The sequence below is a fragment of the Onychomys torridus genome, chromosome 7, assembly GCF_903995425.1.
Source record: "Onychomys torridus chromosome 7, mOncTor1.1, whole genome shotgun sequence".
Taxonomy (NCBI): domain Eukaryota; kingdom Metazoa; phylum Chordata; class Mammalia; order Rodentia; family Cricetidae; genus Onychomys; species Onychomys torridus.
In genome coordinates, this window is record NC_050449.1 from 52,992,709 (window position 1) to 53,049,851 (window position 57,143).

A 57,143-nucleotide genomic window follows, 5' to 3' on the forward strand; every position below is an offset into this window, starting at 1 on the left:
CCACTCCCAGCAAGGACTTGTTTCTGCGGTCCCTGGGCAAATCCAAAGTAACACAGACAGCTTCCCACTCCGCCCTCCTGGTTCAGCCCAAAGCTTCTTGGAGTGGGTGACACAGATGATATTGAAAGTGACGTCCTGGGGGCAAGCTCACGTTTCTGGTGGAGGGTCTTTCTCACCTGTGTGAGCTGCTGCTGTCCAAGAGGAAGTGCCTTGCTGTGGACTCAGGCTGCCCCCTGCTGGTTGCAGGTCCCTTTGCCTGGTCAGCAGGTTCCAGGATTGAAGCTTTTGGAGGGCCAGGCTGGAAGGTAATCTAAACCAAACTTGGCCCTTAGCTGCTACCCTGCAGTCTTTGAGTCAGGTTCTTTGGGGACCTGATAGGCCACTAGAACCTTCTGTCATGCCATGTTTATGGGAATGGAGTGACCACCTTCTGCTACAGCAGATTGTTAGGGAATTTTCACAGTCCCACCTAGCCATGCCTGGGTGGGGCTCTGGCCTGGAGAGCCATAAGCTAAGACTTCACCACTTCACCACTACACCAGAGGAGCTCTCTTGTCTCTGTTACACAGAAACGTGAGGGGTGCTTCCTGGCAAGGACTCTGCAGAAATGGAATGATCCAAGCAGGAATGAAAATATAGACACTGGATACCTTCTTTACGTATCACCTTTTTTCCATTTTGTTTGTTTTTATAGACTTTCATGTGTATGAGTTTTGCTCACACATGTGTCTGAATCATGTGTTCTAGAACTGAAGTGATAGACAGTTGTGAATCACTATGTGGGTCCTTTGCAAGAACAGCAAGTGCTTTTTTTTTTTTTTTTTTAAGATTTATTTATTTATTATGTACACAGTATTCTGCCTGCATATGTCCCTACAGGACAGAAGAGGGCACCAGATCCCATTACAAGTGGTTGTGAGCCACTTGTGGTTGCTGGGAATTGAACTCAGGACTTCTGGGAGAGCAGTCGGTGCTCTTAACCACTGAGCCATCTCTCCAGCCCAGCAAGTGCTCTTAACCACTGAGCCACCTCTCCAGCACCCATACCCACCTCCTCTTTTTTTCTTCTTCTGAGACAGAGTCTCACCATGTAGCTTTGGCTGGCCTGAACCTCATAGAGATCCACCGGCCTCTGCCTCCTGAGTGCTGTGTTTAAAGGTGTGTTCCACCCTCGCGCCCCCTCACCCCCCAAGCCAGGTATCAGCCTCCCGAGACAATCCACCCCAAATTGGGATTCCTCCAGTGGTGTCAAGGCTGAGAGCTCTTTGTTTACACTGGATCCATCTTCCTGCTTCTCACTGTTCAGCTTGTGGAGGCCGAGCGGCCGAGCTCTGCTAGGGCTGCCAGCCCCCAGGCTTGCTCACCTGGCGACTCCAGTAACAAAGGCACTGATGATGGACTTGAAATGCACCTGCCCTCTCCTGGGACACCTTTGCTGTTCCTACTGTTTGGGCCAACGTTAAGGAAAAGAGCAAGTACTGTTGCAAGTTAGTGAAGGAAGAAACCACGGAAACAGATCTTGGAACTGAGTTTCTGTGACTTTTGACTCTCACTGGAACATTTTCTTTACTGTTATTACCATTTTTAAAAAATGAGTGTAGCCTGGTCAAGACAAGGTAGGATGTGCTTCTCCCCAGCCTCCCCGGTTGCTGCTTATGTCCAGTGACCATGAGGCCGTTTACCTGAAGATTGTCAGAGCTCGAACTGCCCCGAGGCCAGAGACGGTGGTCCCCAGCCAGCACCCAGTGCATACAGTGCACAGAATGGGGATTGCTAGGGTTCTTGATGCTCCACCAGGGGGCAGAGAAGCACCCATAGTGGCCTCCTGGCACCGCACCAGTCATCCTGGATTGACCCTGCCGTTACTCTGAAGAATAGAGAAGGAGTGAATGGAGAGCACTTGGCCCCCTTTCCTTGGTCAGAGTCGAGACTGAGTGCCAGGTAGTACACTTTCCAGGACTCTGACAAACTGATGTCCCATGTCTTCAAGTACACTTCAGTGGACCATTGTAGGGATCTTATATCGGGCTTGTGGGTACAGGTGCCACTACGGCACTAGGAATGCTGTGGTGGTATCCAGAAACTTCCAGACCATTGAAGTGAAAGGGGAAAGATGTGTTTTGTATTCATAGGAGACACATGTCATCTGATATTCCTAACACTTATGAAATCTAGATCTATGTCATTTTTCTCAGTGTCTTTTGAGGTTAACCTGACCCATGGTCTATAGTCAAGGTCTGGTGAGCCATCATAGCAAATGTGTCATTGGGTTTTTTGTTTGTTGGTTTGGTTTTTGTTACTTTGAAAATCCAAGTTGGATGCTTTCTTTCTTCTTTTTTTTTTAAAAAAGATATTTATTTATTTGTTTGTTTGTTTATTTATTTATTTATTATGTATGCAACATTCTGCCTCCATGTGTGCCTGCATGCCAGAAGAGGGCACCAGATCTCATTACAGATGGCTGTGAGCCACTATGTGGGTGCTGGGAATTGAACTCAGGTCCTCTGAAAGAGCAGCCAGTGCTCTTAACCTCTGAGCCATCTCTCCAGCTCCAGGGATGCTTTCTTAAGAAAAATTGTTTTTCCTTTACAAATAACCTCTGAATGACTGGAAACCGCATCCTTTCTTATACTGCTATAAACACGGAGCACTATAACATCTCAGCAGCCATTTGCTTCCATTCTTGTTACTGTAATGCTCGGGAATTGAACCCAGGACTTTGCACATTAAGTGCCCTGCCACTGAGCTATATCCTACATCTGGAGCCCAGGTTATATATCTTTAAAAAAGAAGAAACGTGGGGTTGCTGAGATGGTCCAATGGGTAAAAGTGGTTGCCACCAAGCCTGAGAACCTGGGTTCAATCCCAGGACTTACACGTCCGATTGACTTCGAAGGAGAAAACTGACTCCTGCAAGTTGTCCCCTGACTTCACATGAGTCCTGTGGCCCATGAGCATGCATGCAACACATGTGTACAACATACAATGTAACAAACGTTGTAAAAGCACAAGAAGCATTAGATATGTCTCTTCTCAACCTATTCCCTTCCTTCTCCAAAATCACTTCCCAGAATTTAACTTAAATCACATTTTCTCTACAGCGTCTGGTTCTGGTACTTAACTGTTCTTCCTTCCTTCTTCTTCTTTTTTTTTATCCCCAAACTTGGGAGGCAGAGGCAGGCAGATTTCTGAATTTGAGGCCACCCTGATTTACAGAGTGAGTTCCAGGACAGCCAGGGTTACACAGAGAAACCTTGTCTGGAAAATAAAAATAAAAATAAAAAATTTGAGAGGAGATCTGATGCCCCCCAGGCTGACCTTAATTCTCTATGTAGTCATGTCTAGCTTTGAAATCCTGACCGTCGTCCGTGCACATCCTGAGTTCTGGGTGTGTAGCATCATCACCATACCCATCCTGTTAATAAATTGCTTACGGATCACTCTATAGCAGATTACAAAGGGAGTTCTTAGAAACCACAAAAGGGTGTAAAAGAGGAAGCTGAGCTGCCGACAGGCAGACATCGGAGGAAGAGGAGCTGGCTCCACTTAGCTGGTGTGCAGCCAAGTGTATGATCCAGAGCAGGTGGTCAGTTACTCGAGGAATCTAGCATCAGAAAGGCTCTTTGAATGGAGAAATTCAGAAGACACTGCTGATGCTTATCTAGTCTCTGTAAGTCAGGATGCTCAGACACTCAGCTGGGCATCCAAGTGCTCTGTCGCTTCTGTGTTGGCTGTCCAGGTGTCCTGAGTGCTCAGCAGTACGTGTTGGGCTAAAGCTGGAACTTAGTGGTAGCATGCTCTCTTAGTGTGTACCAGAGGCCCACCCACCACGATGGTGGGTATTCCTTTCATCCTGTTATTGATGTAGGTATCCATGTTACCTCCTGACGTTCTCTGTTGTGATTCAGTCTCCTGACAGAAGCACCTTAGGGAGGAAGGGTTTCTTCTGGCTCACACTTTGAGGTCCCAGTCCATTGTGGTGGAAACTTGAGGCAGCTGGTCACATTGCATCTGCAATGAGGAAGCTGAGGAGGGGGAATGCCAGGGTTCAGCCTGCTTTCTCCGTTTTCTGTGCCCCAGGGCTTCAGCCCACCGAACGGTGGCACCCACATTTAAAGTGGCTCTTCTCACTGCAGTGAACGGGATCAAGGTATCCTTCACAGGTGTACCCAGAAGCTGACGCAATCGACATACTCACCCACAGGAATACCCAGAGGCTTGTCTCAGGGTGAGTTTAGATCCTTCAAGTTGACCACCAGAACAGAGACAGACATAGAAAGATTACATGACTCACTATGATTATACATTTCATCTGAGTCAGCATTTGCTTAGAGAACAGAGCTCTGATCTTAACTTACCCTCTACTATGCCACCTCCAGCCACTGCCTGACACTACATCAGATGTCTTCTTGTTTGGACGCCCCACAGGACACACCCACAATGCTGGTTACTCTGATGCATCTTGGCTTGAGTCAATTTTTTCTGGTTTATTTGTCTGTTAATATATTTATTCATGACAGTGTCTCATGTATCCCTGACTGGTCTCAAACTCACTGTGTAGCAGAGGATCCCTTTGAACTTCTGCTCATCTATGTCCTCTACATCCTGCATGCTGGAATCCCAGCTGTGAAGCATCATGTGCAGTTTGTGCAGTACTGGGGAGTTGAACATATGGCTTCTTACTAAATTAAGCCCTAGCTTCCCCTACCACCACACACCCCATCTTCCTCTAGTGGACTATAGTTCAAGTCTCTCAGACCTGCTTTTCCTGTTTGCTCTGACTTGTATTCACGGTTCCCTTCCTATCATGCCCCAGGCCACAACAGTTAGACATTAGCTCCATCCAGAGCCGTTCACAACAAGGCTGGTTCAAGCTGCATGTTAAAGCCAGGACACATTTCAATAATAAGCAGTGTATCTTGTGACTTGGTTTTGTATTTTGAATTTTTTTTTACTTCTCCCTCTAAAATCTTACTTGTCAGGTTTCTGCAAGAGTCTTTCCTGTGTTCTCTGTTGTTTTCGTCATCTTTCCCATGCTCCACCACTGTCTGAACAATGTCCATCCAACAATCCTGGACCTGGGGGATTTCCTGCCTCCCTTTACCCCTCCCTCCTTCCTTTCCTCCCTCCTCCCTTCTTTCTGTTAATCCCAAAGATGGGAGAGGAAAGACCACCAACCCAAATCATCATGGCCAAATTAACTAAAGCAAGCAATTAATTAAAACAAGGCTTTTTTATTCATGTACAGGGGCTGCCTCCCCCAAGGCAGGATATTGGTGAAATTATTAAGGCCACTCCACGTAGTTAAAAGGGAGGTTTATTTTGTGGGGTAACTTACAAATGAAGGGGTAGGTTGCACGGTCTGGCAAAGGTATAGGGTAGTCCGGCGGTGTTCTCTGGAGAACTCTGCTCGGTCCACCTCCAGCGTCCGGCGTCCCGGAACCAAGAGAGCCACCTCCTCCTCCTCGGTCTTCCGCTCCCTCCTCTGCCCCGCCTTGTGGGCGTGATCATTACTGAAGCCTCAATGGAGGTTGGAACTTCCAGGCCAATGCTGGGATGGCTATCCACTACAGCAGGGTTCAAGAGGTCAGCATTGGATGTGAGGAAGACAAGGCTTTTATAACTCAGGGGTAGGAGTTTCCAAATGGGGGGTTTGTCAGGCAAAATAGAGTTCCAGGAGCAGAACATAAGCATAGCAATTACTCCTAAGGACCTCCCAAACAATGCCATGGTTGCAGGGTGGGCATAACTAGGGAGTCATAGATGTTCGTAAAACCTTTAAAAGCAAAGGTAAGAGCTGAGCAGTGGTGGCACACGCCTTTAATCCCAGCACTCAGGAGGCAAACTCTGGAGCCTGGTCTACAGAGCAAAATCCAGGACAGGCACCAAAGCTACACAAAGAAACCCTGTCTTGAAAAACAAAAACAAAAACAAAAACAAAAAAGAAAAAAAAGTAGGACTTCAGGTTGGTTATAAACAACTTTTTTTGAAACAAAGATAAGATTGCCATTCCTTGAACATTGTGCAGAACCATTTGTAATTAAGGTGGGGCATAAACCAACCCTTGAAAAACAGAGCTTAAATCATAAATGGGAATGAACCTTGTTTGTCTTTACTCTAAGAAGCTTTTAAGCCTAAAATGGAGGGAGGCTGGTTCTTTATTTCTCTTCTTTGGAACTCACTATGTAGCCTAAGAGAGTCTTGACCTCCCTCGTCTAGCCTGTGAATATTGGAATTACAGGCATGAAGCCCCTGGTCTCCTCCTCTCCCTCTCCCTTTTCCTCTTCCCCTCCTTCCCCCCCCCCCCACTTTGTAGTGTCAGGAATTGAAGCTGATGCTTTGCTTATGCTGAGCAGGTGCCCCACCACTGAGGTTTCCCCAGTCTCTTCTTGCTTCTAAGTTCCCATTTGCATGTAAACAAATCGTTAAGTGACTTCCTTTTCTCTAAATACATTTGTATGTGTTGCTAGATAATGCATAGGTATGCATATTCACAAAGACACACATACTAACTAACATACAAGTACCCATCCTCTGAACTGCCTATCCTTTGACATCCCTGACACCTCTTCTTCACAGCTCTCCACTCCACTATTACACAATTCCACCTGTCAAGGTGAAATCTTGAGGCTGGTTAGTGATGGCATACCTTTAATTCTAGCACTTGGGAGCAGAGGCAGGCAAATCTGTGAGTTGGAGGCCAGCCTGGTCTACAGAGTAAGTTATAGGACAGCCAGGGTTACACAGAGAAACCTGTCTCAGAAAAAAAGAGAGAGAAAAAAAAATCTAGGAATCATGTTTAATTTCTTCCATCCCAGTTTTTATCAATATGTCCTCATTCTACATCAACAATTCTTAGAGCCATTTAGCCATTTATTCCTGTTTACACTGCTCCATCTTCATTCAGACTCAACACACACTTCACTTAAGCTTGGACTAGCATCCTGTTGGATACACTTGGTCCAAGTCTTCTAGAAAATAATTAATTTTAATTATGTATATGTTTGTGGGTTTGTGTATTTGAGTATAGGTGCCCATGGAAGCCAGAATAGAGCATTAGATATCCTGAAATGGAGTTACAGGAGGTTGTGAGCTTCCTATCATTAGCTGGGATCTGAACTCAGGTCCTCTGGAAGAGCAGTGTGTACTCTTAACCACTAAGACATCTCTCCACTTCAAATTTCTCATTTGGTTGCTAGATCACTCAGCATGGAATGTCAGCCTTCTGCTTCTAGAGAATACCTATCTTGAAATATCATTTCCTATCACTCCACCTATATTATATACAAGAAAAGAAATTGGCTTAAGCAAGAGGTGACACCCCCTTACCATGTACATACAGTGCCAAAAATGCAAATTTCTGAGTTATGTAAGTCTAAACATCAGTGTACCTCATGTGACAGAAGCAGGCATTACATGATCCTAAGAATAAGCCTATAAATAAATAAAAGAAGCCAAGAGAAGTAGCACACGCCTGTAATCCCAACACTTGAGAGGCGAACTAGGCAGGAGGCCCAGATGGTCACTCATTCTTGACTATATAATGAGTTTGATGTCAGCCTAGTCTACATGAGACCCTTTATCCAAACAAACAAACAAACAAACAAACAAAACAGATATGTAAGAACTTTATGGAGAAAGTTATTAAATGTTTGGAAATATGTAAGAAGTACCAGATATAGGTACATGACATGTTCATGAATGAGAAGATTCAATACAGCAAGGGCTTAACATGGGCTATAGATTCGATGTGACTCCAAATGAAATCCATTTCATTTTTGAGACAGGGTCTTACTAAATAGGCCTAAATGTCTGGAACTCCCCATGTAGACCACAATGGCCTCAAACTCACAGAGACCCTTTTTTTTTTTTTTTTTTTTTTTTTTTTTTTGCAGTAGTGGGATTCAAAATTAGAGCCTTGCACAATGCTGAACAAGCAATCTACCACTGAGTTACACTTCTAGCATGTCAGTTTTTAAATTGTTGAACTTGGAGATGATTTTAAAGTAATTGAAAGAAGAAAAAGTCAAGAGCAACAAAGTCTATTTTCAAGGAGAGAAAAAAAAAAATTGCACTATGGAATTGAGTTGATAACCAGCCAATGCACAGTGTGTGTGTGTGTCCCCAGACAGGGTTTCTCTGTGTAGCCTTGACTGTCCTGTAATTTTCTCTGTCGACCAAGCTGATCTTGAACTCAGAGATCTTCCTGCCTCTGCTTCCCTAGTGCATGGCCCACCAAGCCCAACTCAATACACATTTCTTTTTTTTCTCCCAAGACATGGTTTCTCTGTGTAGTTTTGGTGGCTGTCCTACATTTAGCTCTGTAGACCAGGCTGAGCTCGAACTCACAGAGATCTGCCTGGCTCTGCCTCCCAAGTGCTGGAATTAAAGGCTCACCACCACCCAGCTCACATTTCTTTAATTATCTCATTTAAGTTTAGAATCTTCAGCTACTCTCATACAAATTATATGTACAAGGGCTGGAGAGGTAATTCAGCTGTTAAAGGCTAGGCTCACAACCAAAATGTCAAGACTATATACTTGTAGACATATAGACATAATTATTTTTGTTTGACATGGGTTCAATGTCAAACAAATGTAGCCCAGGCTAGCCTTGAACTCACTGGTTAGCCCACATGGATCTTAAGCTCATGATCCTCTTGTATCTGCTTCCCAAGTTTGGAATTACGAACTACTATACCTGGTTCATACACAGGTTTTATGGCCACTGTCTATTCTTATTAGCTAGTGCACACATTAATTATGCAGAATATTGTTACGACAATGCCAGACGGTGAGTCATTATAAAACCAGGTATGGTACATGTCTTTAATCTCAGCACTTAGTAGGTAGAGGCAGGAAGATCAGGAGGTCAAGGCCAGTCTCAGCAATAGAGTAAGTATGAGGTCATTCTGGGCTACAAAAAAAGGAAATAAAACAAATGAATAGATGGGCATGGGATTAAGTACACATCTTAATCCCAGCACTTGGGAAACAGAGGCAGACAGATCTTTGTGGGTTTGAAGCCAACCTGGTCTACAAAGAGAATTCTGGACAAATACACAGTGAGATCCTGTCTCTAAATAAATAAATACCTTTAATTAATGACAGGAGTATTGGTTCAGGAATATACTAACTCATAAAACAGGATATGAAACCCAGTAAAGGGCTTATCTATATACAGACACTGAAATAATCAGAGGTTACATTAAAAATTAGCATGGGACTTCTAGTTATTTCTGGTTCTGTTCGTTGGTTTGAGACAGGGTTTCTCTGTGTAGCTTTGGAGCCTGCCCTGGAACTCACTTTGTAGACAAAGCTGGCCTCAAACTCACAGAGATCCGTCTGCCTCTGCCTCCTAAGTGCTGGGATTAAAGGTGTGTGCCACCACTGCCCAGTTTCTTTCTGATTCTTATGGAATAATGTTAGAAACCATCCTTTAATCTTATACAACACACACACATACACACACACACACACACACACACACACACACACACACTTCCTAAAAAACTCTCCACTCAAAAGTCCCAACTAAAGAGTGAGTTGGAAATAGATCAATGGCTCAGGAGACTACAGCTCAGCTTTGAATCATCTTGATTATCTCAAATTGATACAAGATTCTGGATGCCTTCCAGAAACAAATGTAAGTTCATTCTGGAGAAGAAAATACTAACCTCCCCCAACCTCCAATTATTTCTAAAAATATTTTTCCAACACAATGCCTATCACATAATCAGAATCATCCAGGCACATAAATAGAATATTAATGAGGTGATAATGATAAAGAATGCCCCAAAATTAGTGACAGACAACAAATCGAAGATTCAGGAATCCTGACAAGGGCCCAGCAGCATAAACACTAGATAATAACCAACCCTCATCTAAGCATATCATATTCAAACTGCAGAAAACCAAAAACATAGAGAACTGGGGTTAGGAGATGAGCCGGAGGAAATATCCCATCCATCTACAGAGGAGCAAGGATTAGAAGGTGTGGCATACTTAGAAAGAAAAATGTATACCCACCACTCTTGAATGAGGAAATGAAAAAGAGGCAAATAAATGGAGATTTCTCATGTTTGTGAAGATGAAGAGACAATGTTGTTACAATAACTTTTTTTTAAAGGAGTTTAGTGATTTTTATTTATTTATTATGTATACAGTGTTCTGCTTGCATATATGGCTGCCGGCCAGAAGAGGACACCAGATCTCATTACAGATGGTTGTGAACCACCATGTGGTTGTTGGGTATTGAACTCAGGACCTTTGGAAGAACAACCAGTACTCTTAACCACTGAGCCATCTCTCCAGCCCTTACAATAACATATAGTGATATATTTTATTTGTATTGAAATGTGATTTTATTTGTATGTTAATAAAGTTGCCTTGAGGTCAGAGCAAGCCAGAGCAGAAGCTGAGCGATAGTGGTGCACACCTTTAATCCCAGCACTTGGGAGGCAGAGCTAGGTAGATCTCTGTGTGTTCAAGGACACAGCCAGCATGGCAGACACTTGCCTTTAATCTCAATACCAACCATAGAAAACCTGGAGGTCTGTACAAACAGGCAGTGATGAGGAGGTCATGTGGCTGGGTTTACAACCAATGAGAAAACAGAACAGAAAGTCTATAAAAAAGATAGGACACACAGAGGTTGCTCCCTGGGGGAGAGGAAGAACAGCAGAAGCAGTGAAGGGTAAGGTTTTCTGCTCTTGCCCTGACCTCGTGGTTTTTAACTCTGCAATGAGTTCTGTGTTTCTTATTTAACAAGACGGTTACATCTACAATAACATTTTTAAACAGTGTGTGTGTGTGTGTGTGTGTGTGTGCATGTGTGCACATGAGTACATGCCACCATTGCATGTGTGTGGAGGGCAGAGGACTTGGTTCTCTCCCTCTACCCTGTGGGTTCTAGGGATTGAATTCAGACTGTCAGATTTGGTGGCAAGTACCTTTATCCACTGAGCCATTTCCTCTAAGGGCCACAATATCAATTTTGTTTCATTTTTTCTTCCCAATGTCATCTATACTGATGCAAACCCAGTCAGAGTTCCAGGAAGCTATTTTATGGGTTTAGTGATATTCAGCTTAACACAAACTAGAGTCACCTGGGAAGAGATAACCTTAATTTAATTTTTTTTCCCATCAGATTGGTCATATCTGTGAAGTGGGAGGGTCCAGCCCATTGTAGAAGATGTCTTCTTCCCTAGGCAGGTGGGCCTGGGCTCCATAAAAAGCTTGCTAAGCAAGCATCGGGAGCAAGCCAGTCAACAGTATTCTCCCAAGGTCCCTGCTCTGACTTCCTTCAGTGATTGATGGTGACCTAGGAGCTGTAAGTTGAAATAAACCCTTTTCTCCTGAAGTTGTTTTGGATCATGGAGTTCATCTTGACATCAGAAAGCAAAATAACACAATGAGTACTGACAAGCTGACTCTAAAGTTTATATAGAGCCAGGTTGTGGTGGTGCACGCCTGTAATCCCAGCACTTGGGAGGCAGAGGCAGGTGGATCCCTGTGAGTTTGAGGCCAGCCTGGTCTACAGAGCTAGTCCAGGACAGGCTCCGAAGCTACAGAGAAACCCTGTCTTGAAAAAAAGAAAAAAACAAAACAAAACAAAAAACCAAAAAGTTTATATATAGAAAGAAAAAAAAGAGTACATAACATAATATCAAAAGAGAGCAACGTGGAGCATTGACTATTTAATTTTCAATTTGTCACAGAACAAACAAATCATTTTTAAATTAAAAAGACCCAATTAGTCAGGCAGTGGTGGTGCATGCCTTCAATCCCAGCACTCGGGAGGCAGAGCCAGGAGGATCTCTGTGAGTTCAAGGCCAGCCTGGTTTACAAAGTGAGTTCTGGGACAGGCTCCAAAGCTACACAGAGAAACCCTGTCCTGAAAACTATAAAAAGACCCAGTTACACACACTTCTAAAGTTACCTGCTTTAAATGTAGCTGTGGTGCTGGAAGGTACACCTCAGTGGTCTGGTACTCGCCTCCTTGCAATGATCAGTTCAAGGCTGGGCATGGTAGTGCATGCCTGCATTCCCAGCACTGGGAAGGTTGCAGCCAGAGAGAACCATAAGTTTGAGGCTACCCTGGACTACGTAACAAGATCTTGTCAAAAAAGAAAGAAAAGAACTGCTCCACCAAGAAAAAAAAAAACAGTTTGAAAAGTAGATGTACCTCAAACAAACTACTAAATATGTGATTAATACATAAACTGAGACATCTTAAGCCTAGCATGAGAGTAAATGCCTGTGACCTCAGAACTTGGAAAGTGGAAGCAGGAAGTTCGGGAGTTCAAGGTCCCACTCAACTCTATAATAAGTTAGTGACCAGCCTGGATGACATGAGACCCTGTTTCAAAAACAATAACATAGAGCTGGAGCTGGAGCTGGAGCTGGAGAGATGGCTCAGCAGTTAGAGTACTGGCTTCTCTTGTAAAGGATCTGGGTTCTATTTCCAGCACTGACAGGTAGGCTTATATCCGTCTATAACTCCAGTTCCAGGGGATCTGACACCTTCTTCTGACCTCAGCATGTACCAGGCATACATCTGGTACACATACATGCATACATGCTGCCCAAACTCCCATATACACAATAATAAAATGTTTACAAATTCTCTCTCTCTCTCTCTCTCTCTCTCTCTCTCTCTCTCTCTCTCTGTGTGTGTGTGTGTGTGTGTGTGTGAAGGAGAAAAAATACATATGTGGTGGCATGCTTGTTGAGATCAGAGGACAACTTTCAGGAGTGGGTTCTCATTCCACGTTGTTGAGGGTCCCTCTTGTTTCTGCCCCTCTGCTACCCGGTCCTCATGATTTTTGCTTCCTCCTCCCATCTTGCTGGGATTACAGATGCAAGGCTCTGCATCTGGCTTTTCCATGCGGGTTCTGGGTATCCATCTCGGGTTATCAAGCTTGTTCATTAACAGCCTGCTTGGCTATCTCGCCGTTCCTTCATCTTTATGAATGTGCACTTGTGAAAGGGAAGGTAAACACTTCAGCATTGTGATTTTACAGATAGCTTTTAGGTATTAACACGCACTTTCTTCCTTTGCCCTAGGCTCTGCAAATGCTAGGGGCCCCTACGCCCCAACTTCTTTGACCCACGGCATCCTTTTCAGGAAAAGGAGATAGCACCCGTGAGTTAGCACAGGGAGGAACCAGGCTCGAGCGCTGAGTAAATATGGCTACATAAGTTCTCTCGCTCTCCTGAGGTAGAAATCAGCGCTTGAGGGCTTGTTTTAGGATGCAAGAGACGGGAGTGTGTTTGAGGCTCAGGAGCAAGGAAGTGGTTGAAGATACCAAAGAGGTGTGTGGTAGGATGGGTTCCGTGGGACTGGCTTCGGTAGTAGGGATAGAGAGGTGGAAGCCCCATCTGCCCCGCAGAAAACGGTCTCGCTGTTGGAGGTGTGCAGGAAGGGATCGGCTCTGACTCCCGCAGACATCGCCACGCATGACGAAGCTACTTCCCATCCACTGCCACGCCCGCACTCCCTCCACATACAGGGCAGCTGAGGGTCCGGTTGCCATGGAGAGCGGGAGCGCGTGAGCCCAGCCGCTCCTCCCGCGCCCCCCACTCCCCCGCCCCAGCTCAGCCAACTCCCACTCTGATTGGCCACCGCTATCTCATTATGCAAATCACTTGCGTAGACTGGCCCGGCTAGCTGTCTGACGTCACTAAACTCGGGGTGGTGGGGGGGGAGTGGAGGGGCTGGGGCTCGGGGCTGGGCTTGGCGAGCTAGGGCGGGAGCCCAGAGAGCTCCGTGGGGGACTCCAGCGGGACCCAAGCGCCCCGCCCTAGACCACGCCCCTTCTTAATCCGCCCCGCCCCTCGCCCTCGGCCCGGCCCGCCCCTCGCTCTCGGCCGGGAGCCGCCCCCTGGATAGCCCCCCGCCCTCGCAGCCGGGCCCCGCCCCCTCCCCCAGGCCCTCTCCAGCAGTCCAGGGAAGGGACGGCGGGACAAGCCGGACGCGCGGGAGGGCGGACGGGGCGGGGACATGGCCGCGGCGCCCGGAGGGTCTGCGCCGCCCGCCGGCCCCGGCCCGCGCCTGGCTTTCAGCACCGCGGACAGCGGCGTCGGCATGAGCGGGCTGAACCCAGGTCCCGCGGTGCCCATGAAGGACCTGGACGCCATCAAGCTCTTCGTGGGCCAGATCCCGCGCCACCTGCACGAACAGGACCTCAAGCCGCTGTTCGAGCAGTTCGGCCGCATCTACGAGCTGACGGTGCTCAAGGACCCGCACACCGGCGTGCACAAAGGTGCGCGGGGGTCAGCCCAGCCCAGCCCAGCCCAGCCCCAATCCAATTAGAGCGCAGCCCAACCCAACCCTGGCCCCAAACGCAGGCCCAACCCCAGCCCTACCTAGAGCCAGCCCAGTACCTGCCCCACCTCGGCTCTGTCCCCTCCCCAGGTCACAGAGCCCCAGACCCAGAATTTTCTCTGTGACATCCTCCTGAGCACCACTCCGATTCCCTAACAGGTTCTTCACTCTAACCTCCAAATCCCTTGTTACTTCTCACATCCCAACCATCCCCACCTCCCAGCTGGACCTCTCCACCATCCCTCCCATCAGACACCCCAAGCCCTGGAATTTGGAAACTTATTCTACCTCCCAGCTCTGGTGTACCCGGTCTCCTGATCCCTGGACCCATGTATTTCCAGAGCCCTCTGGTGCCACCCTACTCAGGCCTAACCACCCATACATATCTTGGATTTGCCCCCCTCCTTCTGGCCTCCAACCCTAGCCAGCCCTAAAAGCCTCCAATTAACTCTTGTGTGTGACAGCTTTAAACATCCCATGCCCAAATTCCTCTTCTCCTTCAGAATTCAAACCTGTCTAATCTACACAGTCCAATTCACCTCCCAGGAGACTCTCAGAGATAAATGCCCTCTCACATTTGACAATAACCCTGATATCTCGTATATTTTTCCAGAACCCCAACACTCTTTACCTCTTCTGATTTGAATCCAGAATCCCAGCCTCAGCTGGGAACATCCACCTTCCTGCATCCCTGCATCCCTAGGTTCTCCCTTGGATGGATATACTTTTTTTCATCACTCATCCCCACTCCTGTCTGCTCCCTCTCAATCCTCCTGGTGGCCTCTTGTTTTCCTTTCTGGGCTGCCTGGTCCCAGACCAGAGCACTCGAGGGGTGGGGTCAGTCTAATGAGGGAGATGGAGATGGTGCCCCTTCTCCCTGCCTTTCCAAGGAAGACAGAGGCACCATGGTCCTGTCCAGCCACACCCCTTTCTTCCTGTAGAGAAGGGAGGAGACTTGTTTACATGCAGAAAAGTCTGTCCAGCCTGGGCTGGAATAACAGAGCCAGAATCATATAATAATAATTTAAAGAGAAACATCCTGATTTCTCCACTGGGAAATAATGTGGCTTCAAGATTTTGGTAGGGGAAGGGTCTCCAACTCTCCTCCATAGTCTTCCTAAGAGAAAAGTGACAGGTCTTACAGGGCAGGTCCATTCTGAAGGCTTGTGAGCCAGCATCAGCCTGCTACTACTTTCCAGCCTGAGACCCCGGAGCATCCCTTGGCATGCTAACATAGGGGGCTTTGAGAAAATGTCCATGAAAGACCTAAGCCATTCGAGGAGGGGGGATCTTTTGGTGAGGCTATGTTAAAGGGCCACCAGGACAAGTTCACATCATCCAGACTCCTTACAGGGCAGCCCAGCTGCCTGCCTATCTTCCTGCCCATCCACTTACAGCACTTTTCTCTAGACAATGATTTCAGTAGGCAAGCATAAAACTAATCTTTGTAGATGATCTATAGAATAAAGCTTGGAAGAGCTGCAATTCTCACTTACCCACTCAAACACTCAGAGTCTCTGAGCTGTTCCCTCTTTCAGTGTCCCTTAAGCCATGCTTCTCTGTATTTCCATCCTGCCATTCTTCTGCTGCCTTCTAACCCAAGCAATCTACACAGGATTTTTTGTGGTGGCACCTGGGCTCCTGAGCCTTTCATAAAGCCCCTTCCAGTTTGAGGTCATATGTTATGGCTCAGTGGCAGAACTGATAAGTATGAGACCCAGGGTTAGGTGAGTTAGTCCCAAAACAGTCTACACCTCTCCAAGGAAAGTGTTGCCTTGTGAGATATAGAGGCAGCCTGGAGGGCCTTCAAGTCAACATCCCAGCTCTCTCTCCAGCAACCATGATGTCTAAATACTGGTATGATTCATTTTCATTCTGATGGCTGAGTATTGAGGGAGAAAAAGCCACCATGCTTTGAAAACAACCATAGCCTAAGAATTCTAAAATCCCAAACCCTGACCTGTGACTGACATCATCTCTGGCTTCAGTTACCCTGCTGATATGAGAACACTTTAGCTAAGAGTTCTCAATGAACCATAGGCAACCCTTCCATCCCAAGGAGGCAGTTCCATGGAAGGTGACACTGGAAAAATAAAAAATCAAACATTTCCCATTTGCTTTTCTAGTCAGCTGTCTGAGCAGAAAACTCCACCACCTCCTAATGGCTTCCCACATGCACGTACCCTTTCTCGGTCCTTCTCCTTCCTCTACTCAAAAAAGTTTGTCCTGAAAATATAGGTTTTATCATGTCACAACCCTAGTGAAAACCCTTTAGTGGCTCTCCACTGCTCTAAAGGATGAGTACAAATTTATTGAGGTCTCTAAGGCGATCTGTAACCCAATCCCTGCATATCTCACTAGCCACTCAGCTTGAACGCTTAAGTCTTCAGCCATACTAACTTTCTATCCATTCCTCCAACACCACACTTTGGCTAGTTTTCACTCCTCCCACCTGAAATGATCACACCCTTCTCACCTGGTTTGAAAGGACTCATTATTCCTGTTCTTGAGAACTCGATACCTTCTATTTTATCTTCATCATTATTTGCTGGGGTTTGAACTTAAGATCTCATGTATGCTAGGTAAGAACTCTACCACTGAGTTACATCCCCACCCTCAGCGTCTTCCTGTAGACAGTCTTCAACACTTGGAAACAGACTTAGGTACTCCTCGTGACATTCAGTCTCCAAGAACTCTCCATTTTTAATCCATCCTAATGCCCAACCAAATAAGTAAGTATTGGATATTTTCTGGATGAATGGATTCTCAGTGAATAGTGGAAAGGAAGAAACCTACTTCAGTGTTTTCCAGCATCCTGCAGATTTTGAAGCTGAACACAGTAGCCCTACTCTTTAGCTCAACCTAGACTCATTCCCTGACCCAATAACTAGGCTTCTTTTACAGGAGTCCAGGTTGGGTCACAAATAACCCTTTAAGGTCCTTGGATAGGGTTAAGGAGTTTCTAGAATTTCCTACTTACAGGAAGCCCTCAGACCTGAACCAAGGCTGAAATCAAATCCATTCCTCAACTTCAAACTTAGGGAAGGAAGTGTTGGGATGTAGTTGGCCTTCAACCCTTCATCTTCCTCTTTTTCTTTCTGCCACTTGGAACTGGATTAGGAGGGAATTGAGGCTGATCCTTGGAGACTACGAGTCTATATCTAAAATAGATGGGCATTGTGGGGGCAGGGTACTGCATTGAAGAAGGCAAAGCCGCTTAGGGAGGTTTAACCCTGACAGGACTTATGGACGGACTGAGGTGGGAAGCTGTGAGATTGAATGAGCATGTGACTGGATGCATGGGTACAGATGTTTCTTGGACAGAAGGCCAGGAGAAAATGAGAGGTAGCCAGAACTTAGGACATAGGTCCCCAAGCAGGTGAAGACTCTCCCATCACAGAACACTTCACAGGGCAGTATTCATGTTTCCAGGATAGTGACACTAAGTTTGTTAACTTATTTAAATATTACCAAGAATAATGTTGAGGGGTTTCAGAAAACCCCCTGAGCCAGGCTGTTCCTCCTCAGGCTGTGCCTTCCTCACCTACTGCGCCCGGGACTCTGCTCTCAAGGCCCAGAGTGCACTGCATGAACAGAAGACCCTGCCAGGGGTAAGTCAACCAAGGTTGAGGGTGGGATGGGTAAGAATCACTTCAAGCTTGGAACAATGCTCTACATGCATGCCAAAGCAGTATACAGAGTTAAGTTGGCACCAACAGCTAGAAACAGGGCCATCTACCCAGGAAAGGATTTATGCGTTCCTTGAACAACTTAAGCCCCATGTTACACTCAGTCTTCTGGCTCAAAGAAATGGGCTCAAGACACTTGAGCTAAGTGTTCCAACTTATTTTTTAGAAGAGTCATGATGATGTAAGCTAAGTTAGAATTTTTCCACTTTGGCTAAAATCATGGTTTCAGGAGTTACTTGTCACTACTTTGAGCATGTATGTAGTGATGTAGGGGACAGGCTCTGTGGAGTCACTATCCTGTATTCTCCAATCTTGTGGTCCCAGATGATGCTTTCCTGCGGTCTTCTTCCTGTAACACATTTGGGGTACCTTGACTCACCAAAATCGTCTTCTCTCCATGTTACAAAACATAGCTAAACTTAAAAGGGACTTCTTGGTTTTACACCCAGGATTATATGATCTGGTCTCAACTAATGGATGGTCACAAGTAAAAGAAAATTGGAATCTCCCATCCATGTGGTAGTGACAGTTAGGATCTAGCATAGGTTGCCAAAAGGAAAACATACTTCCCAGCCTCATTTTTTCCTATCCGAAGAGTGTTGAGTCTGGAAAAAGAGCAATATTCAAATGTCATGAGTAGGCAAAGTCTGGGACAATGTCGTTTTAGACATAAGAAGGTCACTGCCCTATTAGAAAGGAACCAGAGTAGAATTAAGGCACAAAGACACAAAATAGATCATGAGATATGTTCAAAGGAATTGCAGATATGTATATCTGGAGAAAAAAAGAATTTAATGGGATTTTAATATGAACACATTGTAGCATGATAATTAAAAATACTTGCTTTCATATTGTTCAGACTTAGATTTGAACCTCACCTCTGTGACTTACCATGGTGTTCTGTTTCCTTCCACTCAGGCTTTAGTTTTCTCACTTCTAGGGAGTGGGTTGTACTAACAATGTAACTCCTTGGGCTGTAGTAAGGAAGTCCCCGTTAATATGACTGTTGCCTTAAGATCTTGACAAAGGACTTGATTTTCTTTCTTTCTTTTTTTTTTTTCTTTGACACAGGGTTTCTCTGTAGCTTTGGAGCCTGTCCTGGACTAGCTCTGTAGACCAGACTGGCCTTGAACTCACAGAGATCCACCTGCCTCTGCCTCCCGAGTGCTGGGATTAAAGGTGTACACCACCACCACCTGGCTTTGATTTTCTGTAGAGAGTCCAGATGTCAAGAGCAAGATCAGTGAGAGTAAGAAATAAGTACCCATTTCAGCTTTGTTCTATGAATTGGAGCTTTCCAGCCACTCACCAACTCTGTGACCCTGGGGCAAGTTTTTGTTGTTGTTGTTTGTTTTGAGAAAGGGGTTCTCTGTGTAGCACCATTGCCCGGCTCTCTGAGCAAGTTTAAATTCTAAGTTTTTCTGGACATTCCTTTAATCCCAGCACTTCAGAGGCAGAGACAGGTAGAGCTCTGTGAGTTTGAGACCAACCTGATCTGCATAGTGAGTTCCAGGACAACCAGGGCTGCATAGTAAGACCCTGCCTCAAAAAAATACAATAAACCCCGAGTCTCTTCATCTATAAGACTGAAGTCGTGGGCCGATGGGCTGAGTCCTGTGAAGTACAGAGCACAGCAGGAAGTGAGCCCACAGTGCGGCTTAGCCGGCGGTAGTGGCAGCAGTCATCGGAAGAGTAATGTCTGTAGGAGCAGTTGTAGAAAGCATCATTCATGTAACCGTGGGAGCCAGCGATTCCTGCCGCTAGAACAGGCATCAGGACGAGCTGGAACCCCATGCAGGAGGCAGTGTGGTAAAAAATACCGAGTTAGAAGAAACAGGTGGGTGTGAAGTGGATGGGCCTAATGGTAGGAGGGGGAACCCCAAGAGAGTCTGGGCCAGGCTGAGGGCTGCAATTGCAGGGGAAACAAGCAGGAGACTTGGAGATTTGGACTTTACCTGGAAAGCCCTGAGCAAATTAAGAGGCTTGGGAGAAAAAGCTTCAGAAGAAGTGATGAGCAGTCCCTGTGGGGTTTTATAAGAATGGGTGGTCCTTGGAAAAGGACACTGAAGCCCAGAGACCTGGGAGGATTGACTCTAAGGGAGAAAAGCAAAATAGTAATAACCAACAGTTCTCAGCACCAATATTCAGGGCATTTTACGTGTTCAAGTAATTTAATCCTTTGTGAAGACAGTATTGTTACTGCCCCCAGCCCCATCTTACAGATGAAGAGACTGAGTCTTCAAGGGAGCTGCCCAAGCTCAAGTATGAGAAGCTCTGGTCATTGAGCCTGGTTAGTTGAAGTATGAGAAGCTCTCTGGTCATTGAGCCTGGTTAGTCTAGTCACTTAATTGCTCCACTGTTACATGAGCTAACTTGGTGGCAGATGTGGCTTAGTTTCTTTCTCAGTTTCTGAAGAGTGTGGCACTCGAGGACCTCTGCCTTCTTCCACACCTCCATCTGCAGACCTCTAGTGTGGACTGGTTTCCTCTGTTACCACCAGGATTGACTTTATTCACCCTTCTCAACTTAACAAAGTGAAAATTAATATTTAATTAGCCTCTTAAATGAAAATCAATGGCACTGTTGGCTAGCCCCAGCAACATCCATGCCATCAATCTTTCCTTTGAGCTTGCCAAGGGCAGCAGCAACTCTTATGAGAGAGGACCGGGCACCCAGCCTTCTGTAGGCACTGGGTCCTACGTGTAGCTGCCATCTGCTGGAGAGACAGGGATAAGATTTTGGTCTGTATTTTTGCTGGAATGTGGCAAAACTGAAGGGTAGAAAGCCTGGAAAGGCTGAGTGAACCCCCAAAAGAAAGCCTGAATCTTTACGGGCAGTAACGTAGTTTGTTCTGGAGTGAGACCTCCTCTTGGATCCTCTCCATTTACCCACTACCAGTCTCTGCCACCTACTGAAGCTTGGCTCCCTACTCAGTGCTTCCTTCAAACTTCAGCCATCTGCCTCCTGGCTCTCAATTCCCGAAGCCTCTTCCTGGCGAAGCTACTGCTGTTTCTTTGAGCCTCACTCTAGGTCTAGAATCCACATGAAGAGAATGAAGCCAACTTCGTCCCTACTTCTGGGATTAAGAGGGTGTCCCTATTGGTCTATCTCCCTGTCCATGACCTCCCTTCTTTAGAAGAACCTACCCGCTCAGACACTATGAAAGAGGCAGATACAACCAAGTAGAGGAAGGTATTTGCTTGCACAAGTTGTGTCCTGTGCAAAACAACTTGGGAGGAGAGAGAAAACAGAAGTTAAATCCCATTATATTCTACAGACCAAGCCATGCCCTCGAGAAGCTTCCGGTTGCACTCCATTGGAGTTACACTGGACATGTAAAAGAGGCCTCAGGAGCGGAGAGGAAGGGGAGTGCCACCAGATGCTCTCTTCATATCTGATGGTCTGCAAAGCTAAAAGCCAAAGGACACTTCTAAAATTCTGAAGATACTATGGGAACTGACAGGAACGTCTCCCAGCAAAGATGACTGTGGCTGTCAGTGGGTGGAGTGTGCGATGCACGTTGGGTAGAGGAGACAGGACACACAAGTTCTGACAGTCAGTCCTGGGCAGATTTAAGAAAAGTTAGGGGTGAAGTTTTGAAGATTACAGCATGGAGAACAAACTGAAGAGGGAGTAAGAGTGGAGGCGAGACAATGGGACAATGTGGCTTCTGAAGAGGCCAGTGGTGAAGCAAGCTGCTCTGGAGTGGGGAGGGAAGGACGGCTCATGGCATGCCTATGGACTCTAGAGCTCATGGCATTTGATAGTAAACTGGGTTAGAGGAAGTGTGGTAAGCCGGGCAGTGGTGGCAAACGCACTCAGGAGGCAGAGGCAGGTGAATCTCTGTGAGTTTGAGGCCAGCCTGGTCTACAGAGAGAGTCCCAGGACAGCTAGGGCTACACAGAGAAACCCTGTCTCAAAAAACAAAACAAACAAACAAACAAAGTGAAGAAGTGTGGTAGAACCAAGTCCTGAAAATGATGACGCCAATGTCTGCCATACTCGTCTTTGCCCTCATGGTGCCTCTCCTAGACTCACCGACAGTCCTTCTGAGGGGGTAGTGACAAAACCCCTTCCTACGGGAAGAATGCTGAGTGAGGGCTAGAAGTCAGGGCAGGGTGATGAACAGCCCAAAGACAGGGGTTTTAGACAAGCCTATAGGAGAAGTGGGACACACCTTGCTTCCCTTCTGCTTACTGGCTCAAGAGAACAGGACCTTGTACAGGTCTGGTTGCCTCTAACCTTCCTCACCCCACTTCGTGGAGTGGGTTGTTCTCTTCTCTCTGACACTCTCCACCTCGATTTCCCCTTCAGGGCCCTGACACAGACATGGGCCTGGGAAACTCTTGGAGGAACAGTCCAGGCAAAGGCTCACCTGAAATCTCACGACAAGTCCGTGGTTGGGGAGTCAATGCCCCCATTTCCCCCGCCTATGGCAGGACTGAAACAGGCAGGGTTGCCCGGTAGCTCTCATGAGCAGTGTCCCCTCCAGCTATGAGTAGCATGCCTAAACCTCAGGTGTTCCCCATAATCCCTGCCTGTGGTGCTCAGGCTCAGAGCCTGGGAAGCAATACTCTGCCAGTTCCTGAGCTGTAATCCTGAGCGTCAGCCCACACACCCTCCTTTCCCTTGGCCCCACCCTCAACAGAACTATGGTTTAGTTCATTTGTCCCGAACATCTTTTGGGTCTGTGCATTTCCTTCTACAATGGTCCCAGGCACTCTCACCTCCCACCTACGTCACCGACCTTCCTGCCTCTTTCACTTCCTTCCCAATCCTCTCTGCACTGTGACAACTTATGAGATACTTTCTAAGACTAAACAGACCAGATCATCATCACCTGTCCTCCTTTTTAAAATCCCTCCCTGCATCCTTATAGTATTTAAAATATATCATGTCAAAATCCTTGACATGCTTTTTACAGCCTGCCCTGATCTGGTTCCTGCCTGCCTTTCAGTTCCACCCTGTTTCACCAAAACAAAAGCAAAAATTTGTAAAACCCAAAAGACACATAGAAGCACACAAAAAGACAAACAAAACCTACCATATCTAATATACCTGCTACCACAAACCCTCAAGCATAGGAATGATTCCCCCTCTTATGCGTGGGCATACTAAGGCTCAAAGACCTTAGAGAAGTTGCCAGTGATGTAACCAGCTCTGAAGTTCCCATCTGTCTCGTGAGCAGTTTGTCTTCAGGACCTGGAGCCCTTGCTCTTTCAGGCTTGACGTTCCCTGTTTCTTCTCTAGCCGTCTAGAATGCTCAGCTGCCTGCCCTGCCTCTCTCATTATCTCTACCCACTTTGACCTACAAGGCCCAGAGCAAACACTGTTTCTTCATGGATTGTTTCCTGTGCCATCCTTTCCAGATGCAGCCACTAATAGCTCCTCGCCTTGCATTGTCTCCAAGGCCCTGCTACCTCTGTTTCTCATTATTTGTATCCATGTCTTAAGAATGGGCTGGAGATGTGGTTCAGTCAGGAAAGTGCTTGCTGTGCAAGCATGGGGACCGGAGTTTGCCCCCCAGAACCCACATACAAAGCCAATGGCAATGATACATTCCTGTAATTCCAGGATTGCAGGAAGTCCCCAGGTTTGCTGGCCAACCAGTCTAGCTGAATTACAGAACTCCAGGTTTAGTAAGAGATTCTGTCTGAAAAACAAAACAAAACAAAAACAAAAACAAACAAACAAACAAAAAAAAAAAACAAGATAGAGGGGACTCATGATAATGATGCTCTACCAGAGAACACAGACTCATTGGAAGTTTACAAACATCTGTAACTACAGTTCCGACACATGATGCACAGATATACATGCAGACAAAACACCCATACACATAAAAAAAAACAAGTCTTTCTATAGAGTGAGGATGAGACCTGATACCTGATATTAAATCTGGCCTGCACACACACACACACACACACACACACATACACTTGAGCGAATGCACAGTGAACTTGAGCTGGGGGTGATGATACTATTACCCAGCAGTCAGGAGGCTGAGGTAGGAGGATAATGAGTTTGTGGCTAGCTTAGGCTATTAGCAAGTTCTAGGGCAGCCTGAGCTACATGGTAAACTATCTTAAAAACAAAAACACAAACAAGTGAAAAACAAGGAGCTGAGCAGTAGGCTGCAAAAAAGCAGGAGCTTTACCATCAGTCAGACATGGGGTGAATCTCCAAGCACCCACAATGTAATCCTAGACAAATAACTCTCCCTGAAAGCCTCAGCTTTCTCATCCATAGTATGGGGACAGTAGACTTCCTGAAGTGGTTAGAAAGATTTGGAGAGAACATATATAAATAGTCCCAGGGGAAGGCTTGGCATCTTGTGGGCTCTCAGAAAATGGGGGCCTCATCTTCTCTGTGAGCCTGTGAGGGGAGTCTCCATCCAATCATCACAAGGGCTCATCACAGAGTTCCATAAATGTTGGCAGCATGCCTGAAGTGTAGACCTTGAGCTTCTTGAGGATTGGACCCTGGCAGGCCCGTGTAAGAATTCATACATAGCACCCAATTTCCACTCTCCATCAAAAGGTCAGGTGGTTGGGAAGAGGGAAGGGAGCGTCCCCCCAGAGCACCCGTGAGCACCATCTCCCAGGAAACCCAGCCAAGAGCTACCATGGAAACCGCTGCTGTCACATGTGCTCGTCACTCTAGGCTCCAGAGAAAAATTCTCAGGATCTATTTAAGAACTAATAAAATAATGATGATTTTGCTCACTCTCACTGACCCCCCCCCAGCTCAGGCTTCTGCCCCTCTCCTTCTTTCTACCAGGCTCTCCTTGCTCCCCCAAACCTACTTTCTGTCCACCCCCCCTTTTCCTTCCCTTTCCCACCAATAATTCTTTCCTTGCCCTTTTCTAGGTCTATCTCTTACTTTCTCCCATAATTTCTGTCTTGCTGTGTTTCTTCATCATTCCCCATGTCTCTGCTCTCCATAGCTCTGTCTCTCGGTTTCTCCTCCACACTCACAGGTGGCCATGCCTAGGGACTGGTCCTGTCCTCCTGGTCCCTGGTCCAGGCCAGTCCAGACCTGTCCAGCTCGCCCTGATCTGCTTGGATTGATCTGTCATCCCCTCTAGACTACAACCTGAGTCCTGTCGGTGTCTCGGCCCCCACCCACAGCCTGGTACACTGCAGGTGCTCCACTACCAGAGGGTGGGTGTGTCAGAGCCTTGGGTGGGAGGGAGGATTACAATGGTTCAGGCTTGGCCTGTTTTCCTTTCATTTTTTTTAAAAATGAGTCTTCCTCACCCCTCCCACCTCAAAATTTGATCCAAAGAAATTGCTCAGCTGTGACTGCCAGGGTGTTACCATGGTTACTGGGTAGCACTTGTGGCTATGGTAACAGGAAGCTGCCTGTTGTCTCGGCAACGAGCACATTGGAAGGGATGGAGTGGTCCCTGATTGGTGCAGAAGCAGTACGTTTCCTGAGGGGAGGGGGTCAGATCATCACCTTCTCAGGCCAGATGGGCATCAGTTACCCCTTCCTCCAGGAACAGGAAGGCCGCTGTTCCTTCCTCCCGGCACTCAGCTGTCTGCCCCCAACATCAATCCCTCACATCCCACGCACCAAGCTCTTGGCAGTTTACCAAGACCTTCTGCACCCCCATTACCTCATGTGATCCCCACAACACCTATGAGAGGAAGGTGAGATGGGGATTCAATCATGAATTCACTTAGGGTGGTTGGGGGATGGGAAGGTGGGGTATATATTGAATCACCTAGGAGCTTTTTCAGGTTATACAGTCCCCCTACCTTAAGAATCTAATATGGTTCCCAAGTGATTTTTAACCATGTCTAATCAGGGAACCCTTGAATTAAAAGGTGAAGCTGGCTGGAGGAGGGAAGGGTTGGAGGGAAAAGTTAAGTTGCTTTCTAGGTTTATAACCTGAGTGATGGAGGATCGAGTTGGGGTGAAAAGATGAGCTCGGGTTCTGGTGTGTTGAGTGGGAAGTGCCAGTGGGCCTTTCTAGCCAGGATGCCCAGCGTGCAGCTGGAAACATGGGTCTGAGGCTCAGGAGAGAATGTGGGCTGGAGACGCAGAGGTCTGAGTCATCCCTGTGTGGATAGCTGCTGGGGCTGTGGATGTGGGTGAAGCGATTCAAGAAGAATTAGAAGAGAGAGATGAGCAGGGAGAAAATGGTGACTAGAGAACCCTAGCGCTGTCAGGGAAAGGGGCACTCAGGAGGGACAGAGTGGTGAGTGCAGAGACTATCATAGCACAGACAGCTGGGAATGTTTTCCCAGATTAGCAAACTGGATTTGAGAGATAGTGGCTTACTTAAAATCATACAACCAAGAAATGGCAGAGTTAGGGGTGTATAGCACTAAGTCTGAGTCCCAGACTGTTTAATCTAAACAACACACAGCTATATTCTCAGTTTTAGACATAAACCACAAATGTGCTACAGCAATTATACCCTCCCACCCAATTCCTCTCACTCAAAGCCTTTATGTAAGTCCAGGAGCCTAAGAAACAGGCACCACATGGAGCTACCCTGAGTCCAAGAGAGAAAATCTCGTTAGCCACTGCATCCATCCTATGCTTGCCACTGAGCTTCCTGCCATCCACTCCTTCAGGTTCCAGCACTTTCTAAACATCTGGGTTTAAGGAAGCAATGTTGGAGAGAATCTGTAATCCCAATGGGAGTGGAGGGGTACAGAGTGGTGTAAGGAGGGCTGGGACTCAGAGCCTGAGGAGCTTGCTGGGAAGAAAGAATGAGGCCTTGGGTCCAGGCAGTCATGCTAAATGGGTGTGTTGGTCCCATGTCTTTCAGATGAATCGTCCGATCCAAGTGAAGCCGGCTGCCAGTGAGGGCCGAGGAGGTAACTTCCCTGCCTGACAAACTTCAGAGTGGTACCTGAGTAGAGGATGGGTGGGCCCATTCCTGGAGTTATCCTATGCCAGGGCTTATGACTAGACCCAGCCCAGGTTAGGGGAGTCTAGAATTGTGCATCTCAAGAAATAGCTCAGCCATCTCAACTCAGACTGAGAAGGGATAGGTTCTAGAAAGCTCAGACCCAGAAGTGGCAGAAAGGGCAGAAGCAGAGGAAGGAAGCTCTTGCTGCCTTACTCCTGGAGAATGGCCATTACTGCCTTGCCAGGTGGAATTTACAGGTGCATATAAAGAAGCAAGCTGGGGTGGTTCTCCTTTTTCAGATTCCTCTGGGTCCACAGAAGGGACCTCTCATTCTTTCCCATCATGGCCTGATTAATCACCATAAAAGATAAGCTGGCACAACAGGTACTGTGAACTATAGTAAGGAACGTAGCTGTGAGCTGAGGCTCACAGAAATCTTTAAACACTCTTAGCTGCACTGTTCCATAGTAGAGTGCTGCTTCTTAAGAATGGAGAGGAGCTTTCATAGCTGTGCTCCGGTCAGCTTCCCTGCTAGAAAGGCAACACTGGCTTCTAGAGTCAGTACTTGATATCTTTCTTGTCCTTGGGTTTTAGATTATCCCAAGGTATCTGCCTACAGCCCTCCTTGCTGTCTGCTAACTCTCCCACTCTGATAAGACACTTTCTCTGTCTATCTTACCAAAGATCAGCCATTGCTTTCTTATGTGAGAGTCTAAGATTTAGGAGAGAATGCAACTCATTGATAGAGACATGTATTAACACCCTACTAATTCCTTCACACCCTCCCTTGATTTCCTGTCTGCATTCACTGGGCACTTTGGTGGCTCAGGGTTCTGTTTGGTCCCAATAAATATTCCTTCCTCCCTTTAGATTCTCTGACATCTGTCTATGATTCATAATCTCTGGTCAAGATATTATCAGCCCCACATTGCCTTGGAGAGATATGTCTAGGTTCCTTTTATCTTTCCATCTTTTTTCATCTCAGTCTTTTCCAGACAGGCTTTTCTGATGTGCCAACTGCATACAAAACATGTTCAAAAATCTCTTCTCATTGGGAGGCTCTGTTGGGATCGAGGCCATTGTTGGCCATATTCTAAAACCCTCCCCAGCCCACATATGTGAGACAGACCCACAAATAAGTCACTTATGAGTACATGAGTGAGCTGAGAAACAAATAGAATGTGCTGTATAGTTCATTCAACTATCCAATCAATATGTTCTAGGCTACTCCACATTAGGAATACAATAGCCTGGCAGATCTGGTCCCACGGAGCCCCCAGATTATGAGGGGACAGATAGGAAAACAAATAAGGGGTCACTTTTCAGTGTGAACAGTGTTTCTCAAGGAAAAGTCTAGGATGGCACTGTGGGGACACAAATAAGGGGGAGCTAACCTAGATTAGGAGGTCAAAGTGACCTCCCAGAGGCAGGTAACATTGAACAGGAGACCTCAAAGGGTAACAGAAAGTAGTTAGAGGAAGTAGGAAAGAAGAAGGATATTCCTCAGACAGGGGGAATGGCATGTTCTGAGACCCCAGAACTCAGCAAGATATGGTATAATTTGGAATCTTCTTTGGTAATTGGTCCATATGCCAAGGGATGCATGCTATTCATGATCCTGCACATCCCACCAGAATTCACAGGTGGCTGCTCAGTAACACTTCTGCTAGGCTTTGTGGCACCCGCTTGGGTGTTAACATTTTCTTCCTCCTTTTTCTGTATGAACTTTGCAGGTGTCACATCACTGACAAATTCTATACCTGATGCATCTCACCTGTTCATGTTCAGGGTAGTTCAGGGGCAGGACAAGAAATCTGGCTGAAAAGAGGGCTGCCTAACAGCCCTATTTATTACTTCAGGAGTTTTATGTTACACAGATTTTTCTTGACAACTGTTGGTTTTCAAGGGTTATGCATCTGAGCACACGCTTGAATAATCCTTGCAGATACGCAGGACCAGATTTTTCAGTGCCTTCTTGCTACATATTCAGGAAAGGAGTAAACGTAGTAAGTCTTGCAAAGCAGTTGGGCCTTTGCCATTTATAAATATTTTATTTACTGACTGATCTGTGTTCTGCAATCTCGTGTCTAATCAAAATGAGTTGCTTTTCTTCAGAGCTATCACATTTCTTCTAGATTAAAGAAATGATTTGTGTGTGTGTGTGTGTGTGTGTGTGTGTGTGTGATGTGTGTGTATATGTGCAGATATATGGGTGCCTGCAGAGGCCAGAAGTGGGCACTGGGTCCCTTGGAGCAGGAGTTACAGGCATTTGTGAGCTCCCAGGATGGGTGCTAGGACCTGCCTTCTGGGCCTCTGATAAAGCTGTAAGCCCTTGTAATGGCTGAGCCATCTTCTTAGTCCCCACACACCTCTTCTAGGGTTTGATTGCTGAATTTTAATGCTGTCTAAAATGTGAGAAGCTTGATTTTGTTCGTTTGTTTTTTGTTTTGTTTTGTTTTGGTTTTTTTAAACAGGGTTTCTCTGTGTAGCTTTGGAGCCTGGATCCTGTTCTAGAACTTGCTCTGCAGACCAGGCTGGCCTCGAACTCACAGAGATCCACCTGCCTCTGCCTCCCAAGTGCCAGGATTAAAGGCCATGTTTGCTTGTTTTTGAGACAAGGTCTCACTATGTAGCTTTGGTTGTCTTTGGACTCAATGATCCACCTGCTTCTGCCTTCCAAGTGCTGGTATTAAAGGTGTGCAGCAGCGCCCCTGGCTGAGAGCTCAATTTTTTAAAGATGATTTTTAATGTCTTGCCTCTGAAATGTAATAAACACCACCAACATGGAACAATTTTTCCCAATAAAGTATTTTTTTTTCAGTAACCTCAAGTATTCTATAATGCTGATTACAAATGTTCTTGTATTCTAAGCTGGTGAGCCTGTATATTTTTTATTATTGCTTGAGCTGAAGCCTCTAGTTTACAGCTGATTTCTATTAGTTTCTGCGTCTGAGAAGACACTTGTGTCAATGAAATCTTAATTTAAAGAATATCAAAGCTGCTGATGCCTGTAATCCCAGAATTTGGGAGGCTAGGGCAAGAGAATCGCCATGGGTTTGAGGCCACCATGGGCTATACAGTAGGATTCAGACCAGTTTGGGCTATAGCGTGAGGTCCTGTTTCAAAAACAAAACCAAACTTTTTCTTTTTTTCAAGACAGGGTTTCTCTGTGTAGCTTTGTGCCTTTCCTGGAACTCACTGTACAGCCCAGGCTGGCCTCGAACTCACAGAGATCCGCCTGGCTCTGCCTCCCGAGTGCTGGGATTAAAGGTGTGCACCACCACTGCCCAGCCCACACTTTTTTTAAAAGACATTGTCTTAAGTGAGGTAATTCAACAAGTAAAGACCCTTGTTGTTAAGCCTGATGTCCTGAGATCAATGCCTAGGACTTACATGGTGGAAAAGACAAATGTCTCTCACAAATTGTCCTCTTACCTCACATCCATGCCATGGCATGTGATCACATGTGATCACACACACACACACACACACACACACACACACACACACACACAGAGAGAGAGAGAGAGAGAGAGAGAGAGAGAGAGAGAGAGAGAGAGAGAGAGAAACAAATAATAGAATGCCACTTACAAAAGAAATCAAGGCAAATGTAATCTAAAGGCTTCCCATTTATCTTCTGGAAGGAATCATTATGTGATTTTTTTTTTCTTATAAAATGAGGGTCAGAAACTAACTTGAGGAACCCAGAAAGCTTAATATAAAATTTACGTCTTAATTATTACAACAGAAGTTACTTCAGCTTTTTGTTAACTACACTGTGAGAACACAGATAAACCCATCGGGATGACTTCTTTGGCACCTGAGCTGCAGTTCTCCCATCATCCATGTGGAAATATAAAATGAGCCTTTTGACAAAAATAGTTAAGTGTTCTCGTTTTGAAGTTTGATGACAATGCAATGTGTTCTTTTAATCAATAAACATGAAGTTTGTGGTAGTAATAATCAATGTGTATACTAATATCCTTTTAGATGTTAGTGGTAACACTGGAGATTTCATGCTTCTGTGGTGTGTGTGTGTGTGTGTGTGTGTGTGTGTGTGTGTGTGTGCTGCATATGTGTTTGCATATATGTGGAAAAGCATGTGGAATCCAGAGGTCAGTCTCATGTGTTATTTTCAGGAACTGTCCACCTTGTTTCTTTGAGACAGTTCTCTCACTGGGACCTGGGGTTCACCCCATTTGGCTAGGCTAACTGGCCAGTGAGTCCCAGGGATTTTTCCATCTCTGTCTCCCCAATACAGGGATTACAAGCACACATCACCATGCCCGGCTTCTTACACGGGTTCTGAGGATTGAACTCAGGTCCTCATGTTTGCAGAGCAAGCCCTGTCCTGACTGAACCATCCCCAGCCCCAGAACTTAGGATTTCAATCCCACAACACAATGATAGCAATACAGCAGGATCTATCTACTAGGATCCTTCTCTTCCATGGCTGCCCCTGTAAGTTTGGGGACACTTGTCTCTAAGATACACATCCACACCTACATAGGCTATGTTACTTTAATGTATCCTGGCTAGGTCTTATGAGTTCTGAAGCTAAGTTCCATGGTGTTCATAGAGTCCATACCCTGGGTCTCTACTTTTCATCCAGTGGCAATTATACATCAAACAGTAAACTATTAAAGAAAAATGAATTGAATTTCCTAGAGGGAAGCCATCTCCTATCAAATATATCATGTTTATTTCTGTATTGGTCAAACATGGCATCAAAAACTTTTCCTCCTGCATTTGGATTTATTTTTTTAATTTATTTATTTTTATTTTATGTGTATTGGTGTTTTACCTGCATGTATATCTGTGTGAGGATGCCAGATCCCCTAGAACCAGAGTTACAGACAGTTAGGAGCTGCCATGTGGGTGCTGGGAATTGAACCCTGGTCCTCTGGAAGAACAGCCAGTGCTCCCAACCTCTGAGCCATCTCTCCATCCCTGAATTTGATTTTTGTAAGGTGGGCATTACAGTGCTTTCTGAAACTGGATGTGGTGGCACATATGAATAGTCCCAGATACTTGGCATGCTAGGTAAGAGGGTCCCTTGAGCTCAAGAGTTTGAAGCTAGCTTTGTCAACATAGCAAGACCCTATCCCGATAAATTAGTGGAGAAAGTTTCCTGGGATAAAATCCCAAGGTTTTTCAGAATGGAAAATGTTATCAGAGGCAAGGATCCTAAGTTGATTGAACAATGATTACTACATAAATGGGCATTATTTGTCATTCAGCATGAGGACCACTATGAATTTTTCTTATCTATATTTTCTCTACTTTTGAAACATTAGTACTAAGTTAAACTGTAAGTATAGTCTTACAGGAAACTAATTTTTAGTCACGATAAAACTTTCAAAATCAGTGGACCACTAAATTCATATTTTTCCTTCCTTTTCAATTTTATAATATAATCAATAAATTAATAAATCATAATGGCGATTATTTTGTTCATTCTCCTTCCCAACTTGGCTGTATTTCTTTTAGCTACACAAATCTTTACACATCCAAGATGCCTAAGGTACAGAAATAGATTAAAGTAATCAATACACTCAATCAATACACTCTTTCTACTTTTTAATTAAGTAATTAATTAATTCAAAACTTGAACTTGTAATCTTCCTGTTTCAGACCCAGAGTGATAGAATTACAGGTGTGCACTATAACACTCTGATTTAACTTTGTAAAATTATCTTATTTATATGTGTGCCTACTTGTCATGTTCTCCATGAGTGTGCAGTTTCTGCAGAGCCCAGAAAAGAGTGTTGGATCCCCTGGAACTGGAGTAACAGACAGTTGTGAGACACATGTGGCTGCTGAGAATCAAAGGGGCCCTCTGTAAAAGTAGCCAATGCTCTTAACCATTGAGCCATCCCTCCAGCTTCTTAATATTTAAAAAATTCCTTATTTTTGAGATTAAAATATAATTCCATCATTTTCCCTTCATTTTTCTCTCTCCAAAACTTCCCATATACCCCTCCTTTTCTTTTCTTTTTTTTTAATTTTGATTTTTTTGAAACAAGGATTTTCTTTGTAGCCTGGAACTTGCTCTGTAGACCAGGTTGGCCTCAAATTTACAGAGATCCACCTGCCTCTGCCTCCTGAGTTCTGGGATTAAAAGCGTGTGCTGCAACAGCTGGCTGCGTATTACTGTTTTAAATCAGACACATACTTTAGCAACAACTGTTGTAATACAGTCAGTGATGGTTATCTCTATCTCTGGTCAGCAGGCTTCTTATTCTAGAAAAATATCCCTTCTCTTCCCTACAAGTCTAACTCATTAGGTTTTACAGAGAGCACTTGAGAGTTGCCTCAAGTTAACGCTTTGCTTCCTGCAATGTGTTCTGCCTCTGAAGGTTAAGAAAGCTGCTTGTCTGCACTTTGGCTGAGAACAGATCATGCTGATCGCATGTTATAACACTCTAGGGCCTTGGCTGCGGTGGAACCCAAGGCAAGCCCCCGTCAGAAGTGTTACTTTTCAGACACAGGCATGCAACCCACAAAGGAAAATGCACTCCTGAAGTGTCTTCTCACTCTAGGGCCTAGTTCACCTTTCTTGCTTAGCCCTGGCTCTCTTAGATCATAATGAAGGGTCAGTAGTATCTTGTTTCCATTTCTTGCTCTAAGTCTCTTTGTTACCATCTTCTTTAAAGTTCTTGTTTATGTTTTAATAGTAAAATATAAATAATAGGGTCCTGATAGATAGATAGATTAGTAGTTAAGAGTACTAGAGGACTTGGGTTCGATTCCGAGCACCCAGATTGCTTTGCAACCATCTGTAACTCCAGTTCCAAAAGATCTGATGCCCTCTTCTAGCATTTGAGAGCCCCAAGAACATATGTGGTGCACATACACCCATGTAGGCAAAACACCTATACACACAAAATAATATGAATTTTTTAAAAAATGTATCATTTTAACCATTTTAGTGTTACACTTACTAGTGTTAAGTATATTCACGTGTTTGTGCAACCAAACCTCCAAAGATTTTAATCTTCAAAATGTAAACAGCCTGGTGTAGTTAGAGTTTTCCTGCCTGGCCCAGTCAGGACAAATCTCTCTTACCCACCAGTCCCACAGTCGCTCAGACCCAACCAAGAAAGCATACAGAAACTTACATTGTTTAGAAACTGTATGGCTGTGGCAGGCTGCTTGTTATCTACCTTTTTTATCTTAAATTAACCCATTTCTGTTAGTCTATACTTTGCCACATGGCGTGTGGCTTACCAGTGTCTTTACGTGTTGCTTCTCATGGCGGCGGCTGGCAGTGTCTCCCCCCAGCCTTCTACTTCCCAGAATTCTCTTCTCTTTGTCCCGCCTATACTTCCTGCCTGGCCACTGGCCAATCAGAACTTTATTTACACAGAGCGATATCCACAGCACTTCCCCTTTTCTTTTTTTTTTTTTTTAAGGAAGGTTTTAACTTTTATATAGTACAATTACATATAACAAAACAATTATCAAGCAAGAATTACAGTTACAATATTAAAGAAGATATCCTATCTATTTTATATTTGTGAGTCTAAGGTTTTATATTTAATTTATCTTTTATCATAACTGAGGAAATTATAACTATCTAGTCTTTAACCATATCAAAGACCTCAGAAGGATATAATATTATCTGAGAACCGGGAGAAGGATGTAAGCATTTTTCGGGAGTCTTGTAAGAGTAGACAGAGACAGCTGGCAGCCTGGACAGTCACCTAATGTTCCTTTGTAAAGTTGGGGCATCTGTCTTTAGCCCATAGGGCTAGAGTCTCTTGGTTATTTTTTTCAGTGTCTTATAGAATGTCTGGCAGTTTCCTCTGTGAAGCAGGAACTTGAAGGACCATTTTTTTAAGCAAAGTTTAGTGGTCACCTTTCTATGGGTCCTGTATGTCCAGTTAATCAAGCAGTCCAGGCAAGAACAGTTTCTTGCCCAAATGGCTATTTTTGTCAAGGTGAAGATAAGATATGAAGTGTCTTTAATGTCTATCGTTGTCTCTGAAGTAAATCAGTGTTGTCAGGAGCAGACATGTCTCATTATCTAGAAAGTCTAAATTTTAAAAGTATTTTAAATGTCATATTTTGTAGGTCTTTGAAGTATTTGAAGATTACCTATCTATCTGAAATATGTCTATGTATATCTAGAAGACTTAACTAACATGGCTACAAGTATGATTATCATAGATGACTAATTATTAATCTATTTTTAATTATCTATTACAATTTTAAATGAGCTATATAAATATAATACCTTAAACATGAGTAGAAATATATACATAGTATAACAAAATTAACTTTAAGTTTGTATCAATAGACTAAAATCTATACCAATGTAAAACATTTTAAACAAGTTGTGGCTCTTTAGAAGTAAGTTTATTAATCTACCCTTTTATCTTATTATATTTATATCGTATCTCCTTTTTTTTTTTAGAAAGAGATTGTATTTATAATCAACCTGCTTTAAAGAAAAATATTGGTTTTTTTCTGTCCCACACCAGAGGGCTCTTTTGATTTGGGACATAAGAATCTCTTAACCTTTTTTTTTAGCAATATCTGGGTTTAGAGAAGGAGTGAGCCAATTTCATCTCTAAAGCCAGCTTGATAATTTTGGGAATGTGGGCGTAGTTTTTCTTACTATTTTCTGTTGGAGGGGGGCGCTGTATCTTATGGGGACATAAAGAAAATTTTAGGATTATAGAGTAGTCTATTAGGGTGAACCTCTGAGCCAGTTGTCTTGAAACCATTTTGGATGTCGGATCATCTGGGCCATGGTGTTATCAGAGACCTTTTAGGTGGTCTTGGCTGATCAAACCTGATGTATCTTAATCTGGAACAAATCTATAGCCTCTGGCTTTCTGTGGAAACAAAAGCAGAGACTCCTTTTTAAAGCAATATATCCTTATATCCAAATTTTGAAGTCAAGGTACCTTTAAAATTTACATATTTGTTTAACTTAACAGTTTTTACGATCAAATCTTTTTTTGTAGTTAAAAATTTTAAAGACAAGACAAACAAGATTGTTTGTGTAATATCCATCTTTGTAAGATTGAAACGCCACTGTGGCTGTTGGCTCCGCCCACCTCAGCTTTCCAACATGGCGGCGGTACAGTTTACCGCCAGCTCTGGGTCTGGAGCCATGTGTACCATCAACTATTAGAAGTAGTTTTATCAAAGCAGTGCATAGCCCAGAAATCTTTTTTTTTTTAACTAGCAAAGGCTAAATCCACCATGTAGTAGAGTAAAGTGTCATTTGTAGACTCTTCATTCCCGCCACACTGCAGGTCAGAAGCACACGCCAGGAACCCGTCATAGTAGCTCAAACTGGCAGGCTGCCTCTAACTTGAGAGAGACAATTAGGAAGCTGTTTTTAGCTCCGTCTTAAAATCTTTTTTTTTAGGTTTTAGGTGGAAATTTTTGCCCCACGTTGGGCGCCATTTGTAGTTAGAGTTTTCCTGCCTGGCCCAGTCAGGACAAATCTCTCTTACCCACCAGTCCCACAGTCGCTCAGACCCAACCAAGAAAGCATACAGAAACTTACATTGTTTAGAAACTGTATGGCCGTGGCAGGCTGCTTGTTATCTACCTTTTTTATCTTAAATTAACCCATTTCTGTTAGTCTATACTTTGCCACATGGCGTGTGGCTTACCAGTGTCTTTACATGTTGCTTCTCATGGCGGCGGCTGGCAGTGTCTCCCCCCAGCCTTCTACTTCCCAGAATTCTCTTTTCTTTGTCCCGCCTATACTTCCTGCCTGGCCACTGGCCAATCAGAACTTTATTTACACAGAGCGATATCCACAACAGCCTGGGAAGAGGACTCAGTCAGTAAAGTATTTGCCATGCAAGCCTGAGGACCTGAGTTCCATCCCAGCCTTCATGTAAAAGCCTGTCCACCTATGTGCCTCCCAGTACCGGAAGGTAGAGACAAGGAGATTACTAGATCTTTCTGGCCAGCTAGTCTAGTGAGCACTGGGTTCAGTGACAGACCTTGTGTCAAAAACTAGAATGGAAAGTGATTGAGGAAGACCCCCAGTGTCCACCTCTGGCTCCCATATCCACTCTATACATGTGCACGTGCCCTCCCCACCCCAACATGAGCACACACACAAAACCAGAACCCTGAAACTTGCCACCGTTAAACTTTTCCCATCTCTGTAGCCTCCGGCAAGCACCATTCTCTATTGGTGAAATTATTAAGGCCACTCCATGTAGTTAAGAGGGAGGTTTATTTTATGGGGTAACTTACAAATGAAGGGATAGGTTGTAGGGTCTGGCAAAGGTATGGCGCAGTCTGGCGGTGTTCTCTGGAGAACTCTGCTCAGTCTACCTCCTGCGTCCCGGAACCAAGAGAGAGCCCTCCTCCCGATCCTGGGTCTTCCGCTTCCTCCTCCGCCCCGCCTTGTGGGCGTGACCATTACCGAAGCCTCAATGGGGGTTGGAACTTCCAGGCCAATGCTGGGATGGCTATCCACTACAATTCTCCTCTCCGTTTCTAGCAGTCAGACTGCTCCCAGTAACTCACGGAAGTGAGAATAAGCCGCATCTGTCTTTTGGTGACTGTCCTACTTTGCTCAGCATATAATGTCCTAAAGGTTCATCCCTCGAGGTGAGAAAGTCAGCATGCTTCTCCTTTTTAAGACTGAACAGCAGCCCACTGGATATATATGCTTCATTTTATTTACCCATTGATCTGTTGGTGTGTTCGGCTTACTTTTACCTTTTGGCCATGGTGATTAATAGCATTATAACTGAGTATGCAGACATGTCCTTAGGATCCTGCTTTCTCAGAGGACGAATGCCACATGATCTCACTCGTGTAAAATATAAAGAGGAACTCACAGAAGCAGAATGGAATGGTGGCTCACAGTGGCTGATGGGAGAAGGGAATGGAGGAAGGAGAGACTTTAGCCAAAGGCTCTGGGTTTCTGTTAAGCAGAGAAACATGTTTTAGTGGGTTGTTACATTGCATGGTAGCTAGAGTTAATAATAATTTGTAAAAATGGCCCAGCTCACATACTGCTCCTGCAGAAGGACTGCATTTGGTCTCCAGCATCCTTGTCAGGTGACTTACGGCCATCTGTAACTCCAGCTCCAGGGAATCGAATGCCTTACTGTGGGGCTGGAGAGTGGGCTCGGCAGTTAAGAGCACTTGCTGCTCTTGCAGAGGATCCAAGTTCAGTTCCCAGCACCCATACCCAAATGATGCCCTCTTCTGGCTTCCAAAGATTCTACAAGAACATGGTGTACGTACTTATAGAAAGCAGGCACCCATATATACATAAATTTAAAAAGTGAATAACCAAAAAATCCACAAAGCCAGGTGTGGTGGCGCACACCTTTAATCCCAGCACTCTGGAGGCAGAGGCAGGTGGATTTCTGTGTATTTGAAGCCAGCCTCATGTATAAAATGAGTTCCAGGACAGCTAGGACTATATATAGCACCGTCTCAAAAATAAATAAATGAAATTTTAAGAAATGAAATAAATATTTTAAAAGAAATTTAAAAATTTACCATGAAAAGTCAAGTAGTTAAGGTGATGGATATGTTAATTAGCTTAATTTAGTCATTCCACAATGCATACATATATCAAAACATGACATTGTATCCCATGAATAGGCAAAATTATTAATGATAAATTAAAAAGAAAAATGATCTTGGAAAAAAGTACAACAAAGCTTTTAATACTTTGGCGTAAATACTTCAAAAGAGATACTGCTGGATCATATGGTAATTCTGTTTTTATTTTTGGGGGACTGCCATTACATCTTTTGAGGAAGGGCAGTGAGACAGGGTCTTATTGTGTGGCCCTGACTGGCTTGGAGCTCTCTTTGTAGACAGGCTTGCCTTGATCTCACAGAGATCCACCAGGTGCTGGGGTTAAAGGCGTGCGCCACCAAACCGAGTACTATTTGTACCACACCAACTGTGCCTCTTTTATCTTCCTTCCTAGCACCAACGTTCCAGTCTCTCCACACCTTCAGTAACATTTGTGGTGTGTGTGTGTGTGTGTGTGTGTGTGTGTGTGTGTGTGTGTGTGTGTGTGTCTTTGACAGCAGTCATTTCAGTAGGTGGGAGGTGACATCTCCTTGTAGTTTTGACTTCCATTTCCCTAATGATGACTAATATTAAAATTTTTTTCATATGCTTCTTGCTTATTGGTATGTTTTTATAGAAATATCAATTTAAAATCTTTGCCTATTGTTTGGTTTTGATTGTGTGTTTAGTTTGATTAGCTGGTTTGTTTGTTTTGAATTTTGAGACAGTGTCTCATTACATAACCCAGGCTGGCATCCATCTGGCCGTTCTGTCCTCACCTACCATAACACTACCCAGTTCTTTGCCCACTGAAGACAAAATTTTTTTTTTGGCAGCGTCTCACTACTATGTAGACCAGGCTGGCCTTGAATTCACAGAGATCTTCCTGCCTCTGCCTTCTGAGTGCAGATTAAAGGTGAGCACCATAACTGGTTAAGCCTTTTTTTGACATAGAGTCTCAGGTAGCCCAGGCTTGCCTCTATGTAAGTGAAGATGACCTTGAATGCCAAATTCTCCTGCCTTGGCCTCTTGAGTGCTGAGATCACAAGTGTGTGCCACAAAGCCTGATTTATGAAGTGCTAGAGATCCGACCCATCCTGCCAAGTAAGCTACATCCCAGGCCCTTTAAGTTTCCTGATGCTTGTCTGGCCAGGAGGTTTTGCCTGCTTGTGAAGTCTTCCTTGGCTTCTTCCACTGCAGCATAACGCCAAGGGAGAGAGCCTTTGCTGCAGCCACTGCGCCAGCAGGACTTTCTGGGTTGTCTTTGGACTGAAAAGTGAACTAAATATTTTCAGAATGGGTTTGGTGGTTGGTACCCAAAAGTTGCAACTTTTACTCATAGTCATGGCATCCCACCAATGTCAAGGCGGGTAGGTATATATAAAGGCCCCAAATGCCAGAAATGTGCACATCTCAGGTAAGGCCTTCTGGTTTTGATCAGCACCCTGGTCCCTTCTTTCTTCAGAAGACAGTCTAGACTGATTCTGGGTTCTCAAACCTATCATTGGTTACATTAGAATTCCTGAACTATATGACCAGATACACGAAGTAGCTTCATGGAGATGAACATGTGAGAGCCTAAGTCACTTGCTTGGAGTTCAAAAACATCTGATAGAATAACAAGGAGTATGATTCGGTGCCAATAGGAAATTGCAATCACACCACTGAACTATGTGGCTTTCCAATTATGTCTCAACTCCCCACTGATGTTACCTCCCTTTTTCTTACACTCCAGGAATGTAGAACTCCACAACTGATATTCTGTCTTTAGGGACCAACCCACCTTCCATGGGATACTCTTTATTTTTTTTTTTAATGTGTATGGATTTTTTATCTGCATGTATGTTTATGCACTATGTGTGTGATTGAGGCCTACAGAGACCAGAGGAAGATATTGAATCCCTTGGAACTTTAGTTAGATGATTGTCAACCATCCATAATGTGGATGCTAGAAATCAAATGTGGGTCTTCTGGAAGAGCAGTCGCTGCCCTCAACAGCTTAGTGACCTCTTGAGCCCCCATTGGATACTCTACTCTGATGGTTTTAAGTACTGGGACTGAAGTCCAGATTTTGTCATGCTATACAAGTGCTCTACCATTGAGCTACATCCCCAGCCCTCACTCAGACATTTATTCCTAGCTCTTGTAGAATCCTCTTTTTAAACAAACTGGTAGAGTTTGATTTAGAGAAAACTGATGTATCTGGTCTGTTAGCACCATCCTTTCTATCTGAAGGGGAATCAATAAGCCTTAGAGTCTTAGTGTTGGAGGCAACACTGAAGGACCCAGGCTTGCCTTTGATCAAGTCTCTTTTTTTTTTTTTTTTGTTTTTGTTTTTGTTTTTCAAGACAGGGTTTCTCTGTGTAGCTTTTCACCTTCCCTGGATCTCGCTTGGTAGACCAGGCTGGCCTTGAACTCACAAAGATCCGCCTGCCTCTGCCTCCCAAGTGCTGGGATTAAAGGCGTGCGCCACCACCGCCCGGCTTGATCAAGTCTCTTAAAATTATCCCACCATTTCTGGATTGCCTGAAGTTCATAGTCACCGTGGCCTAGCTCATCATCCTGTGAAACATTAAATCCTCGTAAAGTAGCAAAGAAAGTTCCAAGATTCAAGTGATAACCTTGGAAACAGTTAGAGAACTCAGCCCACAGGAGTGCTCTTTTAAAGATGACTTTTTTACATCCCAGTAGTCCAGAACCATAGGCTCAATGCCCTGATGTAATTGACTAAATCAAGAGGTTCTTCCTGAGACAGGAGGGTCAAAGGCGCCTGTCATAGCTTTGCTGTGGCAACCTTTGCTCCACACTCCACCATGGGCAGAAAAGGGCAACATGAAGTTTAAATGAAGGATGGGAAGGCCGCTGTCCACACACACCTCTTCACTATGTTAGGAGCTTCATCTAAGCTTGTCTTCTCTCTTCTCACACAGGGCTACCAGGATGCTGGCCCAGGAGGCATGACAGCTTCCAGACCCTATCAGTGACACTACTCTACTGTAAATTAGAGCACTGTGAAGCTCCCTTGAGACTGTGGAGGTTCTGGGATCTTCTCCAGACACTTCCAGGCCTTTTGCAGACATGGGCATATTTTAATGTCAAAGCTCAGAACAATAGCACAGACTTCTTGACGTCTGATGTTGGACATTTCCCTGACCACTTGAGCTTGTTCTTCAATGTTAGGGCAAAGCCATTAATTTCATAATATTTACGCAAGGCTCAAATCCACACTGATGCTGCCTTCCATCTCCTCCCATTCCTGGAAGGCTGAGCCCCATCTTTGACATTGCTTAGTGACTTGCATGCCCCCTTGTTCTTTCCAGTCTTCTTGGGTTATCTGGAACTCTACCCTCTATCTTTTAATGGTTTCGAAGAGCTTTCCTTGGATTGCACAGTGAAGATTTCAGCTCCCTTTTCTGGCTTCAGTCCAGGCATTTCTGATTTTCTCTCACATCTTTATTTTTACCCTAATACTTTATTACATTGATTGATTTATTGATTTTTGTGTGTGTGAGAGAGAGAGAGAGACAGACAGACAGACAGACAGAGAGACAGAGACAGAGAGAGAGACACAGAGAGAGAGACACAGAGAGAGGGGTAGCATAAATTTGGAGTTCAGAGACAACTTGTGGGAGTCAGTGCTCTCCTTTCATTATGTGGGTTTCAGGGATAGAACTCAGGTTCATCAGATGATTGATAGATAGGTAGATAGATAGATAGATAGATAGATAGATAATCAGGTCCATCCTTGTCAACAAGTGCTTTTACCCACTGAGCCATCTCACCAGCACCATCTTAATATTTTTGCTGAAACAATATATTTCGCCACTTTTTTAAGAGGTTGGGAAACCAGGGATCTGTTCCACGGGTTCAATTCTCCCACTACCACCTGTAGAAGCAAAAAGAAACCATCCATAGGATTGAATTCTTACCCCGCAAGCTTGTGAGGTAGTAAAGGGGTTTAAGAGCTGGATTTTTCTGAGCTCTGGAATCTTAAAGATAAAACCTGAAGCCTGGCCAGATGGTGGTGGCAAACGCCTGTAATCCCAGCATTCGGAAGGCAGAGCCAGGAGGATCTTTGTGAGTTCGAGGCCAGCCTGGGCTACCAAGTGAGTTCCAGGACAGGCGCAAAGCTACACAGAGAAACCCTGTCTTGAAAAACAAAACAAAACAAACAAACAAACAAAACCTGAAGCCTGATTCCCAACCAACCCTTCTTTCCCAGTGTTCTTCGTGCCCTACATTGGCAAGCCCCACCCCTAATTCAGAGGCTTACATTAGAAAGAATCCAGACTATAACAATGAGTCCATTGGATCCTACCCTTCAGTCTCAGCTTCCTAGACAGTGCTGCAGAGGTCCGACTTGGAAGATGTATAGCTAACCCCTAATTCAAACCCACGCCCTCTAACTTTCCTCGTGGGACAGAGACTCAGCTTACAATCCCGTCCCTTTCTCTGCCACTCCCACAGGCAATGCGGGTGCATGGAGAGATCCCTTGTTTTTTGATGATCATCTAGGTTACAGACAGAATGTGTTCTTCCAAGGCATTACCACACCAGAGGAAGGATCAGGGCATGAGAGAATGAGATGTCAAAGAGGAGGTCACAGGGCTCGGTGAGGGCCCTGGAAGTTAGGCAAGGAGATGGGAGGGGCCAAGTCTGGGGATTAGGAAAGGGGCTGGGGGGCTCAGCAGACACAAGGGGGGAAATGCTAATGTCAGAAGCTCAGAAAACCAAACTTTCTCTGTAGGTCTTTGGCTAGATTTGGTGCTGGGGCTAAGGATTCACCATTCCAGTGCTGAGTGTCTAAGGCTAAAACAGTAGAGTAGGATCGCTGTGTTCTGTGCTGGTGTTTGTTTGTTTGTTTCTTTAACAGAGCCCTCCTTAATTTAAGCAAGAAAGGGCAGTGATTTGGCCATTGCCAGCAGGCTGACCAGTAAGGTCATAGTCAAGCATCCTTCCTCCAGCGTTCTGAGTCTCCAGCAGCATTGCACAAGTCTAACAATAAAAAAAGGTCAAAATATAACATGTTGTGTATAGGGCTCTGCCCCCAAAAGGCATCAAGACTGTGTAGCTCCCCACAAGACACAGAGTCTCTGTGAGCTTCTGCAGGATCCAGGTTTCATGATGGAAATCTTAGCCGAGTTTCTTCCCTTTGCATCTGCCTGTAGGTCACCCTGCTCCTCAAAGAGACCCAGCTTTAGGGTCCCATGACCTTCTCACTCCCTACACATCTTCCTAGAGTTAGACTGGTGAGCCACCTTCCCAAGCTCCACAGGCGACTCTGGGGAGTCTAGGAACACTTGGGGTCCCCAGGTCATTCCTGGCTTTGTCCCCAGAGGACCGGAAGCTGTTTGTGGGGATGTTGGGCAAGCAGCAGGGTGAGGAGGATGTCAGACGTCTGTTCCAGCCCTTCGGCCATATCGAGGAGTGCACTGTCCTGCGGAGTCCTGATGGTACCAGTAAAGGTGACCTGATTACCCCTGGGTTTTCCCGGTGACCTTTTCTTACCCTTTGACTCCTGTAGCCTGAGTCATTCCATTCTTTCCTGCACCAGGCTGTGCCTTTGTGAAATTCGGGAGTCAAGGGGAAGCTCAAGCTGCCATCCAGGGACTGCATGGTAGCCGGACAATGACGGTGAGAGCAGGGACCTGGGCTGAGGCTGAAGCCAGCGGGGTGGGAACCTGTTCCCTTCACCTAACAGGCTCTCCGCGTTGGGTAACCTGCTGGGAAAGGCGCTGGGCTTAGAGCTCAGTCAGGGTCAGTACAGGTCACCATATCCTTCCTCTGCCCAGGGCGCCTCATCCAGCTTGGTGGTAAAGCTGGCAGACACCGACCGCGAGCGCGCGCTACGGAGGATGCAGCAAATGGCTGGCCAGCTGGGCGCCTTCCATCCAGCGCCTCTGCCTCTCGGAGCCTGTGGCGCCTACACCACTGCGGTAGGTGCCTGCCTCGGGCCCAGAGAGGATAGGACCTGGCTCCGGGTCGGGAGATAAGGCAATTACCAGCCGCTGAGGCCTCTACAGTCGCCCTTCTTCCTTCCCCAAGATCCTGCAACACCAGGCAGCATTGCTGGCGGCGGCGCAGGGTCCCGGGTTAGGCCAGGTGGCCGCGGTGGCCGCCCAGATGCAGCACGTAGCGGCCTTCAGCCTGGTGGCTGCACCACTATTGCCTACAGCAGGTAAGGGACCCAAGAGACTGAAGCCATGGTTGAAAGGACCCATTAAGTGTCACTTCCTGACTCTCTTACCTCCATCTACAGCCAACACGTCACCTGGTGGCAGTGGCCCTGGTGCACTCCCCGGCCTTCCAGCGCCCATGGGGGTCAATGGATTCGGCTCCTTGACCCCCCAGACCAACGGACAGCCAGGCTCCGATACACTGTATAACAACGGGCTTTCCCCTTACCAAGGTGGGTCGCCCTACCCTGCTGACTCAAACCTGGAAATGGAGTGAGTGGAAGTGAGACATTTCAGGCAAGGTCCTGCTTGGGGGAAGGGATTCCCCTTCTTCCCTGCTACCTTTCACAGTGGTCCTCCACCTCCCACACTCCCACCCAGGGTCTCTCCCCTGGCCCCTGGCCTCTGACCCCTGCCCACCTGCCTTCATCGTGGGCCTTGGGCCCCCTTTCTCTCCAGCCCAGAGCCCCGGTGTGGCTGACCCCCTGCAGCAGGTCTACGCCGGGATACACCACTATGCAGGTTTCACTATGCTGCCCAGCCCGGGGGTGGGAATGTGGGGTGTTAAAGGGCCGCAGAACGGAATAGGGAGATTGTGGGAGGGTTAGGCTCTGTTCTGAGGAGTCAATTCTTCCATCCTGTTCAGTTCCCAGCCCCCAGCGACCTGTCTTGGGACAAGGGTTATGGTGAAGGGTTGAATCTGTCAGAGGTGGCCAGGCACATAGGGATCTGTTTGGGAAATGGCTCTTGTGGGTCACTGCCCGCTCCCACCTCTGTCTCCAGCAGCCTATCCCTCGGCCTACGGCCCAGTGAGCACAGCTTTCCCCCAACAGCCTTCAGCTCTGCCTCAACAACAAAGAGAAGGTGAGGGACTGGGGGCTGGAGAGCAGGGGTTTGTATGTGTGGGGGTGCCCCTTGGGGTCCTTCCCCTGAATAAGCCTGCTACTGTTCCCGCAGGCCCCGAAGGCTGTAACCTCTTCATCTATCACCTGCCTCAGGAGTTTGGGGATGCAGAACTCATACAGACATTCCTGCCCTTCGGAGCCGTTGTCTCTGCCAAAGTCTTTGTGGATCGTGCCACCAACCAGAGCAAGTGTTTTGGTGAGCTGATCCATCCCTGCTCCTCAGGATTCCCTAGGGGATACTTAAGGCTTCCAGAGACTGAATATTATGGGACAAAGTATGGGCACAGCAAGCCTTATTTCAGATCACCTGAGAATCTTGGGTAACTAGAGTGTGTGAATTCAGGAAGGTTTCAGCTTTGGGGTTTGTCCAGAGCAGATAAGTCTGGGTTTAGAATCATGAGTTGCCTTCAGACCCCAACTGCTGATCTGAGGCCAGATTGGGAGGAGTGGAGTAAAGCAGCCGACCCAAATCAGGGAAACACTGACCAACACCCGGTCCCTTCCCCGACCAGACTTACTTCCCATCTTTCTAGAAATCACACCTTTAGGAATGATTTGCCTCTATTAAGCATGTGTCTATGCTTATGTATGCATCCATGCTCACATAGTTAAGCAATGGAAAGATACATATGTGATGGACCTAGCCTGGAAATTAGAGAAAGGAGACCCTGGCAAGCTCAATTCCTAGCTAATGTGTCTGCCCACACCCTCCAGGGTTTGTTAGTTTTGACAATCCAACCAGTGCCCAGACTGCCATCCAAGCCATGAATGGCTTTCAAATCGGCATGAAGAGGCTCAAGGTCCAGCTAAAGAGACCTAAGGATGCCAACAGGCCTTACTGATCTGCACTCACTGATCAGTCACAGACAGGTGAGTCTTTGATGAATGTCAGGCAAATGGGACCCAGGCAAAAAAGACCCTGCCAGCTTTATGACATTGGGGTACTGCCCTTTGAGAAATCCAGGACTAAAGAGAAGAGGCAGGGAAGGACAAGGGGAACAGAGACTGGGATTTTCTTTCAACCCAAAGTCCAAGATGAATTAGACAACCTTGGTGTTTCCAGCCTTGGAGAGACAATTTTTAGGAAAATTCAGCCCAATATATTCTGGCAACAGCTATAGGAGGCCACAGAAGCAGTGAGCCCATATAGGAGGGCTGTGGTAAAAATGGGGTTTGGTTCAGTTCATGAGGACCTCATGGATCGTAAGTCCTGACTTTATGGTGAAGGGGATGGAACCACTGGGCAGTCTGAATGAAGAACAGAGCAGCTAATGTGGAGATGAAGGGAGAGAGGTAAAGATCCTCAATAGACCTGCAGGGCTTCATGGACAATGAGCGGTGAGGTGACAAGGGCCAGTTTTCCCAAAGGGTCATAGGAGGCTGCCTGCAACTTGGAGAGTTGTGCAGTCCTTGCAGGTCTGCATGGCCTCAGCTCACTCCAGCTGCCCTAGAAACTTCCTGCAGGACATTGACCACAATGATCTGCCTATGAATCAGGCAGGGGCTGGCTTCTGTGGCCGGGATGCTGCCAGGTAGAGAAACCCAGACATTTAGCTGAGATGTCACAGAGGGGACAGGCTGCTCTTATCTTACCCTCAGTGACCTTTGCCTCCTCCCGCCCCTGTCTCCTTATCAATTAATACCTGACAACAGAAACTGAAGAGTGAGAAGGAAGGAAAAAGAAAAGCACAGAAACGCTGGAGCGGCCCTACCGGAAGGAGTGGCGGCAGACGGAAGTGGACCGGACCCAGGGCTGGCGCCTGGGGCTCAGGCCACTCATCATGTGGGTTGTTCCACGGAGCGCTCAAGCTGGCAGGGTGACCAGTGCTGGCTGAGGACCGACTGGTCTAAGGGAACCAGCAGAGGGCCTGGGGGTGCCAAGGGCTTCTCCACAAGGGAGCCCAGACTTGCTTCGTTCAAAATCATATCATTCCTTAGTGTTTAGGGACCAAAGGACTATTGCTTTTTTTTAAGAATATATATATATCTATATAAATTTAAACAAAGAAGAGAAAACAGAAGAGAGACAAAAATGATAGTATAGAGTCTCATAAAAGCGGCCTTTAAATACCCCTAGGAGACAGGGTGAAGGAGACCCTTGATAGCCCAGCCTAGGCAGAGGAGGCTGTGGAAAGATGTCCTGTGTCTCATTCCTTCTGAAGCTACTTCCTTACCCTGCCATTTAAAAAAAATGGAAAAGGATGTGAAGTCTAGACTCATATTCCAGCAAGAAGAGGGTTATGGAAGCAGTGAACCCACAATCCCCAAACTCCGACAGTATCCCTGATGAGGCTTCAAGAGGAGCTCAGGCCTGCTCTGCCTTCTGCTCTCCAGGGAGGGCCCCAGCCATCAGAATGGGAACCTGCCTTTCCTTCCCGATGCTCTTTCCTGCGGAGCCCCAGCCTCCCCAGGCAGGAAGAAAGAGGGAGCCTTTGCCTTCCCAGCCCAGGCAGACCGAGGCCGCGCCTTGGCTGAGCTGAGACACCTCCTGTTTCCCTTCCTCTTGCGACTGCCCCAGTGTCCCCTAGCTCCAGACCACCTTCTGTCTCTTAGTCAGTCTGCCCACCTGTAAAGTAGACTCAAGATATATGTAGAGGGCTGTGACAATGGATACGGAAGGTCTGCTGCTGTAAATACTGCCTTTGAGAAGGGGATAATTTTCACTTTGTAGAAGCTTCAGAATTAGAGGTCCCTCTTTACCCAGGACCCAGGAGGGAAGTAGATGTTTTGCCAAAATACTAATTCATTCCTTTAAAGAGTACATCTTTCCTATGCAAGTGTGTCTCACATGTGCTTACCCAAGGTGCTTTTAGATGGTGAGCAGTGTTCAGCTTAGAAGTGGTGTGTGCTCTGTCTGTCTGTCCTTGTCTGTCTGTTGTATACAGTGGGTGCCATATAAAGCTGATCAACAGTGGTGCTTCCTGCCTGCTTCTGTGAGATGGGCAAAGATTCAGCTTAGAACACCACAGTTCACCTTGCCTTGACCAGCCCTTCCTGGGCCTGTGAGGCCTAGGACACATTTTTTTTCCCTGAGGGAATAATTTACATTCCCACCCCTAAGTCATGGATTAACCTAGTTCAAAGCTCCACAGAATGGGGCTACTCTGGTCCAACACTGGAGGTCTGCCATCTGATAACACTGGGACAGTGAAGGATGTGGGTGGAAAAGAGAATAATGCCCTCCAGGCACTTTCTAAGAAAACCTGTTTCCACCTGGTCCTCTGTCTTTGAATGGTTTTTGGAAGTAATGAGAATTAAAACTAGATTTGTCAACCACATTACCAGGTTAGCTGTGGTTTACATCCACAAATAATTGCCAGCTGGGAGAGGAGCTGATGTGGAGGCACATATACACCAGCATGGTGCTAACCCACAGATGAGTGCCTTGGGTACAGGTGGAGATATGCAACATCTGCCCATTCAAACAAAGAGATATTCATGGGCCTAGGGACACAGCTCAGACAATACAGTGTTTACCTTGTGTGCCCAAGGTCCTGAGGTCAATTTATCAGAACTCACATTCAAACAAACAAGCAAACAAACAAACAGGCATGCACTTGTAACCTCAGCACTCAACAGAGACAAGTGGATCTGTGAGGTCCACTGGTCAGCCATCCTAGCCAAACTGGTGAGTTCGAGGACAATGAGGGACTCTATCTCAAAACAGCTAAGCAATGATAGCTGAAGTTGTACTCTGGTCTCTGCATATATGTGCACATGCACAGGCATGCACAGAAACACACTTCAGGTGTTCACCTAAAAGCAGACCATTCTCTCAGTGCTAGATGCTAAGCACTGTTCTAGGGCTCAGGCTACTACCAAGTAGCAGGAGTTAAGAGGAAACACAGACTATTAAAGCACATATGATAGAGGGACGTGTATGGTCTATAGCAAGAAAACTACTAACCGAGGCCTAACGTTGGGCAATCTAAGAAAGTCTTCCTTAAGGTTAAGGTGCAGAGTCATCAGGAAGGAACTGGGATATTCAAACAAAGTCTTTGAGGAAATGCATAATTTTGAGAAGGTGTTTATAGCCAAGAAATAATAATCACTTATTTCAGATTCTATTACTTTACAAATAAGTCAAGACCCTTTTACCGTTTCTAACTCTACCCTGAACCTTAACTCAGTACTGAGTCATGTCAAGGCATTTGAAACAATATGGAACTTACTTTATTTCATACTGTAGGGTATGAGTGAGGGATTGGCAAATTCTAGATCCCCAAGCTGCAGGTGTTGAAGAGTTGTCCAGACAAAATGATGATACAGAGCCATATGTGGCTCACAAAGCTTAAAGCATTTATCTGGTCCCATAGACCCTTGGTAAGGTAATGGAAGACTTGTAGAATGTTGAGTTTGAGCAACATAGTGTTGTGTCTTTGTTTGTGTGTTCATGTAATAGTCTGGCCCTTTTCAATTGCAAGTACCAAAACCTAAACACAAACATCTTTAGGTCATTAGGAAATTAAATAGCTTGCATAAACAATTGGTCAAAGGATAAATTCCTGCCTCTAAGCATTGCTGGGTCTAGGGCTTTAAATGATGATGTCTCTACCTCTTTATTCCACTTCCTTTTATATGTTGATCTCACTACTTCTAGCTCTAAAATCCTAAGGAAGACTTTCCTCAGCCTTGAGCATGTGCATACCTCTAAGATAGAAAACTGGGCCATTTTCCCAGGTCTGTGAGGAAGGTGAGAAACACCTCAGCAAAGGGAAAGATAATCAACAGATGAGCAGGTTCCACCTAGCACATTTTACCTTTTATTGCACCTAAACTTTTATTGACAAACATACACTTCCCAAACCGTGTCTGGCTAACTGTAATAATCCTGGGTCCAATTGAAGCATACACAGTCATTTTCTGTGTATATGAGAGACAAAGCAGTTATGTACACAATTGCTTTACCCAGTCTTGATCCCCAAGTGATATCTGATTCTTGATCAGGTCCAGATGTGTCCTGAAGATTTTGCAGTATGTGGCCAAAAGGCCTGATTTTTCACCCCTACAATAACTAATATAAAATAATGGAGAGAGACAGCTGGGTGGTGGTGGTGCATGCCAGGAGGCAGAGGCGGAGAAAACCTGTCTAGAAAAGAAAAAAGTGGAGGAAGACTAGAGCATTATTTTTTAAAACTCTTCCATTTTAAATAAGACAAAAGAGAAAGTAATGGACTCCAGTCTGTAATACCTCCTTCTAGATAGCAGGATGACTGTTCCAGATACTTTCCATTGGGAATATCTCCTTTCTTGACCTTTTGTGGACATCCCTGAGAAAATGGCTTTTCTAGAATCAAAGCATCTCTCACCCAGTTCTTCATGGACTTGGATCTAAGGATTGCCTTAGCAATTCAGCAACCCAGGTCTATTTGCCGGCTGTGAGGATTGGCTGATCCCTAGGCTCTCTGTAGGCTAGTAAAACTCCCATGGTTTCCAGACCTCTGCTGAGTGCTCATCCTTGAGTCTTGATCTGGCCGTCACAAATTATACTTCTTAGCAACTGTTCTAGGTTCACTTCTGTTGTTGTGATAAAAAAAATGCCTTGGCAAAAAGCAATTTAGGAGAGATAGGGACTTATTTCATTTTATAGTTCCAGGGTATAGTCCGTCATTGTGGGACATCAAACAGGAGTTTCAGAGCTCTAGGCATATTACATTCACAGGCAAGAGCAGAGAGAACTGGGTGCAGACCTGCTCAATGGTTTGCTTATACTCAGCTTGGTTTCTCTACTTTCTCACGACCCTTTGCCTAGGGACTAGTGCAAAGACCCACGGTGGGATGCTTCCTACATCAGTTAAGACAATCCCTCACAGATATGCTCACAGGCCAATTCAGTAATATACAATTCCTCATTAAGACTCTTCTTCCATGTGATTCTGGGTTGTGTCAAGTTGACAGAGATAACCATAATGGCAACAGGTCACGATTTGAGCCTTCCTCTACTCCTCAGCTTCCTGGTTCTCTAACAGACCATCTATCTTGCTGCCCCTTCAGAGACAACTCCCATTCTGTTCTTGTATGGCTCATATTCCAGCAACCTTGGCCTTCACTGACTAGTCGAAATCCCTGACTTCTAGGCCTCAGCCTCCAGAAGATGCTTAATGCAGGACTGAGGCGACCACACAAGTGCTCAACCAGCCATCAGTCTGCAGCTTCCTGAATGCCTCTGCCACCAGCCTTAGCCAGTTTTTACGTGGAGGCTACATCAAGGACTCCTGAGGAGGCTCGGTCAGCTAATCCTGAATCTGGAACCCTTTGACAACCCAAATAGCTTGGAGACTGTGGGCAGAGTCTTCAGCCCTCAACAGATTTCTTTCCCTAGATGCAACCTAGGTATCCCAAATGCAGAGGAAAACGGCGTTTGGTCTGAGATGAGCATGGTTACCTCTGACTTCAGAAACAGCTCTGGGGGCTGGAGAGATGACTCAGCAGTTAAGAGCACTGGCTGCTCTGGCAGAGGTTCTGAGTTCAATTTCAGCAACCACAGAGTGACTCACAACCATCTATGATAGGATCTGATGCCCTCTTCTGGCATGCAGGTATGCATGCAGAGCACTCATACATAAAAAATATGTGTATATGGCTGGAGAGATGGCTCAGTGGTTAAGAACACATACTGCTCTTCCTGAGGACCTGAGTTCGATTCCCAATACCCATATCAGGCAGCTTACAACTGCCTGTAACCCCAGCTCCAGGGGATCTCACATTTCTGATCTTTGTGAGCACTTGTATTCATGTGTACCCCCCATGCACATAATTAAAATAATGAAAATTTTAAAAGAAAACTATATGTACACAAACAGAGCTGGGTGATAGTGCACGCCTTTAATCCCAGCACTCGGGAAGCAGAGGCAGGTGGATTTCTGCATGTTTGAGGCCAGCCTGGTCTACAAAGTGAGTTCCAGGACAGCCAAGGCTGTAACACAAAGAAATCCTGTCTCGAAAAACCAATATATATTATATATGTATAATATATATACATATATACATATACACTATATGCACCTGTATTGTACATATACATATATTACTCATGTATACATACATATACATATATGCTGAGCCAGAAACAACTCTGCCTATGCCACTATGTGCTCTGCTCATATCTGGAGGCGCACCCCTCCCTCAGTGCAGCAGAGCACACATGGGATACTCTCCAAAAGAAAGCATTAGAGTCGTAGAGACTCAGGGATGTCCTTGCTCCTTTCTAGCCTCAGTCATATAGACTTCGGGCACCCACTGTCCTGAGGCTGTGGCACCCGTCATGACAAAGCCAAGCTAAGGAGGGACTCAATAGTCTGTTTGTGGCCTCTAGGCCTTCCCCATGACCAGTTTGTTTGTATATGACACAGCCTGGTATTCTTTGGGCTGAATAAGCTCAGAGCCAGGGCATGCCAGGTTGCTGGCTCCCAGCCTGCAGCTTGGATCCGGATCTGTACGTCCAGCTTTCTCTTCTGCCCTTCTCTGAGTTGACATGGGGCACATATTCGGTCACATTTTTACAGACCTACTTACCCAGCTTATCATGACAAACTGAAAACCGAGTCTAGCATTCCCCAGAGATGCCTTTGGTGCTCAGCAGGAAATTCAGGGACTCGGGAAGAGAGCCTTTGGAAGAAGCCTCATCTTCCAGGTAAGTAGTCCACAAATGGCCTGACACAGCCACCTTGACTCCAGGCCCCCGACAGAAAGCCAACCACCCAGGCTAAATTAATTGTAGTTGAATAGAAAAATCAGCTACTCATGGTTAGGCCCCAGTGCTGAGATGGGGACTTTAATATATCTCTATATCTTAACTCAGGTCCTCCAGAAAGCAAAGATGAAAATGACTTGAGTGTGGAAACCCAGGATGGTGGGGTGGGGTGGGGGTGGAGAGAGACAGGAGGCAATTGGAGGATTATGTAGCACTGTGCTGGCCACTGCTCTACATAAGCAGTGAAGAAAGGGCCAGTCACAAGGCAGTGCCAGCCTTGCTCCTAAGCATTCCGTATTGCAAGGAGAAGCTGCATTTTGGAGTAGTTCATCAAGGGGATTTTCAACGGGATTTTCCATCTCCACCCCCCCTCATCTGTTATTTCCCACTGGCCAGGGCACACCCCACAAAGCAACTCTCAGGTACTTACCAGGTGCATCTTTTGCCCCCTGGGTGTTGGGAAGGCCAATACACATTTCAGCCAAAGATGGAAAAGTAGAGACACTATTTGGCATAGGCAGGTGCCACCCACCAAGAAAGAGGGAGGTAGCTATGGGCTCCAAGAAGGTGTATGAAGTTTGTGCCCAGTGCCTTACACAGGGTTGGCAGCCAAGCACCAGAACCCTCGCATTGAGTTCCAAGCCAAACACATCTTAACTTGGAAGAGGAAAGAAGTGCTTAAGTGTGGTTTTGATGATCAGGATTATCTCCTCCAAACCCCTGGAAATTCCAGATTTTCCTAGATTCCCCATTTCAGTCCATGTGTTCTCGCTCACTTTAGATTTGGGGAAAGAAGGCTGGGGAGGTGGCTCAGTGGTTAAAATGCTTGCTGCACAGGCATGAGGACCAGAGTTCGGATCCCCAGAACCTACCATAAAGAGCCAAGTGGTGGGCTGCTGTAATTCCAGACAGAGACAGGGATCTCCTGGGCAAGCTGGCTGGGGAGCCTGGCTACAACGTCCAGCTGTGAGTTTGATTGAGAGATGTTGCCTCAGTAAAAAGAGTGAGAGACGAGTGAAACGGGGAGACGGGCACCCCAAGGTGTGACTGAGGAGAAGGTTTTCATTGTAGAGATCAGGGTGAGTACAGCCAGAGGCATCTGGAAGAGTCCAGAGCAGGGAGAGAAAGTAGTAGACTAAACATGACCATGAACATGAGAGAGAGGCGGTGAGAGAGGAGGACCAGGAGAGAAGGGAAAGAGAGCCAAGAGGGGAGAGGGCAAAAGAGGGCCCATGGCAGCAATGGCACAGTTACACAGGAATGAGAAGCGGGGGGGGGGGTGGGGCGCCTGTGAACTGGAGACGGTTAGGAAAGGAGGTGGGGCGAGAGGAACCGTGGAAGCCAGGATGCCAGGACCAGGTACTTGCTGGGAGAGCCTAGAGGCCGGCAGCGCTGTGTGCTCACGGGCACCACAGTTAGCCATTTGTCCCGGGTTTCTTTTAGACCTGACAGAAGAGAGATGGTGGAGAATCCACAGCAGTAACCTCTGGCATCCTCATGTACAAGTAAGTATACATGTGTGCCCCTACACATACAAATGTTCATATACACACACTTCATAACACACATACGAAAGTGAAAAAAGGTTAGGAAAGAGAGTTTGACTTTCATAATTAGTAACATGCACAGTTATTTTAGTCTTGGCGGTCTGGATTGATGGCTTAAGGCAGCAAACTTATTCTGTTTGGGCTCTGTTGAAAATCTCAGGATTTTCATGCTCCAGCCTCCAGACATCTCCCTTTCTTGTGCAGCAAAAACCAATAGTGTGTGAGATTAAAACTGGGTTCTGATTTTTTTTATTGTTTACATTTTGAGACAGGCCTTACTCTATAGACCAGGCTGAACTCAAACTCATGGTGATCCTTCTGCCTCAGCTTCCAAGTGTTGAGATTATAGGCATGAGCACCTGGCTAAAAGTAATTAATTAATTAATCTATTTATTTATTTATTTATTTTTTGTTTTTCGAGACAGGGTTTCTCTGTGTAGCTTTGAGCCTTTCCTGGAACTCACTCTGTAGCCCAGGCTGGCTCGAACCCACAGAGATCTGCCTGCCTCTGTCTCCCAAGTGCTGAGATCAAAGGTATATGCCACCACCGCCCAGCTAAAATTGAATTTTTTAAAAAAGACTGGATTAGGGAGCTGGCGCTGGCTGCTCTTTCAAAGGAGCATCCATGACAAGTGGTTCACAACCACCCATAACTTTAGTTCTAGGTATCTTATACTCTCTTCTGGCCTTCATGAGCACATACATACTCACACACATTCACACCCACACCCCCCCCCACACACACATTTTTTTTAAACACTGAGCTAGTTTATCATATTTATGTGCTAAGATCAAAGAGTAGGAGAGAAGAAAAAATTGAATTTACATAAAGGAGAAGGAATAAGTGGAGCAAAGTTCCCGATGTGGCAAAAATGAGTGAAACACAGGATACAGTGAAAGGATAGCCTGGGGTTACTAGGGGGTCTCTGCCCCAGCTCAAATAGAAGGATGAGAGAGAAGGACCATTTGGGTGTAAGCACAAAATGGAAGCCCCCCCTCCCTCGTGGCCTTCACTTTCTCTGTGAAGCAGAATGGGGGCAGGTGGGAGAGGCTGGCAGGCAGAAGGACAGCCGGGGCCAGAGTTTCTATTGAAGAGACTATGAGGGCGGGGCGGGAGCTCATTTGTCAGTGCTTGCCTAGTGTGCACAAAGCCTTTGGGTGTGGTCCCTAGCACTGCACAAAGCAGATGTGAAGGCGTACGCCTGTAATCCCGGAACTCGGGTAACGGAGGCAGAAAGATCAGAAGTTCTGGGGCTACATAGCGAGTTCAAGGCCAGCTGGGACTACATGAAATCCTATCTCAAGAGGCGGGGTGGTTGTGAATTTGTAGCAAGTGTATTGCGGATAAGCAATTTAGTCTAGGTAGAGTGATTCACAGAAACCCCCTTCCAGGTCAGGGTTCAGAGGTTTTCAGAAAGGGCTGAGAAGCTGCCAGGAACTTGAGAATAGTATCCCCATTTCTCTGCCTCTCTTCCTTCATTCCCTTCGGCAGTTTGTCTTTCTCCATTCTCATTCCTCAGAGTAGAATGGATGATGTCCAACTAGAATCTTAATCTCTCAGCTCTAATCTCCCAATCCCCAAACTATCTGTTTAACACAGCAGTGTTGTGACATTATTTTAACTGGGCAAAGATGTGTTGCATTTGTTTATGCTGTGGAATATTACTTTAACTGTGTAAAGGTGTGTTACATTTATTTATGCTGTATTTGTTTAATGATGTAAGGATGTGTGTTTAATTATGTAAAGATGTGTTGCATCTACTTCACCTTGCCTCCCTAAGGCTCCTGATTGGCCTAATAAAGAGCTGAATGGCCAGTAGCTAGGCAGAAGAGGGATAGGCGAGGCTGGCTGGCAGAGAGAATAAATAGGAGGAGAAATCTAGGTTCAGGAGAAGGGGAATGAGAGAAGGAGGCGGAGAGGAGGGAGGCACCTGGGGCCGCAAGCCAAGCAGCCAGCAGTCAACCAGACACAGAGACAGCAAGAAAGTAAGAAAAGGTAAAAAGTCCCAAGGCAAAATATAGATAAAGAGAAACAGGTTAATTTAAATTAAAAGAGCTAGCCAAAAACATGCCTAAGTGAGGCCAAGCATTCAAAACTAATAGTAAGTCTCTGTGTCCTGATTTGGGAGCTGCTTGGTGGCCCAAAAGAGAAAGCCTGGTCCACAGATTGGATTAGGAATCCGCTCACGGTTCAGTCAATTGCAGTTCAGGCATCATTCATCTCAGGAAACGTAGGGAGCCCGTGGATCTGGAGCCCAGCTATGGAAAACACAATTCCCAAAGAATGGGCTCAGGAGCTGGACTAACCAAAAATGATGTCTACGCACAAGCTCAAGTCTAGAACTGGGTAGTTTCCTTCACCAGTGCATGAGTCACTGTTCTTGAAGCTACACAAAAATACCTGACAGAAAC

The 57,143-nt window shown here is 45.8% G+C and overlaps 1 protein-coding gene across 10 annotated transcripts; it reads left to right on the forward strand.

Annotated features, from left to right (window-relative positions):
* The first annotated feature begins 13,890 nt into the window (after positions 1-13,890).
* Celf6 (CUGBP Elav-like family member 6) lies at positions 13,891-50,543 on the forward strand. Of its 10 annotated transcripts, none has more exons than XM_036192830.1 (13): positions 13,891-14,267; positions 17,858-17,940; positions 26,804-26,852; positions 43,747-43,875; positions 43,965-44,044; positions 44,203-44,346; positions 44,456-44,588; positions 44,670-44,819; positions 45,046-45,108; positions 45,370-45,450; positions 45,544-45,687; positions 46,206-46,361; positions 47,145-50,543. In XM_036192830.1, the coding sequence occupies exons 1-12, from the start codon at positions 14,006-14,008 to the stop codon at positions 46,331-46,333; spliced, it is 1,446 nt and encodes a 481-aa protein (XP_036048723.1). In that variant the 5' UTR covers positions 13,891-14,005; the 3' UTR covers positions 46,334-46,361; positions 47,145-50,543. The 10 variants fall into 10 exon arrangements, with proteins under 10 accessions (XP_036048723.1, XP_036048717.1, XP_036048713.1 ...); XM_036192824.1 differs by lacking the exon at positions 13,891-14,267 and adding an exon at positions 25,106-25,181 and having other exon boundaries at positions 17,855-17,940; XM_036192820.1 differs by lacking the exon at positions 13,891-14,267 and adding an exon at positions 25,106-25,181 and having other exon boundaries at positions 17,855-17,940; positions 45,370-45,687.
* The last annotated feature ends 6,600 nt before the right edge of the window (positions 50,544-57,143 follow it).

Excerpts from the sequence above, each read along its gene's own strand:
- Celf6 (XM_036192830.1), top strand. The coding sequence starts at position 14,006 with ATGGCCGCGGCGCCCGGAGGGTCTGCGCCGCCCGCCGGCCCCGGCCCG. Across the intron at positions 14,268-17,857 it reads GCACACCGGCGTGCACAAAG|GCTGTGCCTTCCTCACCTAC; the intron begins GTGCGCGGGGGT and ends GTTCCTCCTCAG. Across the intron at positions 44,347-44,455 it reads GTGGCGCCTACACCACTGCG|ATCCTGCAACACCAGGCAGC; the intron begins GTAGGTGCCTGC and ends TCCTTCCCCAAG.